This window comes from Thamnophis elegans, chromosome 2, assembly GCF_009769535.1.
Source record: "Thamnophis elegans isolate rThaEle1 chromosome 2, rThaEle1.pri, whole genome shotgun sequence".
NCBI classification, from domain to species: Eukaryota; Metazoa; Chordata; class Lepidosauria; order Squamata; family Colubridae; genus Thamnophis; species Thamnophis elegans.
This window is the reverse complement of record NC_045542.1, coordinates 70,729,353-70,801,441: the sequence shown is the minus strand read 5'-3', so window position 1 is coordinate 70,801,441 and position 72,089 is coordinate 70,729,353.

Genomic DNA, 72,089 nt, shown 5'->3' with positions numbered 1-72,089 from the left:
GTTACAACCCTCTTTATAATTCTTATTATTATTTATTTATATTCCAAGCTTAAATGGAGATCACAACAATCCAATCAATCAAATCAAGCATTATTTAAAAAAGGAGAATTTTAATCCAGAGGTATAAGCAAAAGTGAAAAAAGAAGAAGAAAGAATTAATCCATTCAGTTTAAAAATAGGAAACCCCTGCAAAAGTTCCATCCATGAAAAAAAAATAGAAACTGGATAACACACTAAGTTCAATGTTCTTCCTCTAATAATAAAATTTCCTCATCAATTTGACACACTTTCTCTTTCTGCTTTCTTCCCGTTCCAAAGCTGTTCCAACTTCAGCAGCTTCATTAGCTGTGTTTCTGTCGCCGGAATAAAAGGGCTATTCTTGGATTTTCAGGGACTTTGCGGTGTCCCTGAGATCAGCAGGAAGTGCCCTTCTCAATCACTGTCTCTGTGGGACAGTTTAGGTCCAAATGGACCGTCCAGGAGCAGAAATTCTGCAATCTCAGAGCACCAAGATCGCACGTTGTGCTGTCGCGACATCAGCTATCCTCTCTCCTTTAGTTTGTAGTTATGAAGAGTAGTTAATTAGTCAAATGCGACTACAATTTCTCACTAATTTCACATTGTTTGTGGCAATAGGAATAGTACTTTGTGTTTCACAGTAGTAGCATTAAAAATATAGCTATAATATCTTAGCAATTTATGTATTCTTAAAGCTTTACATAACTGATAAAAATAATATACCGGTATATAAATGCCATTCATGGAAAAAATTGGATTTTGTTTCTATGCCGGGCAGACCAAAGTTATTAGATAAAGCAATATTGGAAGTTTTAGAACTCCTTTTCTAACATACAATGTTTTAATAAGAATTTGTATTTGTTTTGAAATTGCTACATATATGTATATGTATATGTATATGTATATGTATATGTATATGTATATGTATATGTATATGTATATGTATATGTATATGTATATGTATATGTATATGTATATGTATATGTATATGCATATGCATATGCATATGCATATGCATATGTATATGTATATATGTGTGTGTCTGTGAATGTGTGTGTGCGCGTGCGCATGTGCATGCACTATATACATTTTAGATATTAATTTCTTGGGGGAAATTCTTTGTTCATTTATTTTTCTCTGTAATTTAAGATATACCTTTTTATAGCAAATGGTTCTTTTTACAGAACATTTGCTACAATCCCTCAAGCCATGATGGAATCACATGCAATCAGAAATGAGAGGTAAGAACAATGACTAAAATCTGTGTGATATTGCATACTCCTAAGTAAAGAGGGAAATGTTATGCTGTCCATTTTATCTGATTAAACAGATTTGATCTCAAAAATCCACTCACAAGGAAATCTGGCAGATTTCTTTTCATGTCATTGTGGCTTTGGTAAACAGGATCTTTTTCTTATAGGTTGGATACCTATCATCTGCCATATCTATAAATAAGCAGATATGAACAAACTTGGATTAAGAAATCTAAAGATGGGATATAGAATTCTAATCACATTAAACATTTTTTCCTTCATTTTGAAATAGTTAAACAATTCTTAAGACACCTGTTCCACCAGCTGGTATAATATAGTTGTATTTCTGTAGGTAACAAATTGTGCCATATTTGAAAGATTATTTTGTAAAAGAACACTGTACTGCTATTGATTTGTCATGCTAACTGCAAACTACAGTACAGTAACTAGAGATTGTATAACATTTGTGGCTGATGGCAATAGACTCTCACCTTATAAAGAAGAATAAATTATCTGGAGAAATACATTACCCCATTTGGAATAAGGAAAACAAAATAAGCTTCTTGCCTATCAGGGGACATTTTTTACCTTGTCCCACAATAACTATAAATGTTTCTGGCATTTCTTCAAAGTAACTGTTTCCAGCTTACAAGGTAATTGAATAGAATCATCTTTTTGCTGCAGAATTCCACAAAGACTTGGATTAGAGAAGCTGCTCTCTGTGAAACAGCAGCCCACTGAAAGGCAGAATAGTTTTTTTCATTGTGTTCTATTTATACATTACTTAATTAAATAACAACAACAACAACAACAGAAAGGATGCTGCAAAAATTCAAGAGGAACAAAGCCAACTGCTGATTGACAAACTAATCCTAAAGAATTCAAAGAAAAGACGAATCAAACTGTTCATGGCTTGGATAGACTATAAGAAAGCATTTGATTCAGTTCCCCATAGCTGGATCAAGAAATGCCTGAAAATCTTTGGCATCAGCAGCAATATACAAAAATTCATGGAAACTTCAACGAACCTCTGGAAAACGAAGCTTATAGCTAATGAAGAAGTACTGGGTGAAGTTGAAATTAAACGAGGCATTTTCCAGGGCGATTGCCTTTTACCCCTACTTTTTATACTCTCAGTGATACCACTGACAATCATTTTGAAGAAGATGAATTATGGATACGAACTTGCAAAGAAAGGAGTGAAAATTTCACACTTGATGTACATGGATGATTTGAAGCTGTTTGGTAAAACAAAAGCTGAACTGAATTTATTAATTGAAAGTACAAAAGAATTTAGCCAAGACATTGGTATGCAGTTTGGAATTGACAAATGTGCAACAATGGCAACGAAAGCAGGCAAGGTCATAGAAGATGAGGGAATAGAACTTGAGAATAAAGAAATGATAAAGGCAGTAACACCAGAAGAAGGCTACAAGTACTTGGGGATTTTAGAGGCCTCTGACTTAATGCATAATAAAGTCAAAGAATTAACTTCAGCCAAGTACATTTGATGAATTTGCAAGATATTAAAGTCCAAATTGAGTGGAGGAAACATCATAAAAGGCATAAATACCTGGGCTATACCTGTGATTTGATACTCTGCAGGAATAATTGACTGGACCCTGATGGTGTTGGACAATTTGGACAGAAAAACAAGGAAGCTTATGACAATGAATCATGCTTTGTACCCTAAAAGTGATGTTGACTGACTATATCTACCAAGAGCAGAGAGTGGTCAAGGGCTCCTATAAATAAAACAGACTGTGGAAGAAGAAAAACACAGCTTGATTGATTACATCCAGAAAAGTGAAGAACCAATGATTAAGGAAGTAAATAAAGGAGGCCTTTTAAAGTCAAAAGCTGAATATAAGAAAGAAGTAATTGAGAAGCGAGCTGAAAATTGGAAAAACAAAGCTATGCATAGCCAATAGTTGAAATGTATTGAAGGCAAAGCTGACCAAAAGCTAACTTGGAACTGGTTAAGTTGAGGAGCACTGAAAAAAGAAACAGAAGGCTTTATTTTGGCAGCTCAAGAAACTGCATGAAGGCAAAAATGCAACATGTTACCACCAACAACAAATGTCGCCTCCGTAATGAAAAAGACGAGACAGTCAACCACTTGATCAGTGGGTGCAGCAAAATTTCACAAACTGACAACATATAATGCCATGAGCGCTTTGCTAAAATCATTCACTGGAAATTGTGCCAAAAGTTTGGATTTGAGTACAGCAAAAACCACTGGGAACATCAGGTTCAGAAGGTTTTAGAGAATGAGAAAGTCAAGATCTTGTGGGACTTCAGAATCCAGACTGACAGGCACTTGGCCTACAACACACCTGACATAACAATAGTTGAAAAGAAAAAAAAGTATGGTTCATTGACATTGCAATACCTGGAGATGCACGAATTGAAGATAAATAGCAAGAAAAAATCACAAAATACCGGGACTTGCAAATTGAAGTTGAGTGACTGTGGAAAAATAAATTGTGCATTGTCCCGATTGTAATTGGAGCCCTTGGAGCAATACCTAAAGGGCTACCTTGCTATTTGGAAATTTTAAATTCATCAGACTGATGAATTTCTGATTCTACAAAAATCCACCCTACTTGGAACAGCTTAAATCCTCTGACGTTACCTTCACAGTTTCTAGGTCCTTGGTTAGGACTCGAGCTGTTGAGCTACCAACAACTGGCATTAGCAAAAATATTACAGCCTTTACTGAAAAGGCGATGAAAGAATGGAGAACTGAGGTGGCAGTAGGGAATGAGAACTATGGAATGGTTAAGATTGAGGGAGGAATTTTCCAGGGCGATTCACTTTCGCCTCTTCTCTTCATCATCGCGATGATCCCCCTATCAGTAATCTTAAAAAAAATGAAATTAGGATACCAAAAAGCCAAAGAAGCTGAAAAAATTTCGCATTTATTACATATGGATGATTTGAAACTCTATGGCAAGTCAGAAATAGAAATCCAATCATTGACAAACATAGTCCAAGTATTTAGCACCAATATTTCAATGCAGTTTGGCATGGAAAAATGTGCCACTGTATCCATAAAAAGGGGCAAAATCACTACATGTGAGGGAATTGAAATGCCCAATGGCCAACTAATTAAATGCAGCGAAAATGAAGCCTACAAATACTTAGGCATTCTGCAGTTGGATAACATCAAGCATGGAGAAGTAAAAACTATTGTCAGGGGAGTGTACACCAACAGAGTTAGGAAAATTTTGAAATCTAAATTGAATGGTGGAAATACAATCAAGGCCATAAATACCTGGACAATACCAGTTATAAGATACACAGGTGGTATAGTTAACTGGACACAAAGCTGATTTGGACATTTTGGACCGAAAAACCAGGAAACTAATGACAATGCACTACAGTTTACATCCACGTGGTGATACTGATAGACTTTACCTGCCCCGAAAATCAGGTGGCAGAGGATTATTACAAGTGAAGCAAACAGTTGAAGAAGAAAAACATGCACTGGCTGATTATTTAAAAGAAAGTCAAGAACATCTATTAATCGAAGTAAAGAACAAAAATCTACTGAAGGCCCAACAGATGAAACAAGAATACAGAAAAGATGTGATAAAATCAAGAATGGAGAGTTGGCAGAACAAAGCACTGCATGGCCAATTTCTGGAAAAAATAAAAGATAAACTGGACAGTGAACAAACTTGGTTATGGTTAACAACAGATACATTAAAGAAAGAAACAGAGTCACTAATCCTGGCTGCGCAAGAACAAGCTATCTGCACAAATGCCAATTTTTTTTTAGATATTTTATTAATATTTATAGGCCGCCCATTTCCCCGTGGGGACTCAGTGCGGCTTACATAAAATAGGGAAGGGGGGTATAAACAATAAACATAAAACAATACATAAGAGTAAAATAGTACACAACATTCATTCTTCATTCGGGTGGGGACAGATTGTGATCTTATCCCCAGGCCTGACGGGATAGCCAGGTCTTGAGGGCTGTGCGGAAGGTCTGGACGGTGGTGAGGGTACGAATCTCCACGGGGAGATCGTTCCAAAGGGTCGGAGCTGCTACTGAAAAGGCCCTCCTCCGTGTAGTTGCCAGTCGGCACTGACTGGCGGATGGTATTCGGAGGAGGCCCAATCTATGTGATCCTCTGATGATGCCAAATGCAGACTTTGCAAAGAAGCTGATGAAACTGTTGATCACATACTCAGCTGCTGTAAAAATCACGCAGACTGATTATAAATTGCTGCACAATTCAGTAACACAAATGATCCATTGGAATTTGTGCAAAAATTATAATATTAAAACAGCGACAAACTGGTGGGAACATCAGCCTGAAAAAGTTACCGAAAATCAGATGGTCAAGATCTTGTGGGATTTCCATATACAAACCGACAAAATACTGGCGCATAATACACCAGACATCACACTGGTTGAGAAAAATAAGGTCACAATCATAGACATCGCAATACCAGGTGATAGCAGGGTCGCCGAGAAGGAACATGAAAAAATCGCAAGATACCAGGACTTAAAAATCGAAATTCAACGATTATGGCACAAACCAGCAATGATAATTCCAGTGGTAATTGGCACACTGGGTGCAATACCAAAAGCACTGGAACTACATTTAAAACAGTTAAAAATTGACAAAATCACCATCAGTCAAATGCAAAAAGCCGCACTGCTTGGATCTGCACGCATATTACGAAAATACGTTACGATGTCCTAGGCCCCTGGGTGGGGCCCGACTAGTAACCAATGCCAAATCCGGCGAAACAACTGGCCGCTGTGATACAATTGTATAATAATAGTAATAGTAATAGTGGCAATAGTAATTATAGTAATAATAGTAATAGTAATACAAAGCTATATTGGGTGACCATTGGCTCCTGGGGCAATCTGCTGTCTTCTAAAATATGGCCTTGAAAAAATAAAGTTTAGCTATTTATTTATTTTCATACCTCACTGTTCTAAAAAGGTTTGGAAATTTTGATTTACTTTGTGTATTACGAGCCAGCTTTTCTTCTCTCATGAAATCTAAAGTAACAAGTATAAGGTTCAGTATATTTCTTATTCATGTCTGGTCACTATCTCCATTACTTAGCTCCAACAGGGTTGCTGAATCATGTGACCTTATCCTCTGAATGAGTTTTCTGCTAGCCTAGATGGTAGAATTGTCTATAGTACATTAAGATTTGTTCTTGGATCATGCTATTAATTCCAGTACTGTTCATGGGGAACAGCTGGTTTCAAAGCACATCCCCAGATGTGTTTATAATATTTAAGTAAGTAAACCTTTAAGAATTTTTGTTCTCTTCCCAGCCACTCCTGAACACAGAGAGAAAGGGATTTCCTACCGATTAGAGCAAGTCCCTCATCTTGACTTCTTGACCTATCCTAGGGCACTGCTGTGAGAAACATTTCCTAACATTTCCTGTTCTCTGATTCAGGTCTTGGGTGCATACACTAATCTCAATCTATCATTGTTGACAGAGATCTCATTATGTACTGACCTAGCACTTAACAGCAGCACTAGAGATCAGGGGTTAAGCTACTACGGCTACTATAACTCATCTGAATGAGGGATGAACCAGAAAAAGGAATAGACACAAGCTGATGCATCTCTCTTCTTCCTAACTGATGAGTTATATTATCCTGATGCTGTGCTTTCCTCTACCCATAATTACCATAATCACTACTGTCTGTGATATGATTGTAGAATCTCCCAAGTATACACAAATAATAGTACAATTTCACCCTTCTGAAGTGGCTTTCATTCCACCTCTAAAGTGACCCCCAAGGATATCTTCTACTTTGGATGCTTTGCTTGGACTAAAGCTACTGTTACTTCAGGGTCTCCCAGGTCTGCTGGAACAAATATTAAAAATGTAGGGCTCTTCTGGTAATATAGAACTAGACTTGAAGGAAATGTTGTCAATTATTGGTTCTGTTCAGTGGGGGAGAAGGGATTGAGCTGTACAAAGCTTCCAAAGAGTGCTGTGGTTGGATTAGGTTTTGCTCAAACCACCCAGTCGAAAGAGGCTTGGGCATTGAAACAGAAGCCCACATCCTACAACAAATCCTAGTAAATAGAAGTCATTCAAAGTGACTTACAGAGTCTATTTCTTTTATCCTGTTCTTACTTGTTACAGGCAATATTGTAGTCAAAGTTGCAGTTTTAGTTCTGTACATGAAGAATTAGGAAGAAAGGAGGGGGAGCTATCTAACCCTGAAACTAGTAGGTAAGCAGTCAATTAATGCCTTATTAAACTCTCAACCTACCAGAGCTTTCTTTGGTTGATAAAGCTAACATTACCTTAGGCTTCATTTGCTCTTTCCATTCTCAGTTTATTTAATATGAGTGATCACAATCACAAAAATTATACTACAAATTAGTGTCTATTCTACTGAGTCTTTGCTCTTTCAATTCTCAGTTTATTTAATATGAGTGATCACAATCACAAAAATTATACTACAAATTAGTGTCTAGTCTACTGAGTCTTGCCCATATTTTGCTAGTGTGTTATGACCTATAGGGCCTGACTTTATCTGGTGGTCAATACTTGGCAATTAGCTGTGCAACCTCCTTGCATTCCAGAAATTCCAGTAACCAAAGGAAACAAATGTATGTCAATTGTCAAGGGCAATTCAATGGACATACTGCATTCAAAAAACAAGTGGAAAGGGAAATCTTGTTCTGTCTATTACATCCATTGGAACACCCTCACAACAGTTTGAATTAAATTAGCTGCCCTCAAAACAGAACCTCTTCAAATCTTCAATCTCCAATTCATATCAAATCAGAGCTATTCAAACAGGCATAAGGGACACCGAACCTTACTAATGCAAGTGTTTTACATGCCATACAAAATAACCAATATTAGCAATAGATCACTTGAATTTTGGCTAGCGCTGGCAAGCACGAAGCTAATTAGAGGCAATAATTTACTTCAGAAAAGCATTTTCGTGATTTGCAGGGTCACAACCTATAATTAATGTATTTTGTGTGTTTCTCCTACCATAATAATTGATATAATACATAATGCAAAAGGGCTACTTCTCACTAAAATGCAATTAAAATTAAACTATTTTCTCAATATGACACAATGTAGTGGATATTTTAAAGCTACACATCTTTAAAAATCAGGGCTTCATGGTTTATTTAAGTAAATAATACTTTTTCCTCTGATGACTTTGATAACATACGGTATGTATATATCACATGAAAATAATCCCCATTGAACTCTGGGAAAATATTGGAATGAAGTTGTAAGTATGTCATCATATTCTATATTTATAAGACTTTTGTTTTAGTTAGGTTAACTAACAAAAGTAAATTTTCATTTTTTAAAAAATAGAACTATTCCAAATATCCAACATTTAATAATGAATATTTTCAGCCCCCTTCCACCCAAGTTTATGTGCTCATAAAAGGAAAAACTTGAAATAATTTATGTGTGTTATATATAAATTCACTTGCATTTATGTGTAATGGAGCTGATAAACCAAGGGGCATGAGCTTAGTTAAATAATGTAGAATCATTATGCTAATATGGAGAAGGAAGAATGTTGCAAATGTATATAATCATTTTTTTCTTTTAACATTAAAATTACAATATGATGAGAAAACATGGAAGTCTCTGAGGCTACATCTCTTTCAAGGACCATGTGGCCTGCTGATGCTTTCAGGTTATGGAGTTAAAAAAATAATACCATTAGCAATGACAATTCACCATTAGTCCATCACAGCTTTACTCGGAGGAGTTTACATCCTGTGATGGTATCTGTAACACCATTGAACACCAACATCTGCCTATACCAAGTCCTTGGGAAGGACTCAGTAGGTGGACAAAAATATGAAATCCAATCTGAATATCTGGCTGACTGTGCAACAAATCACAATAAAAAGCAATCTGAATGAAAACCTTAAAAAGATCATAAGTGGTAGTATGCCAAAGGTGTCACATTATTTTGCTTTCTAATTTGTATCATTTGATCTTGTAAATTGATAGATATGCCAAATGATCAAATAAATTTTCTATGTTTTTAATTGATTTATAGAGATTCAAACCTTTATAAACTCCTTTTAAGGATAGCCTATATTTTGTCTAGATACAGATGAATAGGCATTCATATATTATCCATATCTCAAACTTTCCAGAACATTCATTCATGCATGTTATGACATCATATGGTAGTTTTCAGTTCCAAGCTAAATTTCTTACCTAGAATTTCAGAAATTCTCAAAAGATCAGCCTCATGATGATTCTCCCAATGTAATTCAAGAGGCTTAAGAGAGTCACATTTCTTCTGAAGTCCCTTCCCTTTCTATTGCTTTTCATGAGAAGATCTGGGGGCTGGAGAATAAAAGCTTGGAAGCCTTTCAAAAATAAACCATTCTGAATCAACCAGGATAAGCATTACCTGGACTTTCCATGGTTCTGTAGAACTCCACAGCAATGTTAATTAATGGCAGCAAACAGTTCAAGTCGCAAGAATCCAAAATATTTAAAACTCCAATAAAGATGTAAACAGTGCATTTATTTTTTTTTAAAAAATAAGTAAATGAAATAAATAAACAAAGTGAACCTGAACAAATATGGCATCTATACCTACACTCCTGTATGGGTAGATGATCTTAGAATTAATGTCCTGAGCAAAATGAAATTATACATAATAATAAACTCATTGGAAACTATAGTTAATAAATTCAATTGTTTAAGTTTAACTATAGTTAGCCTGTCTTAGAAGTTTCATATCGAGATTTTTTGCCCTCCAGGTACTTAACAATGCAGGAACACTTTACAAATAATTACATACTTAAAGTATTTTTTACTGGATATACTAGCCACAATGTAATTATAATATAAAACTCCAATCTTTCCTCAGTAATCATGAACAATTCCACAAACTGCTTCTACCATTTTTAATACATATACAGTATATAATGTTGAATTAAACCTCTATGTATTATTCCTTAAATCCAAAAGAAAAGACTTTAAATTTTTTTTGGATTTTTCTTGATACAGTGTACCTTGGAGGATTAAAACACACATACATGTACATTCTCTTTTGCTTGCTTTCCGTAATGGTCTTGTAGAAAGTGTGTACCTTTAAATTCAGTCCACATTGACAAGGTTGTTTGAAATGTTTGTGATATAAGCCACCTGTTTGCAATGTGAGAACATGTTTGAAGAAAAGAATAGGTTGTAACTACAAATAAGATCCAGAGAGTATATATCTTCCAAGGGACTTAAATATTCTGAAACTTTGATGCTGTATTAATACAAGTATCAAGTTATGTTATTCACAGTACAGTGAGTAGTCTTGGAGAATTTGTCTCCTGAATAATCCAGGGATAAAGAATTGTGTGTGCATATGTGTATACACACACACACACACACACACATACACACACACACAGAGTATATATTTGGAAAAGAGCATTCATAGGTTCATGATAAAAGCATCATGATATTGCAATGCAAGATTTACCCCGTTTGTACTATACATGCATACATGCCAGTGGTGGGTTCCCGCCGATATGCCCTGGTACGGGCATACCGGTGTCTACTGGGAGCCGCAGGGACCATTCTGGTACAGTGCTGCGAAGGGCACACCCGCCTGGCTGCTCTCCTTATCTCTATTTGAGCCGACCAGGGCATTTGCGCATGTGCATGCAACATACGGTGCCAGCGCGATGCTCCGCTGAGCAGCTGCAGTGTCACAGGGAAATGGTGCACATGCGTGCACAGTATGCATGCACGTAGTGGACTCCTGGCCACGTCGCAACGTACCAGTTGCAACAGGATCTGGAACCAACCACTGATACATGCACACAAACAGACATAGACACAGACACACACCCCTAGAAAGATATTTTGTTAAGGTACACTTATTTTGTCATTTGTGCTCCTTGAAGCACATCTCCCTGTGGATGCTTCTGACTTGGAAATGTCGCTGGTTTAAGTGAAACTTTTAGATGAAGATATAATGGGCATTAAGAATATTTTCTTTTAAATATGCTTATATTGATATATGATAATGTTACAATTGCTGGCCCAAAACAAAGGAAACTGTGAGTTCTAGGCCTTCTTTAGACAGAAAAGCTGACTTTGAACCAGCTGACTTTGAACTTTCTCAGCCTAACATGCCTCAAAAGCTTGTTGTTGTGGGAAAAATAAGAAACAGGAATATTAGGCATGTTTGACATATTGAATTACATATTAAAAAGTGGGATAAAAGATTATTATACAATTGTATCACAGCGGCCAGTTGTTTCGCCGGATTTGGCATTGGTTACTAGTCAGCCCCACTCAGGGGCCTAGGACGTCGTAACATATTTTCGCAATATGCGTGCAGATCCAAGCAGTGCGGTTTTTTTGCATTTGACTGATAGTGATTTTGTCAATTTTTAACTGTTTTTAAATTAATTCCAGTGCTTTTGGAATAGCATCCAGTGTGCCAATGACCACTGGAATTACCACTGCTGGTTTGTGCCATAGTCATTGAATTTCAATTTTTAAGTCCTGGTATTTTGAGATTTTTTCATGTTCCTTCTCGGCAACCCTGCTATCACCTGGTATTGCGATGTCTATGATTGTGACCTTATTTTTCTCAACCAGTGTGATGTCTGGTGTATTATGCGTTAGTATTTTGTCCGTTTGTATACGGAAATCCCACAAAATCTTGACCATCTGATTTTCGGTAACTTTTTCAGGCTGATGTTCCACCAGTTTGTTGCTGTTTTAATATTATAATTTATTATTATTATTATTATTATTATTATTATTATTATTATTATTATTATTATTAACAACACTTTCTTATAGTCTATCCAAGCCATAAGCAGCTTGGTTCGTCTTTTCTTTGAATTCTTTAGGATTAGCTTGTCAATCAGCAGTTGGTCATTTGTCCCTCTTGAATTTTTGCAGTACCCTTTCTGTTGTACAGGAAGCAAATTATTATTATTATTATTATTATTATTATTATTATTATTATGTTAATCTTTGGTGAGATTCACAGCCTTTGGGGCTGGTTGGTAGCTCAACAGCTCGAGTCCTAACCAAGGACCTAGGAACTGTTAAGGTAACATCGGAGGAAATGATGGAATAATTTATGGAATAGCTTCAGGTATGTAAATTATGGCTCAGTAAAGCCTAATTCCCAAGAAAGGGCATTTCATAACTTGGATTAATTATATATAATAACAGAACTAATTTGGAAAAGATCCTTTCAAAAATATTTTTATTGTACATATTATCTTTTTTGTACTCACATTAACAGATGTATTTCTTAAGCAGACGAGTTCTTCACCCATGGAAAGAAGCATTCTTTCCTTCTGTACCTTAAACTGGAGAACATGGATAATTAACTGAGCCTTAAAATAACAGGTCTTCAACCTAAGAGAAAAGATTAGGAATTTGGAGGAAATGACCAAATTCCTAATCTTTTACAAACAGTTGTAATCTGTGGACCCCAAAAGAAAAGGGAAATCTTAAGATTCATTTTCTTTTCAGCTTAGTATCCCTTTGTTGGAATTTTCACTCCTTTGTAATACTGTTCAGGGGATCTATATTAGATGCCATCATGGCCCTTTGAAATTAGAGTAGCCTTTAAGGCTTTCTTTCTGCCTTCCTTCAGTCACAACATCATACCAGTAATAATGATGTGTTAACATCTATATTTGCAAGTCCTAATATGATTATCAATGCTGTATGTGCTTTGCAAAAATCCAGATGACACCAAGTGGCAGGAAAGACACAGAGACAAGTTTATGTGTACATTATAAACACATAAAACACATAAAACTACTGTACTATCACTGTGTGTGTGTGTGTGTGGGCGCGTGCGCGTGCATGCTTGTGTCTAATATACAATAGAAAAGATACTCCCATGCCATCTATTGATTCTATCTGCAGGGTGTATCTCTTTAGTGCCAACTAGTTATTGCCTAGATTAAAATCGGCCCAACCCCTCCCTCCATGAATTTATAGATTTTATTTATCAGAATAAAAATCTAAGATTAACAGGCAAAAATTCCAGGGAGAACTCTATTTTTAAACACCCCACTTGTCTATGTAAGAGCTGGAAACTAACCTATTTTGCAAAGCAGAGAATCTACATCTTTTCCTCTTTTGTTGTCAATTATCAGTGAGATAATTTGCAAAATTGCCTTCCTATCTTCCCACCAGCACCACCACATGCTAATTTTCTGTGCCTGCAGAGCTCTTAGGAAGCCAGGCTGGTGTGGTGGGTAAGGCAAACCAGGTGACTGTAAGTTTTAGTCCTGCCTGAGCCTGGGTTACTTTGACTCAGTCCTGAAAAGCAGACCTGGAAAGCAGATGGATCCAAAGTCAGCCTTTTAAAAGCAAACTGCTTCTGAAATCTTGCCAAGAAACTGCAAGTCATCAGGAAGAGAGAGGGGGTAGGGAGGGAGACACACACACACACACACACACACACACACACAGAAACACAGACAGAGACAAATCAGAGAAAGAGAGACGGACAGACAGACAGACAGACAGACACACACACACACACACACAGACACACAGACACAGACACACACACACACACACCGGCACCAAAAAGAGCTCACAAAGGAATGAGGATCATGTTAAGGAAGATTGGAAGGTTGTGCCCAGCTGCCATATTGAACAGTTATTTGGTCATTTATTTTATTAATCTTCTCAAGCTGTTCCATATTTAGACAAGTGGACAAAAGTGATGCAAATTGAAATGGCCTATATATTGGCATACTTATATTACTGTCAACTCTAAGACTCTTTTATCCTTGTCATTTGAAAGACTATGTCAATAGTGGCTGATACATCTTCACAGTCATCAGGGAATACTATATACCTGTGATGACGAACATATGGTACGTGTGCCAAAGGTGGCATGCTGAGCCCTCTCTGTAGGCACAGGAGCCATCATCTCAGCTCAGCTCCACCACACATGTGTGTGCCCATCCCACTGGCCAGCTAGTTTTCAGTTCTCTGCCATGCATGTGTGGAGAGCGGGGCACATGCAGGAGATGTGCGTGCATGTACCGGCGGAGGGTTCAGGGGGCCACATGTGTGGGGGATGGAGTGCACATAGGGTTTTCCGTGTGTATGCAAGGGGGTCACACATTGCATTATGGGTGCATGTGTACACTTTGGGCATGTGAAAAAAAAGGGTTAGCCATCACTGCTATATACTGTATACCCATAGAAGAGAATATCTGTTGCTCAGTGTTGAACTGTGGAGTACTTGATTCTTTCTGACCTTGGTTATTTTCTTGCAGATGTTTTATTACCAAACTAGATAACATCATCAACATACCGATGATGTTACCTAGTTTGATAATGAAATGTCTGCAAGAAAACAATGAAGCTTAGAGACCATCAAGGACTCCACAATGCTACATGTGGAATAGATAATCTAATCTAAACTACCTCTATGTTACCTTGAAAAGCTAGTATGAATGGTGGATATCAATATCTAGGAATCCAAACAGGGGATAATCATGACACTTGGAAATTTGTGTGCTGATGAAAATGAAGTGAGGAAATTCTAGAAAGAAAATTCTAAAGATTTATGTGGGAATGACAGTGATATGTAGAAGTGTGGAATTGAAATGAATGCTATAAAAGTTAGTGTCCCAGAAAAAAAATTGATGTAAAGAAATTATTAAGAGCTGTGAGAAGGTTTGAAAATGAAAATGGGGAAGGTGTACATCTAAATTAGTGTTTTTCAAACTTGGCAATTTTTAGATTTGTGAATTTTTAATGGCTAGAAATCCACATTGTTTGGAAGTTTTTACAGTGGAGATACAAACTTATTTTGAGGTAAAGACCACCTCCATGCCTGATTTGTACCAATATTGTATTTTTCAATACAAAGAAAAAGATAGCAAGAACGAATGTAAAAAGTAAAAAGAAATTAGTGTTTTTCATAAGCCAGCAAAAGTATTAAGCAGAATTTTGATTGAAAATATAGAAGACGTAATGAAAAAAAATGGAATGATTATCAATTTGTTTAACACTGAAAAGTGAGTAAGTCCAGAATGAGAAATATCCATTCAGTTTAATGTATTTATAAATCATATATAAAGAAAACTTGTAGTAAAGTTAAAGTCATGAATGTTCATTTAGTTTTGTATATAGCTGCTATCATGGCAATGGCTGAAAACTCAACTGCTTAGCCTTCCACATGGCCATCAAACCTGGCTCATTGCCTTGGGATTAGAATAGAGATGGGAATCTTAGCAGATGACTAAGGTGCCATTTATTATTATGGTTTGTTGCATGATCAGCTTGAAGTTTAGGAATAGATAGAGCTTTTTGTTTAATAATGTTAAATATATCAGGATGTAAACTTTTCTAAATAAAACTGCCTTTTGCAATTGACTGATGGTGATCTTCTCAATGCTGGTGGTGTTCAAGTGGGGTCCAGATGTTTTGGGATTGTATCCAAGATGCCTACCTCTACTGCTACTATCTTTGCTTTCTTTTGTGGCACTTTTTCTATTTTTTTTATTTGCAGGTCTTTGATTTTCTCCAGGGGTTTATTTTTCTGTTTTTTTCTTCAAATATAGCAATGTCCATTATCCAGACTTTGTCTTTCTTATTGACAATTGTTAAGTCTGAGGTATTGTGAGGCAGACTCTGGTTTGTTTGAATTCTAAAGTCTCTGAGCATTTTAACTTCTACATTTTCTATTACTTGGTGTATTTGTGGTCCACTAGTTGCAGGCAAATGTTTTTTTTTCCTCTTCTAACGCACCAATGTTGCTACTTTGTCAGACCATTGTTTGTAGTCTATTTGTGCGATCTTCTTGCAGCAACTAACTAGGTGATCCACTGTTTCTTCAGCTTCTTTATAGAGATATGCTGTCTTCTCAGTTCTGACTTTGTATGCATTTGTGTTTAAAGCTTGGACTTGTGCAGCCTGTTTCTTTCTTCAACTTTCTTAGTTCTTAGCCATTGCCTGGTCTTCTTTTCTGTTTTGACTATTTTTTTAAGGTACTGGCCACTTAACACTTTCCCTTGCTATGTCTGTTTTTTATTCTTATTTTTTCTTTTTTATACATCACTTTGGTCTATTACTATTATTGGTTTTAGGTTTTGTTTTTATGTCTTTATGTTTTTGTGATTTGGAGCCAAGGTGGCGCAGTGGGTAGAGTGCAGTACTGCAGGCCACTTCAGCTGACTGCTATCTGCAGTTCAACGGTTCAAATCTCACTGGCTCAGGGTTGACTCAGCCTTCCATCTTTCCGAGGTGGGTAAAATGAGTACCCAGATTGTGGGGGCAATATGCTGACTTTGTAAACCGCTTAGAGAGGGCTGAAAGCCCTATGAAGCGGTATATAAGTCTAACTGCTATTGCTATTATTGCTGTTACTTGCCCATAGTTGTATTTGAAGATGGCAGCCATAGACATCTTGTCAATTAGTAAAGGTCTGATGACATTGCTCACCAAAATAGTTGACTTTTAAAAAAATATTTATGGACACTATTGTTTCTAATATGCAGCTATTCCCTCCCCCTTGTAGATTTTGAATTACGAAATGCATATTGTCCTTTTTATCATAATTATTTCAATAGAAAAATAGATAAAAGATTTAAAGTTGGGGATGATTTACAATGCATGATGTAATTTCCAAAGCTTGCTAAGACATGTGCAGGAACTTATAATAGCAACCATGCTAAGATACAATTTTAAACTGCCTCTGCTGGCTAAATTTCCTCACAGGTATACATGTGGAAAGGGAAAATGGGTGTATAATACTATTTTCTCACTAATCTTCTGCTTTGCCATACAGTGAAATAAGAGACAAAAAATGAGGATTGAATTCTGGAAAAATATATGAAGGAACAGTGAACAAGTTGAGAAGAAGGGAGAGAGCAACAAATAGATGGAGAGATTGGACGAAGATAATAAGAACCCGGGAGACAGAGAGTGTTGAGTGGTTTGAAAGAAAGAGCAATGTATGGAGAGTTTTATGTATCTAGTGGAAGTAAGAATGGCTTGCATCTGTAGAAAGTTATGGTGAGGTATAATGTAGAGTGTCATAAATTAGTTTTAGATATTATTTTTCTTATATGAAATCTTTTATTTATTTGGTTAAGTCTTTATTATTTCTTATTCATTTTCTGCACTCTGCATATTGTTGCTACATTGAAAAGAAATAATTTGACCATATTAGTATTGTAAAATTAATTACTATTATTTTAAAATTAAGTATTTGAGAACTTCTGTCAGCCCTTCTTCATTTAAAAATCAGGAAAGAAAACCACAGGACTCCATTGGTAAAAATCAAGTGTACTTTTACTAATTATAAATGAATAGAAGCGAAGCTAAGCTAAGTCTGAATATTTAGGCATGAAAGCGAAGAATATATTGTATAATTCATTCCCCTCCCATTGGCATCCCGTGCACAATCCAATCATAATTCTCCCAAATGTCAGGTGTGAGATAACTTCAAAAAGCATCACCAGGATGGAATGTTGGTCCGTTGGCCTTGGTGGGAAACACTCCTCCTCCACATGTGCAGTAAGGTGGACAGTCCAAAATCTACAATCTTCCTCCAGCACAACAATGAGTCCCTTCCCAAATACCATGCCACCCCTCCCTGTTTCAATGGCAGCCGAAGCAGCAGCAAAGCGGAGGCCGACATCTTCATTGTTCAAAATGAAAGGGGAGGCTAAGAATTGAATTAATCACTTTGAACCTGTGGGGGACTATGGCCCTTTTATGATTTGTGGACTTTAACTCCCAGAATTCCTAAGCCAGCCATGCTGACTAGAATAGAAGGTCATTGTAAGTATAAATTTACAATGTGGATAATTATTTTGTTTCCGAAGGAAGGAAGGAAGGAAGGAAGGAAGGAATGAAGGAAGGAAGGAAGGAATCAATGAATCATATGAAAGAGTTCAAAATTTTAAACTGATGGTGCATTGCAGTATATGTGAAAGTGATATCTGAATAGGGATATAATAAACTGAGGAAGTTGTAGCTTGGTTGTGCTATTACACATTGTTTAGCTAAATGTTTAGTTAATCACATTAACTAGGATAGAATTATCACAATTTGATTAGATTAGCTAATACATTTGGAGGGAATATATGACCCATTAAAAGCATAATTGTTCAAAAGTTCAGATAGGGATTTTGAAGAAGCTAATATTATTTTAACTGTTGATTACAGCTATAGTGACTGAAACCTCAGGCCTCTGAAAATTATTTTGAAAAATATTTGGAGTTCAGTTGCAGCTAAGATAACAGGAACCAAGACTGTGATGTAGGTGATGACATTTCTAGAAAATAGCAGGATTCAGTAACTGCAAGTTACTGGAGGATGACAGACTGTGTAAATCAAAATGATCTGAAACCAACTTCCAAACAAAGGTTTGAAAGCAGCAAGACATGGCTATATCATGCCTGTTCTTGTTTGTGGAATTTGGCTGGAATAGAATATAAGGAAATATGAATTAAGAAAAAGTCTTATTATTGCTCTACAGTATGGTTTATTCTTTTCAGTATTTGTCATGTTCACACTGTACAGAGATCAAATCAGCCATATTCTGACTTACCAAAAAGTATCACTGCAGGTAACTTATTTGAAAGGAAGGCTCTTAAATAATGCAAGAATAACAAATGTCATGCCCCCAGATATAATGTGGGTATATATTGTTGTGCTATGGCCTCATCTAGTGGCCGGGCCAAATACCAATATTTATATTGTTTGGAAGCTGACCTGTCCATTTAAGGATCACCTAGATCTTATGGAGAGTATTCTTTAAGGCAGGAGCTGCAATGGAGAAGACATCCTTCCAAGGACCCACAAGATATCAATTTGTAAAAGAAAGGACATGGATCAGGCCTATTCTATTTGGTCTTGTGGGATGGGCAAATAACCCTCAAAGAGAGAAGTTCTTGCAGAAAACCTGTACACTTCTATTTAGGACTGTAAAGGTGATAGCCAGTACTTTGAATTGCATGCAGGAAAAAAAAAAACTGAGAACTAATACTGCTTGGGCAATAGGGATGTAATCCAGACAAAACTAGCATGTGACCTTGCTTTCTGGACCACTTGTAACTTCAGGGTGGTTTTCAAGAACAGCCCCATGTAAAGTTCAATGCAGTAATATAACAGAAAGTGACCAAGATGCAAATGACCATGAGCAAGGTCTCCTGCTCCAGGACTGGGACAGAAAAGCTACTTAGGAGACAACCTCTTTATAAGAATTAGATATTTTGTTTGATTGTATATAAACCATTCATCTTCTGTTCTTTTGAAAAGGTTTCTTGACATGCTATTAACAAGGGAACTGATAAACTAAAAAGGCTTTTGGTAAAGATTGTCTGTTTCAATGCAATAAGAGTTCCAGTAATGTTCCCTATCTTCTTCAAAAGATCACCTTGGAAAGAAATGGTTGAAGGAATTCATTTGCAGTGACTAAACAAAGCCACCCCCCTTAATTCCACTTCCCACTTTAATAACACTTTAGATTAGCAATTTAATTGAAATGATCTAGCTGTATATTCAATCTCAATTTTCATGGAGTACTTTAATATTGTTTGAAAATAGCAGTTTCCGTACAGGAGTTTACTTATTAAGGATTTTCATTATTTGAGGTTTTATTTAGAGTCATGCATTGAAGACTTCGTTAAAAGTTAGGGGTTTTTTTCTCCCTAAATGACATGTACAAATAAAATCATCTCCTGTGTGTAAACTTTAAGTCTACAGTCAGGTGTAATAAAAAGCAGCTGGAAAGAATGCCTTTGTTTTGACAGAAGGGTTCCTCAGCCTTCCTCTGTTCCCCAACTTTATTTCTTTTTTTCCCTTTAAAGAGGCATAAGACTCTCTTGTCAGCTTGGAAGCTCTTACTGTCAAAGCAGGCAGAAAGGAACCACCTTACAGAGTAGGACAACTGTCACATGGCAATAGATTTGGCTGTCAAACACTAAAAAGGCTGCCACTCAGTGTCAAAGCAACAATAACAAAACAATTATTACTTCTTTTAAAAAAATGAAATCCAAGTTATGCATACAGGAGGGAACATTCAGAGGAGGATTCAATCTATCAGACATGCTTTAAGCACCCGCATGCTATTGGGATCCCAAGGTCATTCCTATTTAAACCTATGCTGGGGCTTGCTATGAACATTACTTGAGAACCAACTCAGTATAAACTGAAAATGTCTGTTGAAAACACGTTGCTGTAAATTCTGCCCTTTGAAATGTTTGAACAGGGCAGCAAACATATCCACACATACACATGCACCATAATCCTGATTTTTTTTCCCCATAGGTGGATATTGTGTTTAATCACTTAAAAAAAATGCTTTGGACCTTTTTCACCCAGAGGGATTTCCACTGAATTCTCAGAACTGGGATCCATTATTCTTGTACCCAGAGATATGACATAGGCAAAGGGATGGGAACATCTTATTCTTTGTTGTGCAATCATTTTTCCAACAGTTTTTTGACTTCTTAGTTTTTCATAATTCAATCAAATCCCAAGAACAGGAGCTCCTACAGAAACACAGGCTATTGGAGAGGCCTCAAAATTTAATAGGCAAATTGTAACATTAGCGGCACATTGTTTAGCATCACCATGTCCAATGAAATAAGATTAGAAATACCTCTCACTCCACTAAGAAAAAAATTGGATGATATTCTCAAAGATAAATGGATCCCCTTTAAAAAAAGTAGGGGAGGGATCAAAAGGCAAATTTTAGCACATTCATTTCTAAGCCTAATTTAAATTGAAAATAGATGCATTGGAAATTCAACCTGTTTGAATCTTGGTTAATTCAGGAGAATTCTTTCTTAAATATAGTTATGCATTAAAATCATTTCACTGAAAATGAGGTACATCTGTCTGTCTGTCTCTCTCTGTTTATCTCTATCTTGGTTTGCATGTTGCTCCAATCACTACTGACTCAGAATGACTTTGATATCTCTCTACAGTAATACAATTAAAATAAAATATATTATAACAGTAAAAAAGGACCAGGAATAATACTTGTCAGTACCAGTAGTGGATTGTAGGCGGTACACCCCGGGCATACTGGTGCCTGCCGGGAGCACTGGGTACCATTCCAGTACAGTGCTCCGGACATCCCACCCACCCGCCAGCTCTCCTTACCTGTATTTGAGCTCTTTGGTGCTTCCGCGCACACACACGGAGTGTATGGTGCCTACGTAACACTCTGCTGAGCATGGAGCATCGCAGAGGCGTCATGGAGCATCGCGGAGGTAAGGACACATGTGCACACTACATGCATGTGCGCGCGTACTGTGCACGTTCATGTGGTGGATGCCAGGCCCCGTTGAACCGTACCGATTGCACCGGAATCCGGAAACCACCACTGGTCAGTACATATTGTGCTGCTAGTCATTTTATTCATCAAATCTCAGAGTTTTGTTGAAATAGCCCAAGTCTCAAGTTTATGAAAACAAGGAAATAAAAGCATTGAACCAATCTGCTATTTACAGGGCTGCTTCTCCAAATAATGGAAGCTCCTACAAATAGAACTCTGTGAAAGGTATCCTAAAAAAAAAAACTCATCTAAATCTTACTGTACTGGCAGAGGCTATTGGGAAAATGGAAATCTGAAGACTTCCAGGTTCAACACCATGAAGGGCAAACCCTTCATTATAGTTGTGAATAATGGAATAATTATCTTCAGAGCATGCTGCTTAACTTGTATATTAATGTCTTTTACTTTGCACCCAAAATAAAAGTATCATTTTTACTTTCCTGTGCATTAAAATTCAGATGCATTATTAACAAATCTGTGATATTTAAATTTTTAGTGATTGTAAACAATGTTCTTCTTCGCTACAACCTATTGATATTATGAATTATTGTAATCTACTGTAGACATTTTTTAGTTTCATGGACACACAGAAATGTTTTAAGTCAAATCTATATATTTTTTAATTTCAGCTGGCATGAGAAACCCTACTTAGCTCATCAGTATACAGAACCTGCCTGAACTAAATGGTGCCTAAGACAGAAAATTGCAGCAGTGATGAATAAAAGACAATATTGTTTCAGTTTCATGATGGGAATTAAATGTAGAGTAGCAAAAATGGGTAAAGTTAAGGTAACTTGTATCTGATTTAAAACCAAATATAATTATAACTTAATAACTGAAACATTATGAAAATTTTGATTTTGAGGAAAACAACCTAGTATACAGATAGTCCTCGACTCATGACCACAATTAAGCCCAAAATTTATACTGCTAAGTGAAACATTTAGTAAGTGAATTTGTCCCATTTTACAGCCTTTCTTGCCAAAGCTGTTAAGTGAATCATTGCAGTTGTTAACTTAGTAACACAGTTCTTAAGTGAATCTGGCTTTCCCATGGACTTTGTTTATTACAAGGTAGTAAAAGGTGATCACATGACCCCTGAGATAATATAACCATCATAAATATGAGTCAGTTGCCAAGCATCTGAATTTTGATCATGTGATCAAGAAGATAATGCAATGGTCATAGGTGTGAAAAACTTTCCTAAGTCACTTTTTTCATTGTAATTGTACCTTTGGTTACTAAATGAACTGTTGTCAAAGATAATTTGTACTTTTATCTAGATATCAGGCAGGGGTGGTTTCTGGCTGGCTTTACTGCTGGTTCGCTTGTACGCATGCACTAGATGTGTGCTGCGTGCATGCACAGTTCAATTAAAATTGTTCTGTGCATGCGCAGAACTTAAAAACAAGATGGCAGCACCAATGGCACCCACCTAGGAACTGGTTCAGGGGCATGGCAGGCCTGGGTCACTTCCGGTTCTAGCAACCCAAGCCACCATAGAAACCCCTCTCTGATATCAGGTCATGACATGGGTCATGAGTCAAGAACAGAGGTGGTATTCAGCAGGTTCTTACCAGTTTGGGAGAACTGGTAGCATAAATTTTGAGTAGTTCAGAGAACCAGTAAATACTACCTCTGACTGGCCCTGCCCCGTTGCCTTCTATTCTCTGCCTCCTGAGTCCCAGGTGATCAGGAGGGAATGGGAATTTTGCAGTAACGTTCCCCTGGAGTGGGGAGGGAATGCAGTTTTTACAATATCCTTCTCCTGCCACACCCATCAAGCCATACCCACAGAACCGGTAGTAAAAAAAAATTGAATCCCACCACTAGTCAAAAGGCCATAGGTGTTTGTGTTATTAACTCTGTTGGGTAGCATTGCTTGGGGTTCAACACATGGATTGCATGACTTACATCTGATTGCTTGGTTCAAATTGATGTCTTTCTCAAGTCCTGGGCTTCATTCTTTACATAGGATTATGTGGTTTATGAACAATCCAGTATGAGAAGATGTTTCACCTCACAGATGTGCATAGTTTTATTTTAACATAAGTTCAAGATAGGTCCAGCCTGCCTTGCTGGCACTGGCTTTTGCATGTATTATACACTGAAGCCTCTGCTACACGATGAAGTGGCAAGCCTGCTTGGAAAGGATGCTGTATCACTTCATGGAATTGAAGTTTACCTCACTTAGTTTTTTGATGGAGCCCCCCTTGAAAGTTTGAAATTGATTGCTCTACAATATGTTTAGAATATTTTTCCATCAATTTTGAGGGATATAAATTAGGCAAATTAATGATCTATTCTGACATAGCTTTCTTATGTCTGTACCTAGGCAAAAGAATGCTGTTACATTACAAAGGGTATGATATACAGAGATGCATATTTATATATAAGATAGTGTGATTCAGATAACCTTGGCCTGCTGAGGAGATGCCTTTCCCATCAATGTAGGACTCAATATTTTTGCTGTACTTCTTAGACAGTATTACTGTAATCCAAAACAAATAATGAAAGAAAAAGATAAAATAGTCCAAATACTGAGATAAAACACATCCAATGATTATTGTGTAAATTTGAGTATGTTGTGAAGAGAACATTCACTAAAAGCCCAATAAAAGCATTTGAGGATAGAAGCAACAAAGTATATTTTATTGGGAAAAACCTACAGTGAATCACTAGGCTTCCTGCCAGCAAACTGCAGGATTGAGCCTCAAGCAAGCCCACTCCCCAAATTATTTACATTGGGTTCAACTTTGAAATAGTAATTGAAAGACAATATACCCTTTCTAGTACCATTTCTACTGGAATGCTTTGATGAGATATTTGATTGACCTTACCGTTTCTTTTCACACCTGTGGTATCCTTCTTGTAACAGCAGGTGATATAAACACTGGTGTTTATTTGCACTCTGCTGACTTTCTGCTGATCATCTCCAGGTCCAGGTTTTAGGTTATGCAGCTACTCTGCTCTTATCAAAAGCCTAAATATATTTCAATATATACTTCTATGTACTTTCTATAATGTAGGATGTTCTATACTCTCATAGGTAGTAGATGTTCCTACAGGAAAAAAATATGAGCACAAGTTAGGAAATAGCAAACATTTGCTGTTGGAATAAACAAATTATTAAGTAAGAAAGAGGTAATGTAAAGTATTAAACTTCACCTAATTTCCTCCCCCTCCCTATCACAAGGATTAACTTAGTATCTACAAAAAGGAGAAATTTTTGCATGCCCTCAAAGAGTATCCAGAAGAATGCAGTATTTACAATTGTGAGTGCATTTGAGTGCATGTAGAACTATGCATTTTATTCTTGTCCTCCACAATCTGCATTAGTTGCCAGTTTGCTTCTGGGTCAAATTCAAGGTGCTGGTTTTTATCTTTGAAGTCCTTCATGGCATGACACCACACTGCCTCCCAATTTAGATCAATTGACCATACATCTCACAGAGAAATGCGGGTTTCATCAGCTCGGAATCTATATTTGGTAGAGACTTGCCTTCTTTGCCTATCTTATGGAACATCCCACTCCACAAAATTAGACTGATCCTGTCTCTTTTCATATTCTAAAAGGCCATTAAACTTAATTATATGACCAGGCTAGGGGTTCCCATAGAACCAGAAACTTGTTTAGATGACTCCATTGTTAAGTGAGCCATTTTTTAAATTCTCCCTTCATCTATGGTTTGTATTTTTCGTTTTATTATTTTAATATTTTCTGTTTCATTTATTGTTGAAAGAAGTCCCACAATTGCCTTCGGTGAGATAGGTGGCTATAACATTTGATTAAGAAATAAAATAAATAGATAAAAATTCAACCATGGAATGTGTGTATGTGTGTGCATGTGTACACACACACACACACACACACACAAACACATTATTTTTCTTCTTTGAGTTTAAATATGGTGAGTTTCAGATCAAATGGTTTGCATTCAATGGGTATAATATGATTATTGTAGTCTGTCTGGAAAACGTAGGAAGTAAATGGCTCTGACATTACGCTAAAGCAAAACAGCTGAATGTTTAGACATCCCTGGAATAATAATACTAGACATCAGTTTTGTAGGTTCTACATTAAATATAATCTCTTAATCTCTTTAATAGAAAAGTAGACTACTTCATAGTAGGAAGTAGATGAATAAATCTCTGAAATATTTTCTTGTTACTCCAATCCTAAATTTATTATTTGAAACTGTCATTGATTTCCATTCAAAGTTTCTCACAGGCATAAGTGCTTGGATGTCAAGCTTTGCTATTTATATTACATCTCTGACTTTATTAATATACTGATTCTCTTTTAAAACCCAGAAATAAAATTTGACATTTGTTTGCTGGTATATGTAGCTATGGCAGTATGCATGAAAGCTTGCATCAATATAACAATAGTGAGAGCTATTGCCAGTATATCTGTACTAGCTATTCCTTCCTCCAATAGCTGCAAGCTAATGGAATGAGACACTTGTTCTATGTTGCCTACCACTTGCAATCTCATTATTTACTACCACATATGAAGAGTGTTGCTTGAACTGAAAACTTCATAGTGGCTAGGAAGCCTTAAAATTCTATTTAATGAGTCTGTCCTTCTGCTGTTTCTCACAGGCCAAATTGCCTCCTGTTTTTTGTGCCATATTAACAACTACACTGTATGCTACTTCTGGCAATGTCCCATTGCTATACAGTAGCCTCAGCTTACCTCATGACACATAGTTTCAACATGCTCAGTTCATCATACAATAACTCTATGCATTTTACAATGTCACAGCAGCCTTATGGTAGTTAACCTCTCTATCATACCAGCATAGAATGAGATGTCTGTGGTAATGGGGGTGAGGAGATAGAGTTGGAGCAAAGATTAAATACATGTTTCATCATGCCTTTTCTATGCATATTGCACATATATAGGACACCTGCATTGCACCATTTCAACACTTATTTAGGCATTTTCATTTTATTTATTTGTATCCTGCTTTCATTATTTTTACAAGTAACTCAAGGCAATGAACTTATGCAACACACCTTCCTTCTATTTTTTCCAAAGAAAACCCCAATTCTGTGGGGCAGATCAGGTTGAGAGAGAGATAGAGTGACTAGCACAAAGTCACACTTCTGCCTTTCATGGCTAAGACAGAACTTAAACTCACAATTTCCCACTTTCTAGCCTTGTGCCATACGGGCATTTTGATGAAAGTTTCTGATTTTGCCAATGCCTCCAGTCGCAAACTTTCTTTAAAAAAGGGTGGGGGGACATTTGTGGCACCTAGATTCCCATGACTACAAAAAACATCTTTGAACAACCAAAATACTCGCAGAAGTGTTTGCAGTGCAAAATGGGGGTGGGGATACTACATGAATAAATTACGGTACTGTGTTTACTTTTAAAAAATGGTGGAGAAAGAGAATAGAAGAGCAACACATTTTGTGTAAATCAAAACCCTATTTAAGAAGCTAACTACTCAAATGCATCTATGTGGTTGATGGAGTTTTCAATGCAGGGATCTCAGTAGTGATACTGCAAAATGCTTTTGAAATTTCTTTAATTCTGTCATGAGTTCACTTTCTGATAAGGAGACAGGCATTTTTAAAAGCCTGCGATAGCTTTTATAAAGTCATAACCTCAAAATTAAATGAAACTTGCCCTTCCTGTGTACATTTCTAAAAGCACTTAGGATGGGAAAACTTAGTCTGCAAGGTGATATATACATTTAAAAGATAAAAATAAAAGAAAGCTTTGTTCTATGTTTAAAAATGGAAGAAAAAAGTATGGTGAAAATATTAATTTATAAGCACTCAATCTTCTTGTTCCTTCTGTTCCTTCTGTTTTAAATTAATCGGATATTTCAAATTAGAGGAGATAAGAGTTGAAAACTCTGCAAGTGCTGATCAGAAAACAGCTATTTTCCAGCAAAGGGATGAAGGAGTTGAATTAAAAATGATCAGAATATGTCTTACTTTATTGAAATAAAGTAGAAAATTCTATGATTAATTCCAGTGATACCTATTGGAAATGGTAAATTAGTTTCAATAAACATTTCATTTCATTACCATTTGGTGCCTTTTTAAATTTTATACATAGATTACAAAACATGTCCTTTAGTTCTATACATACAATATCAAGCACTAAGCTATGAAGCAGGTACTTATCTATAAAATCTGCCTGGCACAAAAAATGCCACAGTTCATATAATTTCAACTTTCGTGTATATATTTTAAAAAGCTTCTTGCTAGGTCTCTGAAAAATATTTGCATTTTTTTTCTTGTAGTAAAGAAATAGTAACCAACCACACAGGAAAATTAGTTCACACTAAAAAAAGTACAGTGAAAAGACAGAGCACTAGCAACATCTCCTAGATGTCTTTTTCCCCCTTATTCATTTTGTAGATTTTAAAGCCTTACGATGATCTCTGTGAAATGTTGTTGAAGTAATCTATCACATACATCAAGAACAAGAAAATGAACAACTTCCACCCCCACCCCTGACAAGATTTTCCATTTACAGTTTCCTGTCTACTGTCTGCCACATTTTGCTATAGTTTCCCCTGGAGGTTTTTAATAAAATTTATGACCTTACAGTGAAGGTAAATTCTCTCTCAACAAACACTAAAAAGGAATGTGGATGCTATAAACTATGTGACCGGTGACCATAATGGTGTTGACATATTCCTTACAGCATGTATTTCCAAAGGTGCTCTGCTTTTATTTATTTATTTATTTGTAGGAAGTCGGGCAATTACAATGAATAAGCCACCATAAACCTTACATGCTTTCTTGTTGCAATGTCACATTTCTGTTAAAGATTTAGACAGAATTTAGACAAATCCTTTTGGACAGAATTGGTTTGAAAGTTTATTCTTGCCTTTTTCCTCTTTTTAGGTGCAATAGACTATACATTCAGTGGAGAAGGGATGATTCCTTCCAATGAGCTACTTTATTCTTGCTCTTTACAAATGGAAAACAAACATAAGGAATGTTATGATCCCATTGCTTTTGCCTCCCCTACCCATTTTATCATCTTTGATTCACAACCAAGATGGAATTTGTCAATTCATGTAGTTATGGCAGATATTGCTCACTATACTCTTTGTGGATTAACATTAGTCTTGAAGAGTCTTCATTCAGCAATTGCATATACCTGTATCTCTATCTGTAAAGACTCTTCTGCATCATAATTGGTGTCTTCCCAAATATTACCTTGACAGGTATTTGTTTATGTTGTAATTGGAAAAATATATCAGATACCATTCTTTCATAAAACAGCTACTGTAAGTATAAACAGGATTTGTTAACAGTAGAGGATTCTTTCACTATATTACCAGTGAAATAGTCTCACATAACCCTTGCCAAATAAACAATTGTAACAATTCTAACTGAGCTTACAAATTGGGAAGCTAGCTTCAGGATAAAGACGTCAGAAAGCAACTTCCAGTGTTCTCAGTTTGGTCTGAGTTCATTAAAAGCCACCGAGGACTATTTGAGAAATATTACAAGTAATAAGGCTTATTCCAGTACTAAATTTGTGGAATTCTTAGCAAACTCATACAAATAAAAGAAATAATGAATAGAAAACTCAAAATGTCATGTGTTGTGAAATCTTACCCAGTTTTTTACGTGCTGGAACTCTGCTCCCCCGACCCTTTGCCTATAAATGTTAGCATCTTTTCAATTTATGAATAAGTAATGTTCAGCCCCGGCTACATTATCTCAACCTGATGTAGCTATTAATATGTCTCACAAGAATGCAAGAAAGCTAAAAGGAGAAAGTAGCATGGAAAAGCCTGTCATTTCAGGAAAGAGAAGGTCAAATCTCAAGGACTTAGCTCAACTTATTTTCAATGGCAAATAATAATAATTCTGACTTGTTTGTTTTGTTTTGTTTTCAGTTCTGTCTGTGTGTCTTTATGTCTGTGGGTATTCTGTAAAATTGACAAGTTGCTTATCAACCAGCTTGGATAGCATCCCAACAGGTGGTACCAAACATATTATATCAAAGTTCTTGTTGACAAATGGTTCTGTAAATGCTAATCAACTTCTCTGTTATTTCTTATTTTGCTTCAGTATGCAAGAAGACAATGAGAACATGCTAAGGATTCTAATGAGATAAAACACTAGAAAGAAAGCATAATGATTGTGTAGAGTCTATGATTACGTTCCCTGTGCTATCCATTTCTTATTTACCAGATGTTTGACAATATAAAACGTGCAAGAAAAATATGATTATTTATATTTAATGTCCATTGTGCCAAAGAACAGGCTGCACTCATACAAAGTGGTAAGTGCATGACTCCAATATATCAGTTGGATGTGATGTTTGTTATGATTTTTTTTGGGGGGGGGCACTAGAAACCTTTTGTATATTGTTAACCAAAATGTTTCTTTCAAGATAGCTTTTCATACTATTGCAAAAGGAAGGGAGAAAAAAAAACATTTGCTGTTTCAGTATTCAATTATATCTTTTTAAAAAAACATCACTCAGAGTGTGTGCATAATTTTGAATAAAAACAATTGCTTTTGCCTCAGGTTAAATTATGTCACCTGCTGAGATGCAATTAGAATCAATTTTGCTATTGAACACAGCTAGAATCTCCATGAAAAACCACTGGAGGAAAAAAATGCTTGCTCGCCAAAGAGGTGAAGGTTTCTATCTACAAACATTCGCAACCCTGCACACACATGGAGAGAATTGGCCAGCCATTGCATAGGCCTTTTAAACAAGAAGAAGCTAAAGGATTCCAGATTTTTTGGGAATCATTAACTATCAGGAGAAATGCTGTAATTATACTGCAGGAATAACATGTTGGATCTTATTAATCCAAATCCTAGAGGATTTTCTATGTGGTCAACATTTCAAAAGCCAGTCACCTAGGATTGCCTCTCTGTCTTAAAATATAACAGTCTCCCTGTGTATTTTGTTTTTAATCTATGCATTAAAAATAAGAGTGTTATATTTAATTGTGACTTGTTAAAATTACAATAGCAATTGTATTTGGCAGGAAGCTTTGAAGAAATCTCTAAGCAATTGACATTCAAAAGAAAACTGTCCTTACATTATTGCCATTCTAGTTCCAATTGTTAGGTCATTGCTAACAAAATAAAACATTATCAGACTATTGATGTGGCCATACACATTGTTCCCCTTTGCTATTGTGTGTGTGTGAGAGAGAAAAGGGGGGGGGACTTGAACAAGTCACCATTGAAAAACCCATTAAAAATAAATCACCTTATGGTGGTAGTTTTATTTGTGATCTGTGGCCTTATTGCACAGATATTGTAAAAACATTTCATAACAAGCTGGAATTTGTTACACTTAAATAGTAGGGCTGGGCACAATTCAAAAATGGTTCAGAAGAAATGCTTTGAACCTTCAGGACTGCAGCATATCACTCCAATTAATTACACTGCCTGATTCTCCCCTTAATGCCGCCCTCCAGGTTTCCATGAGTCTAAGTGGGAAAACTGATGCTGTTTTAAGGAATCTATTCATTAAAGTAATAAAGAAAAGATTCTTAAAGGAGAAGCACTATTTCCCAGGTTTGTGTAGATACCTTGAAAAAAAAATCAGTCTGCTTCAATTAATAACAGAAACTGAATCATTTTTAAAGCATGCACAGCCTATTATACAGTTTTTATAATAAATAAATAGATATTTATTTAAAGTATGACTTTTGTTGATAACATATCAAGGTCAATATTTTCTATAAATTAGGGTAATATGCCCTTCATGAGTGATAATTAAAACCTTAAACAACAACCAACAAGATGTCTTGGCTATAGGAAGAGTCAAGCATTCAGGACAACCACAAAATTATGAAGCAGTTCTGTTCAATGGATAATGACCCAGAATCAAAGAAATGTTATGGTGCTGGTTGGTTTCTGACCACATATTCACTTTACCTTGCCAACAATAAAGATTGTTGTCCAAAACTTGCATGTAAACCAAGAACCACAATACAAGACCATTTGATTTAATTAGCTAGTTATATAAAATTGTGGTTTAGGAAAAGTTGCAAAGTTTTCTAAGCTGATGAAAGGATCTTGCGAGGAGTAAAATGAGCTATTATTTGGGGGGGGGGAGAGAATTGACTATTTCACACAAAAATAGTCCAATAACCTTCTACACAGGGAAGATCAGTAATAAAATCCACTGAAAGAGAATCCTGTGGTCCCAATTGTATTATAGATAGGCTGAAGTAAACCAGATAGCTTTCCAAGAAAATTGTTTCAGAATCATGGTAGGGAGGGATGAGCATGTTCAGACTTAGATTATAGTGCATCTGTAGTTGTCTCTACACCACCACCCCTTTCCAGGCTATGAATATACATAATATAACAACTGAAAAAGAAAAGAAAAAATGCAGCCCTCCGACCAGGGGTGGGTTTCAGGCGGTTCGCGGCGGTCCCCGCGAACCAGTTGGTCGGCGAACCCGGAAGTAAGTAACTTCCGGGAACGCCGAAGGATCCACCTGCCCACCCACGTTTCTTACCCAGTTTTGATGAGTTCTGCGCTTTCACGCATGCGCAGGACGCATACAGTGCCTGCGCAATCCTCCAGGAGAAACTGGAGCATCGCACAGGCGCTAGTATACGCATGCGTGCACTGCGTGCGTGCATGAGGACGCCGCCGGCCCCATTCCAACCGAACCGGTTGGAACGGGGCGAGAAACCCACCCCTGCCTCCGACCTGATGAGACCTGATGGATTGTGCCTTATATTGAATTGAATTGAATTGAATTTTATTATTTGTATGCCGCCCTTCTCCGGGAAGGACTCAGGGCGGCGAACAACTCAAAAAGGGGAAAAGGGGAACATAGAACAAAATACAGATAATTAAAATAAGCAAGAATCACACAACCACACAAGTCGAGTGGGGAGGGGAACTCATCAACCCCAGGCCTGCCAGCAAAGCCAGGTTTTGACGGCTTTTCGGAAGGCCTGGAGAGAGGTGAGGGTCCGAATCCCTGCGGGGAGTTCGTTCCAGAGGTACGTTCTATGGGTATTCCATGTTCTTGTAATCTTTCATACTTGCATTAGGTGGTTTGTTTCCTTTCAGAAATGTATCCAATGCTGGTTACTGCATTTTGCAAAGTGTCCAAAGGTGAAACTTCTTAACCGTGACAACAATAACTGAATGGAACAGCTTGTCTTTCAGAGTTGTGGATGTTCCATTACTTGAAGGATTTCAAGAAAAGACTGAACAACCATTTGTGCAGGATGAAATATGGATGCCTTAACCAGGGGATTAGACTAGAAACCTCCAAAGTTTTTTTCCAGTACTATGATTTTATGATAAAGAACCGGCTTTGCCCTATCACATCAGCCTGTTCCATGTGTTCAGGCAAGAAAAGTACACTACAGACTTCAGCAGTCAAAGATTTCCACTTGCAGGGCCAAGGAAAAGGTCTTTTTCTGTCAGTGTCACTACTTTGTGGAATATCTTGCCCTCATCTTTTGATCTTCCACAAAGGAGCCAAAACTTAGCTAAGTAGCCTTGTGTGAGGGACACAGGGGCTAGTTAGCCCCATGCAAATGCCATCCACACCTTTATTAAGAACTCCTAGTCACTCCACTTTGGGATTCTGCATCTTTTGCAATTCGATAATGTTTGTTTTACAATTTTTTAAAATTTTAAGCTATTTTGTTTTTTAATGTTTTATTATATTGATAGTAGGTAGTGTACAATAGGAGGGAAATAGGCAATGAAGAAGTTTGACATATAAATAAATAAATAAATCATACTGTGTGTCTATACCTTACTACCTTTTCAGGCCTACTTCTCAAATTCGGCTCTCTAAAACTTTGGGGACCACATTGATTGTTCAATCACTATAGAAATAAGTGGTATTTTAAAGATCAAAAGGCTAATTAATTTATGTCCCAACTGGGTTACAAAAACTAGGTAATATTGTTACATACTGACAGGTATTCCCTTGCAAAGGCTGTAGCCTCCAATGTGCAAGGTAACCCCCATCAATTATAGAAGCACATTTAAATAAAAAAGGGGGATTCAGGAATTGTACCAATGAAAGATTTTGGAATAAATAAGTACATTGAAAGGTGCTTAATGTTTCTTTGAAATCAGTTATAACTCATCTCTTCCGAAAGAGTGAGATTCTTAAAGGTATGGAAGGTTATCTTATTGTTTATTCTCTAAAACACAAATGTCAAACTCATGGCAATGTGACATTTCACAATGTTTGTCCCTTTATGGAGCTGGGGTGGGCATGGCCTGTTCATGATGCATCCGGCCCATGAGCCCACCAGTTTGACATCCCTGCTCTAACAAAAAGCAAGAAAAACAAATTTAAGCATCAAACTTCGGTTCTAGGAAGTCTATTAGATTATGCAGAAGAACCAACAAAATAAGGGAATTCCATTCTGACCCGATAGAATTTTCATTGAGCAGATTAAAATTAAAGTATCATAAGTATTAAAATCAGCAGATTTTGATTTCTGAAATCAAGTTACTAAGGATGACTAGACTGTTTTTGATTCTGCTGCTATTAATGATGAGTTTTTCTAGTTATTTACAAGTCAATTTATAATTTGGATGACAAAAAAGCCATCGTGAGATAAATCACTGGCTATTCAATTGTTATCATTAGATAATATTGATAATCTGGAGCTCCTCTTTGTGCAGGAACTATTAGATTCTTTTCAATTATGGCAAATCGAAAAGCACCTAGGCCCAGGTGGCTTTTCAGGGGCATGGTATAAAGCATGTATAGATCATTGACTGCCATATTTTTGGAGGTGTATAAAGACCTTTTAAAGATGGTAAATTGTCATCATCATTCTATGAGGCATGAGGGGTTGTTGGTGTTCTCTGAGCTTGCTTGTTTTCTTGCAGAAATTTCATTACCCAAACTAGGTAATATCATCAGTGCTAGTAATGAAACATCTGCAAGAAAACAAGCAAACTCAGAGACTACTAAGGATCCCTGTCCACCCTGACCTACAAATATTCTTTTCTATGAGACACACATGAGAATGATTTTAAAACAAGGCAAGGATTATTAATTGTGTGCCAGTTATAGACCCATTACCTTAACCAATCTGGATACCAAGATCCTAACTGCCATAGTGTCAGGAAACTTGCAGAACGTTTGAGCAGATATCATTAATTTATCCCAATTTTGTTTATCAAAACATATTCAGATTTCATATAATTTAGTTATCCGTTGATATAGTGGCATAGCCAAGAATAGAATGAACTCAGCGCTTCTAGTATCTTTAGAATTGTATCAGCAAAAGAACCCTTTGGTTTTGATTGGATAAAATTCTTAAAGCAAGTGATGATTAGATATGGGTTTCCATGAAATTTTCTCCAGATTATTTTCTATTACATAATGAATACATAGGTATTGAATTCTTTAGGATTAGCTGTCAATCAGCAGTTGGTCCTTTGTTCCTCTTAAATTTTTGCAGCATCCTTTCGGTTCTACAGGAGGCAAGTTATTTCTTTCGAAGTATTCATAAATTTGGTTTGCAATGATACCAGTAAGGAGCTGGTTGTTGGCAAACAGGTGATTGGGCTATATTTTCCAGGGTCCTTTCCTTTTTCTTTATCCTTTTGGATCAAAAATTCAAGAGGAACAAAGGACAAACTGATGACTGACAAACTAATCCTAAAGAATTCAAAGAAAAGATGAACCAACCTGTTCATGGCTTAGATAGACTATAACAAAGCATTTGATTCAGTTCCCCACAGCTGGATCAAGAAATGCCTAAAATCTTTGGCATCAGTAGCAACATACAAAAATTCATGGAAACTTCAATGAACCTCTGGAAAATGAAGCTTACAGCTAATGAAAAGTACTGGGTGAAGTTGAAATTAATGAGGCATTTTCCAGAGCTATTTCCTTTCACCCCTACTTTTTATACTCTCAATGTTACCAGTGACAATCATTTTGAAGAAGATGAACTATAGATACGAACTTGCAAAGAAAAAACTGAAAATTTCGCACTTGGTGTACATGGATGATTTGAAGCTGTTTGGTAAAACAAAAGCTGAACTGAATTTATTAATTGAAAGCACAAAAGAATTTAGCCAAGACATTGGTATGCAGTTTGGAATTGACAAATGTGCAACAATGGCAACCAAAGCAGGCAAGGTCATAGAAGATGATGGAATAGAACTTGAGAATAAAGAAATGATAAAGGCAGTAACACCAGAAGAAGGCTACAAGTACTTGGGGATTTTAGAGGCCTCTGACTTAATGCATAATAAAGTCAAGGAATTAACTTCAGCCAAGTACATTTGATGAATTCGCAAGATATTAAAGTCCAAATTGAGTGGAGGAAACATCATAAAAGGCATAAATACCTGGGCTATACCTGTGATTTGATACTCTGCAGGAATAATTGACTGGACCCAGATGGTGTTGGACAATTTGGACAGAAAAACAAGGAAGCTTATGACAATGAATCATGCTCTGTACCCTAAAAGTGATGTTGACCAATTATATCTACCAAGAGCAGAGAGTGGTCAAGGGCTGCTACAAGTAAAATAGACTGTGGAAGAAGAAAAACACAGCTTGAATGATTACATCCAGAAAAGTGAAGAACCAATGATTAAGGAAGTAAATAAAGGAGGCCTTTTAAAGTCAAAAGCTGAATATGAGAAAGAAGTAATTGAGAAGCGAGCTGAAAATTGGAAAAACAAAGCTATGCATAGCCAATAGTTGAAAAGCATTGAAGGCAAAGCTGACCAAAAGCTAACTTGGAACTGGTTAAGATCAGGAGCACTGAAAAAAGAAACAGAAGGCTTTATTTTGGCAGCTCAAGAAACTGCATGAAGGCAAAAATTCAACATGTATTGGAGCAATACCTAAAGGGCTACCTCGCTATTTGGAAATTTTAAATTTATCAGACTTGAACATTCTGATTCTACAAAAAACCACCCTACTTGGAGCTTCTATCCTCCTACGTTACCTTAACAGTTCCTAGGTCCTTGGTTAGGACTCGAGCTGTTGAGCTATCAACCAGCCCCAAAGGCTGTGAATATCATCAAAGATTAACCACATAATAATAATATCATCTATAGAGCTAGGATTTGTTATTTTTTATTCATATTAAATATATGGGCTTTATATACTCAAATTATTCTAAATATGTATAGAAATATGTTTTCGTAGATTTTCACAGGTGTAGGTATGCTGGTCTTGTTGTAGTCGGGTCTTTTCCCATGTAAAATTGAGATTGTCTTGGCAATGTTTCAGCAAGGTCTCACTTGCCATCTTCAGCCTGAGAGAGTGAAACTCTGAGGACTTGGTGTAAGTGCCCCTCATTTAACACATTTTTGTAACTAGTCTTTGGTCACTGAGTGAATGGACAACATTGGGGCGCAATGCTTAATATAAACATGTTCCAAATCTTTGTTAAATAACTGAAGATTACATTAACACCTTTAATATTAACCTTAAAGAGTTCCCATAAATCTTCAAAGAATCAGCTAAGGTGACACAGTGGTTAAACTGCAGTATGGTAGGCTATATCTGTTGCCAACAGTTTGGTAGTTTGAGTCTCACCAGCTCAAGGTTGACTCATCCTTCCATCCTTCCGAGGTCGGTAAAATATGGACCCAGATTTTGGAGGGGCAATGTTCTTACTCTGTAAACTGCTTAGAGAGGGTTGTAAAGCACTGTGAAGTGCTGTATAATTCTAAGTGCTATTGCTATCCCCAAATCATGACCATTTGTTCAGTGACCAAGCATTAGTATAAACATCCGAATGAGGGGGACTTATGTCAAGTGTTATGCTATGTTACATTATGTGATTTTATATTGGGGTGCATAGTTTCATATTTGTTCATTGAGAATGTTATTGTAATGTGTTTTTTAATATTTTTGCCATACACAAAATAAATAAATAAATTTACACTACAAAAATAATTACATTAAAAAATTGGGGAAATCATATTATTCCGGATGTCAAGGAATGGTTGCTGGAAATGTATGACCTGTTTTAAGAAAAGCACTATTTTCTATTAAATCAAATTATGTATCAATGGGTTTTACTGTAGCAGAGATTCTATGATGTCTTTTAACAATATCATTTATTTTTCATAACGTAGCAGTGAATTAAGTGATAAGCAGGTAACTATTTACTATAAGTTTATATGTATGCATGTACATTAATATATATTAATTTTACTTTATTTTAAGATTAAAGATCATTTTGTTACAAAAAAAGACTAATAACGTTTTAAAAAATAGCTATATGCCATTCTTCCTCTGAAGAAATAGTCAAGAAATTGGAGACGTGCACATTTCATACTTTATAATATAACCAGAGTCCAGTCTAATCATACCATAGAAGAACAAATCTTTGGAGGATTTCAGGCAGATATAATAAATAACTCTAAAAGTAAAGGCAGTTATGATCTGTGCTGCTACATAAATACAGATTTTACAGAAAATTACACATCACTATTACATTGGATCATCTATCATTGTTTTGCCAGTATGCCTTTACCTTGCAATCCTGCAGCTCACTCTGACTTACATTTTGCTTAGACCATGCAAAAATGAGCAAAGCAATTTATGCTTAAGTTATTTTTAATTTTTAATATAGGATATCATCCAGCAATCAATTTTGGACAGGCAGATTTGGCTGAATCTTTCTTTTGTTCTTTTTCCTGATATCTCCTCCTAAACATCTATTATACATACATATTTTTTAGAAGTTCAATCATTTTTATTGATACACAATTTCTGGAGCATCCCACAAGCATTACTCTAAGCCTAGCTCAGCAAGAAATTTTAGACTGTTCTCCTAGCTTTTATTTTCACTCCAAACTTGAGAACCTGGCAAGTGAGCTTTTGCAGAACATTATGCTGAATTGCTTTTGCATTTTTTTTATAATCATTTAATTCAATGGAAAAGAAATTGCTTTAAGGTTCTTTGTTTAAAAGAGAAAAAATGTTTCTGTAATCTAATCATTGGTAGGATGCAAAGGTTTTTAGATATTATTTATTTTACATTATAAACTAAAGTAAATCTTAAAACAATCTGTATATGTCTTAGGGAGATGTGTAAATCACACTGAGATTGGAGCATAGTTAGTCCTGTGTTCTTTGATTCAATTCTAAAGGAAGATATTCTCAAGGAATATCTGAGAATAGAGTTACTGTTGCAAGGCAGCAAATATCCAAAAATTGGATAACAGATTTCACTATAAGTAGCAGAAGTAACTTTCTTGTTTCTGCAAGTGCCATTAATTCTATCCTGCCACAATAACTGCATTGTTTCTTTTTCTCCAACTTCATCCTTAATTCATTTGGTGAGGTAAGAGAAAAAATGCAAGTGCAGATTTATTGAGGTTATACCTGAGTAATTAAAAGGTTAACCAATATAGATATATAGATATTAGCATGATAAACAATAGCTACCACTTGCTGTCTACCTCCTCCTCCTTCTGCCCCTCCTTTCCCCTTCTTCCTTTCTCCTTTCTTCTCGCTCCTCTTTCCTTTCTCTTCTCCTCCTTCAAAAAACATGTTAGAATCTAAGAATATACTCTCAGTATTCAGAAGAGGTAATATCCTATGTCTGGGTTAGTAAAACCTATTGTTTTCTTCCTAACTATTGTTTTCCTCTTGTTTACTTTTATCTAATCTGACTTGAACACTAATTCAGAATACCCACTGCCTTATTAAATACATGAGAGAGAGAGAAACATCAGATTAACTCTCATGAACACACTGATGACAGAGAAAGAATATCCAGCATTTCTCCAGCAATTTTATGTAGATGTCAAAAAGTCTGATTCTCGAACCTGATTCCAAAATAGAGAAGAGTAAAGCTGTCTAAGGACCAGTTTTGAATGCTGTACTTTGATTACAAGACATTCATATTATATTTCAGGATCTTCATTGGCATTGACTTTTGAGGGCATTTATTTTAACAGGCATTCGGCTAGAGTATTTAATTTATCACATTTTTTTGTTTTGTAATAACTTTTGAATTCACCCTTTTGTAGTTTTCAATGATTTTAAGTTGGTTGTTTATGTGAATAATTTGTTTGCTATCTTAGACATCTCTGGACCAAAAATAGATTATGCATATAAAATATTTAAAGTATCTAAGCATGATTTTTACCACAAATTACTACTGAGACAGAAATAGTCTCAGAAAGATACAGAAAGATGTATCATTGACTTCTAGTCTACAACACAGTCTTAAGCAGGCTGACTTGGATATAACTCAACTTATTTTAATTGGGTTTGTTCCCAGATGCATTGAACTTCAAACCCATTATTATTGTAAGCAGTAAAAAATAATCAGCATACACTGATCTTTGAAATCTTTAAAAGCTCTTAGAATATCTATTAATTAATTTTAGTCCCCTTCCGATTTTTTGTTATAATTCAGGCATAGTCCAGTGTCTCTTCAAATAGTGTTATTCCCTAAGGTTTCTGTACCATGAGTTTTCATATGTGAAGATTTTTTATTTCTTCATAAGATTCTACCCATGGAGATTGTATAACTCTTTGTGCATTTAGATTCATTTCTTTTTAAAAATGTGTAACATGGAAAAATGTAGTCAAGTTGATTACAGTTGTTGCATTACTCCATAATTCATGTTTGCCCTTGAATAGATAACTGAGTTCCTTTTCATTCAGTTGGTCTTAGTTTTGAAACTATGGTTTTTACAATTATCTTTATCGGAAGAAGAAAATACAGTGAGGTTTTTGTGTGGGTGTATACGTGGGTGCCAATTCTTTTAATGCTTTTATTGTGATGTTTAGGTCAAAGATCTACCAAACTTTGACAGAAAATCCTTGCCAGCACTGTTGTTTTTCTTTGTCCTTGTTCTAATCATTCCTTTTCACCATTCTTTTGTCTGCTATTCTATCAATTTCTCTGTTAGATTGTGTGTGTTGATTATCTATATCTTGTGCCTCAGAGTTGTACTGGCCAAGGTCATCCTGACAAGAGAAAGCTAAGGCTATGTAAAACATACTTCAAAAATTGCTCTTAAAAATCAGGCTGGTTACGTGTGATAGCAATTTTGCATATATTCACTTCAGAAGTGCAGCATTAAAATCCTTAAATAGCTGCTGGATATTGTGGGAATAAACATGGGGACAATTAATGAATTGGAGGTAATGCAGAATAGTATTCCAGAAGCAAAAAAGAAAACTCAAATCAAACAGCTTTTATCTATATTAGCTAAAGAAAATTGATAAGGGAACTATTCACTTACAGTATCTGCTTTTTTTCTCTTCACCTTTCATAATATGTTGTAAAACTATAAATTATAGGAGCAAAAAAGCAACTTTTAGATAATTTGGATTATATTTCTATGCCATTGACCATACCAGCTTGGAACTGAAGTCTGATTTATTTATCTGTCTGTCTGTCTGTCTGTCTGTTTGTTTGTTTATTTAATTTATGTACTTCCTACTTTCAAATTACTTAGTGCTGTCCTATCTTATTGCTAGTCGTCTTTTATAATATTACCCGATATTAAGCTTCAGTCAGTTTGCTTTGATTTTCTTGACAGTAATATTTACATTTTTGTATGGTAATCAATGTTTTGAATGATATCTGGAAGAGTAAAAAATTAATAATCAAACATTAATAAATAAAAGTTCAGTCCCATCAAAAAACAAAGACTTACAAAAAAAAGTAATATCCTTGATTTTAATCAACGTGTCCTATTAGATCTGGTGGAAAGGGGAACAGTTGCCATGGACTTATGTTTGTTACTTCTCTGCCACTGCACCCACCCATCACAAAATGTTGCAACCCCACCTGACTCCAGAAGTCACATGATCATAATCATCAATTGCCAAGTGACCCATGATCACGTGACTACCATTTGCAATCTACTTTGCCAGCCAATTCAGAAAATCAATGGGAAAGCCAGCAGGGAAGTTTGCAAGCTGTGGCCATCTGCTGAAGGTACTCTCTTGTCTCTGGGGACTGGGTGAAAGAGCTCCCTGTCAATTTGTCCTGCTTAGATCTCTCTAGCCAAAATCCATGCAAGCATATAGCTTAAAATCCTTTTCCTTACATCTTTATAAAGACTTCCATAGAGGTGCACAAAGAAGGATTTGGGGGGAGGGGTCTGTGCATGTTTGGAAATCCGAGCAGTCACAGAACTTGCATTCCTTCTCTCTCTGCTTTGCTGCACAACTATGGGGAATAGAGTTTTTGAGGTCCGTACATGCTTGGCTTTTAGCTGCTAAAGAACCACTTGGGGTGCTTCTTTGCTCACCTCTGAGGAACTCACAGCAGAGGTGAGAAGAAAAAAACTGCAATCTTTATACTGGCTTGAACTTTAGCAGTGAAATCCAAACATACATGGAGCCCAAAGTTCCTCTCTCCATGCATCCACAAAGAGTCCATAAGAGGCAGAGAGCTCAGGATTTTAAGCTCCATACCAGGGATGGGTTTCTGTGGTACAGTACGCGCATATCGGATAGTCAAATTTACCGTGCCTTTCAGTACCGGTTGGTCCGGTGGCACCATACTGGAATGTTCCCTACCCTGGTCTGCTCCCCCCGCTCACTCCTCCCACCCACACAGTCACTGCTCAATCTCTCTCTCTCTTTCCCTGCTTCACCATGCTTGCAAATCATGACATGAGGGGCAGAAGCCCCCAAACCCAGCGGAGAGCCTAAGCAAAGGAGGAGGCGGAGAGCTGGGTGGAGGAAGGGGGAAACCCTAGCAAGGGCTACCTGCTGCCAACTCAACTCCATGCAGAGCGGGCTGCAAATGGTGCCATGAGGCAGGTTAATCAGGCAGCGTGCTTTTGCAAGAAGCCACACATGCTGCTACTGCTGCAGCTGCATTGCCCCGCTAGGTTCGGGACTTGCATGTCCTGCAAGAAGAGTCCCAGGGGCAAGGGTGGCAGCACCGCACCCTCCTCCACCCAGCCCACCGCCCAGCAACATGCCACTGCCACCACCTCATCAGGTGGGCTGGGCAGGAGGATGAGCGCAGGTCCAGGAGGGGGCGGCCAATGCTGTCCTCCCTCAGCAGCAGTGGCGAGTTCTATGGCGTCACCTTCAAGGTAAGCAGTGGGCCCGGGCATCACTTGGCCGGGGCAATGGGGCTCGCCCAGTGTCTACCCAGCCACCACTTGGCAGGCGAATAGGCGGAGGGTTGCCCTGGCCCAACCAGCAGCTGGCATGACCAAGGCAGCATGTCTTAGGGAGGGTTGGTGGGTGCGAATGGCGCCTGTCTTCCCTGGCCAGGCTGGAGCACATGGGCTTTTCAAATAGCCAAACTCCCCTAATGTTTCTTCTTCTGTGGGCCACGCTTGTCTTTGGCAGCTGCCTCATTTTCAATAGTGGGGGGGGAGGAGAAATCCATCTTTTCCCTCCCTCTCCATGGATCCCCGCCCCAATTGGAAAGGAAGCAGCTATGAAAGAAAAGATAGCGCACTCCCTTGTCTTTCACAGCCACCTCATTTCCAATTGGGGGGCGAAATAAATCCTCTGCATGGATCCCCACCAATTGGAAATGAGATGGCTGAAAAAGACAAGGCAGCACACTCTCTTGTCTTTCCCAGTCGCCTCGTTTCCAATGGGGGTGGAGAAATTCTCTGCATGGATTCCCCCCAATTGGAAATGAGGCAGCTGTGAAGGACAAGGCAGCGCACCCCGCCTTGTTCAAACAGCAGAAGAAGACACAGGAGAGGAGTTCCACGCGAGGCTTTCAAACAGCCAAACTCCCTTCCTGTTCCTCAGGCGGACTGGATCAGGAGTGCACACCAGGCTGCTTCCCTTCCTGCCACCGCCGCCACTGCCGTTGTCAATGTGACTCTCATGAGGGGAAGAGAAAAAATAATAAAAGGCTCCGTGGCGGCGGGATCGGCCAGCTATGGAGTGACCCACCCCGTTCCCCTTCCCGGTAGAGCTTTTTATCCTCCTCAGCTAATCTCTTCATCATTCCTTCCTTCCCTCAACACCCATCAAAGTGCTCCCCTTGCTCGGCTGCCCTTGCTGCTGCCGTGCACCCTCTGCATGCCCAGCCACTGGCCTGAAGGGGAGTGAGCCCAAGGTGGGGAAGAAGATCAAGAGACGTGGTGCCACAGACTCTCACCAGGACGCGTGCAGAGTGATTGGAGTTTGTGACCAACCTTAAAGTGAATGGGGCTATTTGTGACTAAATGGGATGGAGAACATAGAGGAGTGCAAGAGAACATGGAGGTAATCTAGTCCAACCCCTTCCCAAGGCAAGAGTCCTTCCTTCTCTTTGAGAGCTGTTAGTGACAGACATGAGGGAAATGGTATGTGTGTGTATGAGAGAGAGAGAGAGAGAGAGAGAGAGAGAGGGAGAGGGAGAGGGAGAGCCGAGGTGGTGCAGTGGTTAGGGTGCAGTACTGCAGGCCACTTCAGCTGACTGTTATCTGCAGTTCAGTGGTTCTAATCTCACCGGCTCAAGGTTGACTCAGCCTTCCATCCTTCCGAGGTGGTTAAAATGAGGACCCAGATTGTTGTTGGGGGCAATATGTTGACTCTGTAAACCACTTAGAGAGGGCTAAAAGCCCTATGAAGCAGTATATAAGTCTAATTGCTATAGCTATTGCTAGAGAGGGGGGGAGGGAGGGAGGGAGGGAGAGAGAATGAGAATGAGAAAGAAAGTTGGAGAGAGACAGACAAGAAAGAAGGAAGGAAGGGAAAGACAGGAAATAAGTGGGGGAGAGAGACACAAGAAGGAAAGAAGGAAAGAAGGAAAGAAGGAAAGAAGGAAAGAAAGAAAGAAAGAAAGAAAGAAGGAGGGAAGGAAGGAAGAAAGAAAGAAAGAAAGAAAGAAAGAAAGAAAGAAAGAAAGAAAGAAAGAAAGAAAGAAAACTTATGATCACAATTGAGCCCAAAATTTTGGTTGCTAAGCAAGAACATTGTTAAGTGAGTTTCACTACATTTTTCAACTTGGCCATGCCCACCCAGTCACATAACCACCAAGCCACTCCCACCCGGTCATATGACTGCCGAGCCATTCCCACAAAACAGGCCACATCTACAGAATAGTTTCTAAAAAAAATTGAAACCCACCACTGCTCCAGACCTATTATATGCACAAAGCTCAAAATCTCTCCCTCTCTGCAGAGAGAGGGATACTTTTCTCATAATAATCAGTAAGATCGCTTAACTAATGCAATGGGATCTTGTTTTGCTTTGTGATCGCTTTCCATAACAACTGAGACTGCACTCCCAATTGTAGTTGTTAAGCAAGGACTACTATATGGATGTGATGTTGGCTTTGAGAACTGCTGAGAAAATGTGTGGAGTTTAGTTAGCATACTTTCAATAGTGGCAGGAAAATGTAATAGTATCTCAGCTGGACTGAAACTTTGTCATTGGACTGATGTGTCTGTTGAAGCATCTACAGTATGTAATCTTCCTGTTCACTGGACTACCATCTGAGACTCTTCTTCCAATATAACTATTTTCTACAACAAAATGGCTGACAATAGATATGAGTCTCTTTAAATAGTAGTCATCCATGCCCAAATGAACACAAATTAAAATTATTTTGGTATCAAAATAACTTTTTTCTTATTTGTTTTAACTATCACATCTTCAGTTTATGGTTGCACTGAGTAAATATTATTATAGTTTTGTCATTTTTTGCACTGAAAATGATTTGTCTAAAACCATTCAGAGCACTTGAAATCACTCAGATAGTCAAATACTATACACATACTAGTTTCAGTCATAATTTCTGACAGGTTTTGTTTGCTATGATATTGCTGATGACTTTGATATGATAGTAAAGAGGTTTTATGAAAAAAAAAGAAATATCAACAAAATATGGAAGTGACTGTGCCATTTGTAAAGAACTAAGGGTTAAACAACTCTTTTCATTGACAAAATTTATGTGTTAATGAATGTGAGAAATTGTTTTATTTTTATAACAAAACATGTGACTGTGTAACACCATCCAAAGATTAAGACTGCAGGGGGAAATTACATTTAAAAACTCAGGGAAAAACTGTATCCGTTATTCAGCCTGACACTGATTTAGATAAAATGAAATTAAAGAAAACAAATAACTATCAGGGCAGCTTTGCTTATACTTACCAACTGTGTTTTAACGAAATGATACAAATGTAATCAGCCTAATGGGCTTTATGGAATTCCACTTTTAAAAACAATATACATACACACACACACACACACACACACACACACACACACACACACATCTTTAAAATAAAAATTCAGGAACTGAGCTCTATCAAGAAATATAAAGCTCTTAGAAAGATTCCCTTTAGCATGCTCACAGCACAAGAAACACTAATAAATAATGGATCTAAAGATTATGTGGAAGTGCAGCAATTTGGGGGGTTTGGTAACATTTTCACACTGCATAATGCAAATGAATAATGAGATCTCTAACAAGCAAGAAATGCCATTATGCCAGATGTGAAAATCACTCTATAGTAATACCTTTAAAGGTGCTTTTTTTTTTTTACCTTCAACAAAATCTTTCTTTACTAAACTGTGTTAAGAAATCAAATAATTCTGGGGTCTCTGCTCACACATTGAATTGGCCATTGTGCAGCACATTACACATTTTTTCCAGCTGCATGCTATTCAAAAAGGTTTCTAATACTAAGGACTCACTTAGTTCTTTGGAAAACCACTATTAAAATCAATGTGTTCCCTGAAGAACTGTTTGAAACCTCTGCCCTTTATCAAAACATGCTTCAGAACAGATTGCTAGGATCATCAGAGTTTTACTCATTTCAGTCTATATTATCCCACAAAGCCTTAAAATAATCAGAAAGCCAAATTAAGTAGAGTTGCTTGACCTGAATATGTAATTAAATGGTAAAGTAGCAATGGTTTTATATTCCATCTGAAATACTAAGTCATCACTTTTAATTGCTAGTGTCCCATTCAAATTAGAGCAATGCTTATGTCCTTTACCTTCAAGTGTCCTATAGGTATGATGGACCAATGAGTTGGGATCAACAACCAAGAATGGGATAATAATTTTTTTAACTGAGGATATAATTTTGCATGGTGGTTGAAACAAGCAGTTAAATAGTGCCAGAGTCAAAGCTGATGGGAATTGCATGCAAGCCTGAGGCCGTTCCCACTTTCTGCCCATTTTTTAAATTCTACATAAAATCTTGAAATAACATTGATTCCATTCATCCTTTGCTAGCTGTATTTATTTTGAGGAGGTGGCGGTAGGAAGAAACTATGATTGTTTTTAACCAGAGAAAAGTGGAAGAATTACAACACTGAATCAGCTTTTAATCAGCTAGAGCCATGATGGCGAACCTATGGCACGCTTGCCATACGTGGGCATGCCAGCCATCATCCCAGCCCAGCTCCACCGCACATGTATGTTAAGTTCCCTAGAAGAACCAGGCGGGAGGCTTCTGTGGTAAGTTAACTCAACCAACTTTTATTTACAGGCATTCGCAAACAAGAACAGTAGACCGGCACCCCCTCCCTGTCTGACAGCTATTTATACGGAGCTGTCAGACAGGAAAACCAATAGCTGCATGTTTGACAGCCCGGCAACTGCAAGTCGCACCTGATTGGCTCCGGTGCGCCTGGCTGTTGCTGAGTTGTCATTCGTAAGTCCAAGGACTTAACAATGTACATGTGCCTCCCACTGGCCAGCGTGGGGGCAGAACTTTTCCCAATCTCTGCAGGTTTCTCCCCACCGTGCCCTACCTTTCTCCTCCATCTTTATCTTCCCTGATCTCCACAGGATCCACCCCTCCCTAGCGCCTTATCTTTCTATTCTATTTCTGCCACCTGCAATAGCAGTAGACTTAGCAATAGCAGTAGACTTATATACCGCTTCATAGGCCTTTCAGGCCTCTCTAAGCGGTTTACAGAGAGTCAGCATATTGCCCCCAACAATCTGGGTCCTCATTTTACCCACCTCGGAAGGATGGAAGGCTGAGTCAACCCTGAGCCGGTGAGATTTGAACCGCTGACCTGCTGATCTAGCAGTAGCCTGCAGTGCTGCATTTAACCACTGCGCCACCTTGGCTCTGCACCAACCTGGAGGCCCTCGCACACCCGGATTTGGGCCTGGAAAGCCTCATGTACCAACCTGGAAGCCAAAACAGGGGGCGGAAGTGTGGGGCACATGCGTGGTGGGCACTTGCACTGCATTTTGGGGATGGGGCATGCACGCATGCATTTGCGTGCTTTGGGCACTTGGCACCAAAATGGTTAACAATCACTGAGCTAGAACTATTTGCAATAACTTATACATCTACCTCACTTTTTAAAATTTTCTCACAATCAGAGATCAGAACCTTCTTTTCTTTCTTTTTCTTCTTTGCTAACCATTATGCTAATGTTTATAATACCTTGCTTGCTGGTCACATATATTCAGAAATGTATACACATTGAACCAATGAACAAACATTTTGTTATTATTATTTTTCTCCTAGCTCATAGCATACAACTTTGTGGTTCCAGGAAGACATAAAGAATACTAATGTCATTCTACCCAGAATTATCTACTGGATAATTCTACCCAGTTTAGCAACTACTTGCAAATCAACACCATTAAAAAATCACTTTGTGACCAATATGCACACTTATGACCAAATTTTGTGCTGCTGACAAAAATAGCAGGCCACACTGAGAGTAACATTGGCATTGCTGCATGAGACAACTTTATCTAAATGATATGGCAGCAACCAATAATCTTTGAAGCATCTCTCCCTCCCTCCTTCCCCCATTTTGTTTTTCATAATCACATTTCCATTTAGTGACTGTTTCATTAGTGACCATTTTGCTTCTCAGTCATTAAATGAGGAGTGATTATACTCTCGGATAAACCATGATAATAATCTATTATAATATACCAACCTAATGCCAATAATTTGATCTGGAGTGATGTGTAACTTCTAATCTCAGATTATTTCTATCCCAGCTCACCAAAAACTAACTAAACTTTGTTTCATGGCATTTGGTTTTATTTTATTCTTTTCTCTATAGTTACTGAATTTGACTTTCCTATCCATGATAATAATAATAAAGCAAATATCAGGAAGGTGGAATATCTTTGGTAATCATGCACTATGGCTCACTTTGGGAACCTGAAAAAATCTTACTGATACACAGAAATTAAAATCACAAGATAAAATTGCTAATTAAAATTTAAGATTACACCAACAACTCCCCATTAACTGAGAATGGCAAGAAGAGGAGGATTCTACATTTTTGAACATTTTTTTAAATTGCCCATCAAACTTTTCTTCTCTTAAAAAAATCAGTTGTACAAATCGCTCATACATTTGTGTGTGTGCGGGGGTGGGGTGTATCTTCAATATTACAATAAAACAAAATGATTTTTCAAAGATTATTAAGCCTTAATGAACATTTGTGGACTCTACAAGCAGAGTTATAGAGAGGTGCTGCCACAGAAGACATTTCCATCTTTTACTTTCTCTACAACAAGAAATGTAAAGATTTCTACTAGGTCAACACTCCTTTATCAAAAAGAGCAGACACAATCAATTCGGAGGACTACTGATTGTAAAGACCAACTCTTCCAAAACAATACTATCTGCTATAATCTACCAGCCTCACAACTCTGAACAATTTATGGACTGCTTCTGAAAAACAATCCATAGAAAAAAAAAGATAAGTAGCATAACAACATGGAAGTTATATACCTTCTCTACCAGGACTGAATCACTTTCTTATCCAGCCACCAGTGTGTAGGTTATAATAGGATAACACTTCCTAAACTATATGATAAAGAAGATTATTTTTAAATCTCACGGTTTGTTTAAATGAAGACCAAATTATTATTTAAACATGGTTTTAAACATTGCTTGGCCACTAGTTAGAAATGTACAAAAATTATAGAAACAATTTAAATTCATGTTGTTATATTGCACCATCTCAAACAGCAGTGTGATATGAAACTGCTCAACAAGTTACTGCAATATTGATAATTTTAAGCAATAATTTGCTGACAGATAGCCCTGGATGTGATCATCAGAAAGCTAAAGTTGTTTAATACATGTATGTATGTAATGTATGTATGTATGTATGTATGTACGGTATGTATGTATGTATGTGTCCATGCATGCTTTGGAGAAAGAATGTTCTTTCAGGTATCATTTATCTGAAAATCAAATAATTGTGTAGTGAGTTTAAGTTAGAAGAAAAATTTAGCAAGTTGTATGTTCAAACATTTCAAGGTTATAATCTTACCCTATGCTTTATAAACCACTATCATTAGAAGTGGATTGCATACAACTATCTGCATATCTGTGTGTATATTGTGTGTGTTTGTGTAGAACAAAGTAGCCAAATCTAATAAATGATGCTGCATTGTATTTGGTCTATGAATAATGTTATGTAAAAATTTGCTGTTAACATTTTCACACAAAAATATTATTCCAGGAGGGTATAAGCCTGAAATTATTTGTCCACAAAACAAAATATTTTCAAATAGTATTTATGCTTGTATGGTATAAATAGCATGACAATGACAACAAATATGCTTTTGTCATTGATTTACTTATCTCTAGAATTCCATTAAGTAAAAAAGTATAAAAAATGGCAATTTAGAAGTTTTTTTAATACTTATAGATTTTTAGACAAACACTTCATTTTGAAAAAAATATATTAAAATATGCAAGCCATGTGGAAGAATAAAATAAATAAAAACACTTACATGCATTGGAGGACAACTAAAAGTGTGTGTTTGTGTGTGTGTGTATGTGTAAGAGAGAGGGTGGGAGAGGGAACAGTGAACAACTGCTTTTTAAAATATTCAATATATTTAATGATAGATAGATAGATAGATAGATAGATAGATAGATAGATAGATAGATAGATAATAGATAGATAGATAGATAGATAGATAGATAGATAGATAGATAGATAGATAGATAGATAGATAGATAGATAAAATCTTTCCTGTACCTTAAACAATGACATTTATTGCAATTTTCCACTTTCTGTTCAATGTCCGCTTTCACTGCTATACAAATAAGTCAGGACTTGACCTGAGCCTGACCCTCAAGCAAAGCAGGAACAAAAAGGAGAATCAAAGTATAGCAATTATTGAACTTTAAAAAAAGAAAGATAGTTGAAGTATACAATCCTTGACCAAACATATGCCAAGTGGAGGCTTCTAAGTGACTTCTTTATAAAAGCTCTTCTGGCATTATGATCCTACTTGGTATTATATATACGAATATGTGCTTTAAAGAATTGGGCCCAAACTCAATATGTGGAAGTTGAACATTAACCTTTTTTTTCCTAAAAAGAAATTGGATGGAATGAAGAAAAAATAATAGAACCCTTGCCTGATATTGTAAAGACTCATATGCTTTGTTGACTAAGAAATTATTCAGTTATTCCTATTATAGATTAGGTATCAGCCACAAAGGTTGTCTCAGATCTCAGTTATGTGAATAGAGTCTGAAAATTCCATTTACAGGGCTCCAAGTGGCAATGGCATTCACACAATGAGGCAGCTACCAAGTAAAATCACTTGTATTCTGTCATTGGTTACCCCCCTCTCATTCTTTCTTTCTTTTCTTTTTTTCTCATTCACTCATACACACAGAGACAGCCTTAAAAGAACCCAGAAATTCTTCAATTAAAGACACATTGTTATTTTTACTGTTCCTCCCTTTCAAGTTATTGCTCATCTATGCCACTCTTTGCTATCTCAAGAAATGTTAAACCAAACTTCAAATTAGGTTCAAAAGCAAAATGTGCATACGTATATGCCTACTTGTCTATCATCTATCTATTTTTTTTCAAACAAAGTTCTTCAAACTTGTTTGTTAAAAAAAAACAAGAAAGAAATTGCTAAGAATCCATTGTGAAGGAAGATCTTTTCATGAATCTGATCAGGAAACTGAAGGCAGATTTTGACACAGCATTAGTTTTCAGGCAATAAAAGGGGAAAGGGGATTAAGATAATTGAATGTGTTCGATGTGACGTTATATGTTAAGTGTGTGGTAAATGTAAAGAATGCTATTTAATTAGCTCTAATATATTAGGCATAAATAATTACACAGATTATCTGGATTATTAAAAAAAATCAATAGTAATTGCAAGGATTTAATGGTATGTTTTAACATGTTAAAATATTGATATTTATTATGGCTATCATAATAAACTAATTGCTAGTCCAGGAGTATTTAGCAGTAGGCAAATTATTTTAACATTGGATTGTCACCCAGTAGGGCTTTGTGTTTGTTCAATTCATTTCAGAAACATTACTCTTTTCATATCTAACATTTCATTTCCTTCAATCTCAGATGAAATCTATTTGTTAGTTCCTCATCTTCCAGAGAAAGCTACCAATGAGTATCAGGCAAAATGCAGCTGTCCTATATCAAGTAATTCATTTCTGTCAAGATTAAACACTGTTTTTCCTTGGACATAAGATGACTGATACTGTTCTGTAAAATCCAAAAGAAAATATTACTGTAGAAGTGCTTGGATATTACTTTCTCTTTAAAGTTATATACAAATAGTAAATGTACTGTCAATCACTTTCAAAGAAATATACCTCATCATTGTTTCATCTACTGTCAAATCAGGTATTTTTTCTCACACAAAAATAAAATTCTTTTAAACTTCTTTTTATGATTCTTTTGTACAAAATGCTAACTTCCATGAGAAGGTGGGAATTTCGACTACTGTTAGTTTGGCTCACAGTGTTCAGTTTAAGCATAAACACATGTTTAATTTTTTTATACAGATAATCCTCAATTTACAACTACAATTGTGCCCAAAATTTTCATTGCTAAGCAAGACAGCTGTTGTGTGTTATGCCCCATTTTGCAACCTTTTTTGCCACAGTTGTTAAGTGAATCATTGCACTTATTAAGTTAATCATATGATTGCTAAGTGAATCTGGCTTCCCCCCATTGACTTTGCTTGTTGAAATCTGGCTGGGAAGGTCAGAAATAATTATTACATGATCCCTGGGCAGTCATAAGTACATGCCAGTTGCCAAGCACATTATTTTTTATCACATGACCATGGTGATGCTACAACAGTTGTAAGTGTAAGTCACTTTTTCCATGCTGTTGTGACCTTGAATGGTCACTAAATAAATGCTTGTAAGTCAAGGCCCACCTGTAATCAGTTAATTATATACTTTTACCAGTTTTACTATAAATAAGCAGCTAAACTAGCATGTTGCATACACAGATTAATTTTCCTACATAATAAAAACTACAACTTACTTCCTTCCGCTGATAACTTGGTTTTAAGTCCAATTAAAACTTAACATCATACTCATATGTGACATTAACAGACTTTTATATATATATATATATATATATATATATATATATATATATATATATATATATATATATATATATAATCAATTACAGATGTAATAGCTCCAATTATTTTTGCAGTTCTTTGCTGCTATTCAAGTCTTACTTCATGTTATCATTATTTGATTTTTGAGGTCATTTCAAAACAATTTGACAAACTTAAACTGGCATCTTGATTGAAAAGTAACGAGTTAGGAAGATTTCAGGGGAAAAATAATATTCTATTTGAATTAAATGTTTTGCAGTTTTTCCACAATAATCTAATTACCCAATTTATCAAGTATTGGAGAAAGTGTTTCACTTTGTTTTCAATTTTTTGAGATGATTGATTAATTGATGAGCTATCAAGTCATTTTTTTTGTCTTAGCAACTACATAGCTAGATTTCTCTGCAATGATTTATATCTAACATGGTTTTTCAAGTCTTCTAGTGGTGTACTCATCACCACTGTAATTGAGTCCATTCATCTCACTACTGATCATCCTCTTCTCTTTCCTTCTACCTTTCCCAGCATAAGGGCTTTTTTCCAGAGAGCTAGGTCTTCTCATAATATGTTCAAGCTAGGATAATTTGACTTCACTCATTTGTGCTAAGTAAGAACTCTGGGTTGATTTGTTCAATAATTCATATATTATTCTTTTGGACTGCCCATGATATTCTTAGGAAACTTCTACAACACTAAAGTGTCAATATTTTTCCTATCCTGTTTCTTTGATGTCCAACATTCATTTGCATGGAATGTCACAAAAAATGCCATGGCTTCCATGATTTTGATCTTTATAAGTATACAGTAGATACACTTCATGATTATTCATAAGAGCAGAGGTGGGCTCCTACCGGTCTGGACCGATTTGGCCAAACCAGTAGTAACTTGGCACTGGCAGCGACTCAGGCCTGCCATGCCCCTAAATTGGTTCTTTCAGCAGCGCCATAGGCACCACCATCTTTTTTTGACTTCTGTGCATGCACAGAACAATTTTTGTTGCACTGCGCAAGTGCACATAGTGCACATCAAGCACACACATGTGGCGTGTCCCTGAGCAAACCAGCAGTAGCGGCAGACGGATCCCACCCCTGCATAAGAGCCATGGTGGCGCAGTGGTTACAGTGCATTACTGCAGGATACTCCTACTGAATGCCAGCTGACTGCAATTTGGCAGATCGAATCTCACCAGGCTCCAGGTTGACTCAGTCTTCCATTATTCTGAGGTGGGTAAAATGAGGACCAAGATTTTTGGGGGCAATATGCTTACTTTGTAAACCACTTAGAGAGGGCTATAAAAGCACTGTGAAGTGGTATATAAGTCTAAGTGCTATTGCTATTCTGCAATTGCTAGTTTATGGCATATTTCTTGACTGCTTGTTGTTTTACTTTTGATGATTGATCCTAAAAAGTAAAGCTAAATCAATCACTTAATGGTAGAACAATCAGTTCTAAGTTTGATTCTTCTACTTGTTGTCATTAGTTTGATCTTTATATTTAATTTCAGTCCCATTTCTTCCCCACGATGCTGACTTTTAGTACTAGAGCTTTCAGATCCGTTTCATGTTGGCTATCGTAGTATCAAAATAGTGCAGGTTATTGATATTCTTCCAATTTTAAAATCATGCTCATCTTTCAAATCCAGCTTTTCTTAATATATATTTTGCATTTATGTTGAATAAATAAGGGGAGAATATACAACCTTGTTACATCCTATTACAAACCTGGGGTAAGTCTGTTTCATCATGTTCTGTATGTACAGTGGATTCCCAACGTATATAGGTTTCTCATGAAGACAAGAAGATGTTCAGGGATTTCCATTTTCTTGAGCATATTCCATCGCTTGGCATTATCAACACATTTTTTTCCTATAATCAATTAAGTATATAGCGATTTATCATATTCCTTGGTTTTTATCAAATGCCATCTTGAAGATTTGGCATCTTTTTCTCATGTGGGTTTCTATGAGTAATATTCTGTTATTCTCTCTCTCTTTTTAACACAAGATTTTTCCATCCCATTATCATTTTATGTTTTTGCTGCTACAATAAAGTTTTGAGTCCATCCAGACAGAGAAGAGGAAGTTTCTAAACATTTCCTTCATTGTCCCCCAAAATTTGGAACAATGAAGGAGGATTTTGGAAGTTTATATATTTGTGGATGGAAGACGCAGGAGCCATGGTTGCAAGAACAGATGTTTATTTAATACAAGATGACAGCGATTCAAACCGCCCGGTAACGCGCCAGGGTATTTATACTCATAACAGTAACTGACAGAACAGTCAAAACCAATCAGGTTGGAGCTAACATAACCAATCAGGGGCTGGTAACTGGCTAGCAACAGGCTATGCTGCGTCCCAACCAATCAGGGTGCAGAATAGGCTGTTGCTGGCCTTTACAGAATATCCTGGATATTCAACACCACTTCCCCCCAGTTCTGCGCATGCTTCCCTAGTGGAGCATGTGTAGTAGTCCTCAGACCAGGCCTCATCGATGTTGCCGAAGATGGAGTTCTGGTGAGTCCGTTTGGTGGGGAAAGGCCCGTAGAAGTCCAGGCGGCCCGTAAACTGGGAACCAGGTCAGAAATCAGGTGCCTGCGGGGTCGTTGCGGCGCGGGAGGCTCTCGTTGGGTCATGAGGCAAACGGCGGCCGTGTAGAGGCTCGGAAGGCTCTCGCTGGGTCGTGAGGCAAGCGGCAGCCGCATAGGGGCGGTGCGAGCGGAGCCGGGCGCGCAGGCGGCGAGGGCTTCGGAGGAAATGGCAGTGACGGCCGTGGTGAGGCAATGCGGATAGAGGTGCCATAGGGGACAGCTGGCTGGATCCCCGACCCAATCGGAAAGGCCCAGGCAGGCAGGCGGCAGCTCCAGCCGAGGTTGAGCCTTCGCGGTCTGTGGCTCATCCTTGAGCAGTGGCGGCGGCTCCAACCGAGGGTGAGCACGGGAAGCCCCCTCGGACGGAACGGAGGCCACACCTGAGTGATGCTCAAGTTGGCGTAGACCTGAGGCTCCACGGTGGTGGCTACTGCTGCTGCTGAGCACAAGCTGGCCTTGGGCGGCAGCTCTGACAGGTCCTCAACTGCTTTTTCCATCGCTCGCATAGCTTGTGAGGCGACAGCTTTCACGTTGCTAGTGTGGCTAATGTTATTCCCTCGCTCCTGTCTTAGGCTCTGCGGGAATCGCGATCCCACCTTCGTCGCCAGTTTTAATGGGCAGATGCCTGCGGACCACCCTGGATAGATTGCATCCCATCTATTCAGGAATTCAGTCTGGCAACCTGGGGCCTCCAACTCCCTCCCGCACTTTCAAACCTGGGGACCTGGTTTGGGCTAGGAATTATGGAGGGGAAACGAGATGGGTTCCTGCAGTTATAACTGAAGTAACAGGACCCGTTTCCTACAGGGCACGGATACCCGATGGATCCATCTGGAGGAGACACCTGGATCAGCTAAGGAAACGACAGTCATCCGGAACTATTCCTCAAGCCGACACGCAAGGGCCTGGCATAGGCGCAGCTCAGCCAGCCCTGAACCCGCAACCGCACTCCAATAGTCAGCATCCTCCAGCCCTTCCGAATTCAGGCCAGCTTAACCCATCATCAAGGATAGTACACCCTGATGTGTCAGTCATTCTTCCTCAATCCGAGTTCGCAAATTCCTCCCCAGTTAATTCAGGTCAATTTAGACCTAGCCCTCCAAATACACAGGCCGCCTACTGGCCTAATAACAATCCGGCAACAGTTTCGGCCGTGCCCCCTTCGCCCAGCTTACCATTCAGCTGCAGTCTTCCACTCAGGGATGCAGGGCCGTCAGACGTCACCTGGAGCTCCACTCCCCGAGGGGAGGAGCTCAGACAGGGACATCAGTATGAAGATCCGCCTGCAATGCAATTGCGGCGGTCGGGGCGTGTCCACCGTTCTCCTGCGTACTTACATGATTACGCGTGCGCAAATCTCACGCATGCGCACAGCTGGGGGGGAAGAAGTGTTGTATAGTAAAAGGAAGTCCTCGCTGTTACGAATGACAGCTCGGCAGCAGCCAGGCGCGTCTTAGCCAATCAGACGCGCCTGTCAGTTGCCGAGCTGTCAAGCGCGAGTCTGCTGGAATATAAAAGGGCAGACTCTCTCCAACTGCCACCCCGATCTACCAGAGCAGACGAACAACCCGGTTTACTCGGAACTGCTTCGCTGCCTCTTCTCCACAGACTACCCGGTCTACTTCTTGTTACATTCATTTAGCCGCGCACACAGCCCGGTCTACTAGAGTTACTTTGTTGCAAGTTACTGTTACTTTCACTCAAGTTACTGCTACATTAAAATTGGTTACAGTGTTACTGAATAAAGAGCCTCTGTCTTCATTCTCAAGTTATAATAGTCGCCAGTTTTATATATTGGTGGATGGAAAACGCAGGAGCCATGGTTGCAAGAACAGATGTTTATTTAATACAAGATGACAGCGATTCAAACCGCCCGGTAACGCGCCAGGGTATTTATACTCATAACAGTAACTGACAGAACAGTCAAAACCAATCAGGTTGGAGCTAACATAACCAATCAGGGGCTGGTAACTGGCTAGCAACAGGTTATGCTGCGTCCCAGCCAATCAGGGTGCAGCATAGGCTGTTGCCGGCCTTTACAGAATATCCTGGATATTCAACAATTTCCTTCATTGTCCCCAAAAATTTGGAACAATGAAGGAGGATTTTGGAAGGGGGGAATCATCTGATCAGAAATAGAAAGGAATCATGGTGGTTATAAGACAAGCAATAAGCAAAATAGATGATCACAAGGATAATAATTTTAGGACAGTGAGAATGAAACAAAAGAATAGGAATGTGCTTTTGAAACAAAAAAGTAAGCCAGTTACAACCAACATGATATCAATGATCACAATAGTTAAATTCTGCTATTCCAAAAAGCTATATTATTTTTTCCTTTTTTTCTCCCTCTCCTTCATTTTTTACACATACCTAGGAACAAATAATGAGGAAAAGTTTTCGGCTACTAGCATTTTTTCTTTTGTGTTACACAGCTTGATATCTCTCAAGATTCTGTTAGATAAGGGAACTAAACATTTTTTTCCTTGTGTAGTACTTCTAAGATTCAGGCCCAAAATAAAAGCCATCCAAGATCAAATTATATTTTGAAGTTATGTTTAGTTGAATACTTTGACAAGGGAGGCAGGTTTTGTTTTTCTCTCTCGTTTTTTTCCAAAAATTGCTTGTTGTTAAAAAAAAAATCTAAAAGAAGATCTCTTCATGAACAGAACAGTAATGTGAGCCAACCTGCCAATCAAGCTATTAATCCTTTAAACATCTCTACTGTCAGGAGACAGATACCTGGAAGCTGGTATGCAAGAGATAAAAAGTTGGACAAAAACCAGAAAATGTTCCAAAGAAAAACAGGATGTGTATATCAAGATATTTCCTACTCCAGATGTTAGAAAATAAATGTCAGAAAAGAAAGGATTTAACAGTTCCAACCTTTGCAGATTAAAAACAAAGCAAAACAAAAACAATTTGGTACAATTAGTCTCTTGATTTGAGATCATATTGCAGCTTTTTTTGCAAAAATAATTGTGAAATGAAAGTGTGATGCGTGAGAGCTAAATATGTACTTGGTTATCTAAAATTCATATTTTCCAAATATAGATGACATATTCTGACAGCGATCAATAAAAATTATAATGCAACATGTTTATAATCAGAATAATTTGAAAAAAAAATGAAGAGGTACCAGAAAGACCCTCACTGGAAAAGACCCTGATGTTGGGAAAGATTGAAGAGAAAAGGAGAAGACAGCAGAAGATGAGATAGTGTCATCAATGCAATGAACACAAATTGGGCAAATTCCAGGAGACAGTGGAAGACCGGGGGGGGGGGGGGGCTGGTGTGCATGGTGTATCAAAGAGTAAGATATGACTTAGTAACTGAACAACAACAACTAGAAAGACCATTAAATATTACCACTATGATTTCTCGTGAGAGTTTGAAAACTATTACATGATTCCTTTTATTCCATTTCACAGCTTTCCTTTTTTATCTCCACCCCCATATTTCTTGGCACATTTCCAAATTTGGGTTTGGATTAATTTTGTTTCCTTTTTAAGAAGATTTTTTTTAAAAAAAATGATAGGTTGGAATTCTCTCTGACTATTCTCATAAATGGCAGTCTAAAACTCAGTTATCCATTGATCAGTTAATTTATGAGAAATGACAATAAAACTGTTTTGCTTTAAGTGTTGAGGTCTGCAGAACTTCACAGCAGTATTTTTCATCTTATCCTACTTCAAATAACTCACTGGCGGAAACTTTTCTAACTTCCATTAGTGGTGGCATTTAAATTCTATTTCAAGGTCAATGGCTGAGAAATAATGGCAGGTCAACTTCAACTTCTTTTGAAGGACTAAGTGGGAATAGTGAGTGTGGAAGCACACTGAGTACTTATATGAAACTCTTTCAATCTCAAGAAGTATTGTGATAAGGAAATGCACAATTATACTGTGTAAAACATTACCAGATCCAGATTTACAAATGGCCCATGCAGTTTATAGTTACATATTAGTATGATTCATGTTTTTTGTTCACTTACTTTTTCCTATTAAGTGCTGATACAAATGAACTTGTTAGAACTCATGCTAGGCCAGGAAGAAATATGTAGCACAATTCATGATCTAAAGAGAAAATGTTCAACACTTCTCTATTAAGATCTGCAGGAGTCCCTCTGAAAATACATCTACTGCCAGAACTTTGTATCTCTAGCAAGCAGAAAAGGACATTTTTTGCATTGTTACCAAGTTGTAGAGTAAACTTGATCAGGACTTGCCTTTGTTTGCTACTCATACTTCCTTTTAAAGAAAAGATAAAATGAGAATAGAATAGAATAGAATAGAATAGAATAGAATAGAATAACTTTATTGTCCAAGTGTGATTGGACACACAAGGAATTTGCCTTTGGTGCATTTGCTCTCAATGTACATACAAGAAAAAAATACATTCATTAAGAATCATAAGATACAACACTTAGTGATAATAGGAAGGATGAGAAGAAGAAGAATAGCAATACAGTCTTAGTAAATAGTTTGACAGTGTTGTGGGAATTAGTTGTTTAGCAGAGTGATGGCATTCAGGAAAAATCTTTCAAGTGAGTGATTAATTAAATTAATTATCTTTCAAGTGATTAATTAAATATGGCATGAGGTTTACTTATGTTAATGGTGTTATTGCCATAAGAAGTGATGAATTTTTCACGAGAGGTCTTGAAATAGAGGCTGGATTATCTTCATAGTGCTTTATAGTCCTCTATAAACTGTTTAAGAGACAGCATATTGCCCCACAACAATATGGTCCTCATTTTACTGACCTCTGAAGGTTGGAAGGCTGAGTCAACCTCAAGCTGGTCAGGATCCTAGCTGTGGGGAAAGTTAGTCTGAAATACTTCATTCTAATCACAATGCCACCAGGACTTCTGTAATCCATGATGGCTGGACAGATTTACTATTAGCCGCTAGAATGAGTAAAAGGTTGGAAAGTGAGACTTCTGTGATACCTTTCACTTCTACACTTCTGTGATTTCTTGAATTGTGTCTTCAAGTGTCATTATAAAAAGATATTTTGCAGTTCTTGGGAAACCTGAATACTTTGTACAAGGGCTCAATTGTGATGATGCAATGAGTTTTTCTTTTGGAGAGAAAACAAATTCTTCAGCTTATCCAAAAATGTTTTCCTCATGGCACCAACAGAGCAAGCAAACAAACAGTTCTTTTTTTCCCCTTACAGAAGAAAACCTTGAGGTATAAGTAGATTTTTATTGCATAGAGTTCAAATTGCATTTCAATAGAATTGCATTTGAAATAATCTCTTGTTTAGTACTTTGAGTTGCTAAACTTGCCTTATTCAAATGTTGCTTTCCTTTTTCTAGTCTGAAATTGATTTATTTTTCTCACTAGGAAGCAATGCTGAATATAGCACCTCACAGTACACATACTAACATGCATTCTTCAGAACAAAAGCTTAATTAAAGATGCTAGTTCTTCTCCGTACTATATGAGAATTACTAACAAATTAGACCTCACAGGTAATAAATCCAGTTTCCTTTTTACTACATAGAGTCAAAATTACAAACACATGTGATGTATTTTGAGTAAGGAAATTGTAGTAAGGAAATATTAATTTGATGTACTGCACACAAATAGAGAAATAGTTACATAAAATGAATAACTATTACCATACTTAATATTTTTATTAAAATATGAAAACTCAAGTTACCAGTAAGAAGCCAGTATATCAAAGTGTGCAACTCTGCACAGCAATTTTGTGAGAAAATTGAATAGATGGAAATATATGCAAAATTTGTAGTTCTAATTAGATCTTACTTATTAAAAAAGTCAAATTATATGAGTAGGGTTTCAGTCTCCAGAGACAAATGTAGCATTTATGTTTTCCATCTTTTATTTATATTTTCCCCAGTTACATGGGTTCAAAACTCTTTGTTAAATTACTTCAGAAATTTGAGTGTTAATAATCAAGAGTACAACAGTCTGAGATTAAGAACATTTCTTTCTCTTTTGTCTCACAAAGTTATGCAGGAAAATTCATTCCATTGATGATTTCAATCAGTGGACATCTGCAAGCATTCATAAATATACTACATCAGCATATATTAGCAATACAGATGTTGCTTGTATCAGTTGGCCATCATATGGTTCTCCATCTCCATCTCCATCTCCATCTCTGTATTACATGTTCAGTGGATATATGTGTCAAAACAAATATTGCACCTTTGTGTGGATTTTTATTCTAAGTCACTTTGGAAATTATTTTCAACTGAAAAAGAAGGGCATCATGCCCCCCCTTCATATTAAATACTTTAATTTTTAATAGATTTTCAGGAAAATTCAACAGTCATTAGGTCAGATCAATAGTATATCTTCTTAAAAATGAACTAAGCAATAAAATTGCAAACCAGACAATTTATATTAATAAAGTAATGGGAATAACAAACCAAAAATAAACATCATTTCTCTCTTTTTAAAAATCCCATTCAATTGTATCCAATTCTTGGAGACCCGCTAGACAATTCCAGGGCTTGGGAAAGTGACTGGACCAAGATCACCCATCTGGCTTTGTTAGTTACAAAGGTGGTATTCAGTAGGTTCTGACCAGTTCTGGAGAACCAGTAGTGGAAATTTTGAGTAGTTAAGAGAACTGGTAAATACCAGCTCTGGCTGGCCCTGTCCCCATCTATTCTCTGCTTCCTGGGTCCCAGCTGAAATGGGGATTTTGCAGTAACTTTCCCCTGGAGTATGGAGGAATAGAGATTTTACAGCATCCTTGTCCTGCCACACCCATCAAGCCATGCCCATAGAACCAGTAGTAAAAAAAAATGAATCCCACCACTGCTTAGTTAGTAATAGAATTCATGGTGGCTACTTTAACAACCAGATCAAACTGTCTCTCTTTATGATGTTAACAATCAATACAAGGGATGGGGCTGAATATTTTCAACCCACGTTTTCCTTGATTTTGTGCAAGGCTTTGTGCTACCAGTCCTACTTTATAATTGCCCCAAATCAAATGGAAAATCACACCACCAAAATTTAGTTATTGTTGACAAATTTTAACAATATCATTTCAAGTTCTTTGGGAAATATAATTAATTGCTGTGTCTTCACCCTTTCTCTGAAAGAAAGCGGAATTAGAGAAATGCTTTTCTAGCTAAGAGCAGTAATTACTTGCATTTGGTTTCTAGGGATAGTCAACCAGAAACATATTTATGAAGTTTATATTGGCTACAGGCTATATACTCGACTTGTTTTTGTTTTCCACTAACTGATAAACATAAAATGATGGAATTATTTAAAGATAGATAGATAGATAGATAGATAGATAGATAGATAGATAGATAGATAGATAGACAGACAGACAGACAGACAGACAGACAGACAGACAGACAAATAAATAAATAAATAAATAAATGTCAATTAAACAATGTCAACTACTTTGGAATCTAAATGGATAACGACAATTGTTTTAAAAATGTATATCACAACGGTTAACCATCATGCTTCTATAGATATGCCTTCATTAGTAACGTTGAAAAACACCACATTTCAGTCAAATTAAATTGGAAGAATGTGCACTAGCCACTTCTTACAAACTTTTTTTAATCAGATTTTTCCTTTGATTACCAGTAAATTACACCAATAATCAGTAAATTTTTTCTGGTGTGTGTGTGTTTCATGAGACAATGTATCTTTATAGCAGTATTTAACATCATTCTGGTTAATTTAAATGAGATTTAAATGCCTGTGAATAATTGATTCCTTCAGTTATTTTTCCTATCTCATTGATATCATTCCTTTATTTTTTCCTTCAGTTCCATCTGTAAGTTTAAGGATGTGGAGCTTGTTTTCTTGTATACTCTGCCCCCACGGTTGCACAGTTGGATGAATTTTAATTGCTCATAGACACTTGGAAAAAAAATATTTGTAAAAAAAAAAAGAGAGAGAAAACCCTGTATCAGAATAGAAATGCCAATGTGTGTGTTCCCATCTGCACAGCCAGTTTATTGTTTTGGGGTGTTTTTTTACTTCAGAATGTCCTTGTTTTTTCTTTCCCCGTCTTTCCTAAGGGATGAATTCTACACTTCAGATTATGTCATACTAGAACAGATGGGAAATACTGTGCCCTGAAGAAAAAGGGAGCAAGCTGAAACTTGTTTATGCATTTGTGGTAGTCCGAGTGTAAAGTTAACACATAACGGTGCTTCCAAAAGCCTATAAATCGCAAGTATCTCTCTGAAATTATCTGTAGCGCTTTAAAAGAATAATTCTGATAATGCTTTCAGCTTTATAAACATCCACATCAAGTATAGTTTTTAGGTTCATATGTCAACAGCATGTGTGTGTGTTTGTGTGTGTGTGTGTGTGTTTGCAGACAAAGTTGAATCTGTTTGGGGTTTTCTAAAATATGCATTAATGATTATTAATAGTAATTGTATATTTCCCACACCTCCTTGAATTTAAAATGCCAGATAGAACTTGACTGCAGTTAATGCTGTTCCACAGAAAAGATCAAGCAAACTATGGGTACTCAAGACACACTTTAATTATTTTTAATTCACAGCAAGTGACAAATGGTGCTAGTGAGGCTGACACTATGGATGGGATTCCCCTTAGGAAATCAGATTTCTTCTCTGTGTGTGGCATTCCCCATTCTCTCCTTTTCCTATGCCTGCCTGAGTCATTAATTTAACACCATTCCTTAAAGTACTTTAAAAGAATATTATCACTCACTCACTAAGTCCTAGTATTGGAAAAAAAACCTTTCTAAACAAGACTCCTGGGTATCTACACATACCTATAGCTTTCTTTTCTTCTTCTTCCAGTCCCTGGAAGTTGCTTCGCTAATGGTAAAGATTTGCTTTTTTAGTATACTACAAACATCAGGCAGTTCAGAGCAGCTGGAAGTAAATTGGTCCCTCTTAAATGTAAGATACTCAAGAGGCTCTACTAGCACAGAGGGGTATCCTCTGGACTTACAGCATGAACATTCTTTTGCTTGCTTAAAGGGGGTGGACTTGTTTGATTTGGATTTGTTCCTACGGCATTGGTTTTATATGCATTTGTTTTATACGCAAAGCTGAACATAAAAACCTTAAAAACCTGGTTCTTCCCCCAGGCACTGGATGAGCCTGTTTAATTATGATTGAAAAGATGGCAGTGGTTGGCTGCAGCTGTATTGTATTCTTTTCTGGTTTTTCTTTCTGGTTTATTTCCCCCCTGTTTTAAAAAATCTAGGTATGCAGTTTGCAAGGTGGGTAGCCAGAGAAGCTTATTAAATAAGCAAATATTAAAAAATAAAAATCCACAGAAGACTGGGGAGGCTAGGCTAGGCTAGGCTAGGCTAGGCGAGGCGAGGCGAGGCTAGGCTAGGCTAGGCTAGGCTAGGCTAGGCTAGGCTAGGCGAGGCGAGGCTAGGCTAGGCTAGGCTAGGCTAGGCTAGGCTAGGCTAGGCTAGGCTAGGCTAGAATAGAATAGAATAGAATAGAATAGAATAGAATAGAATAGAATAGAATAGAATAGAATAGAATAAAATAAAATAAAATAGAATAGAATAGAATAGAATAGAAATGAATAGAAATGAATAGAATAGAATAGAGTGGAGTGGAGTGGAGTGGAGTGGAGTGGAGTGGAGTAGAATAGAATAGAATAGAATAGAATAGAATAGAATAGAAAGGGACCTTGGACTTACAGCATCTAGTCCAGTCCCCTGCTCAAGTGGGAGAGCCTATACCATCTCAGACAAGTGACTGTCCAGCCTCTTCTTAAAAACCTCCAATGATAAGAGTGCCATGATTTCTGGAGGCTTGGATTTAGATTTAGAGGCTTGGATATTTATGGTATGGTAAAGTTATAATTAATGTGGACTTTATCATCAATTTATTAGATATGCCATATTGAGAATAAGGAATGTATATAAACCTGTTATAGTAAAAAGCACAAAACCTTCTTAGGCTCTCATCTCAAGAAGCATATTATAGAAGAAAAATGACTGTTAAAGATAAATGTTTGACATACTGGATCTTGTTGGAAAATTATCAAGGAATTGAAAATCAAATAAAGATAACAATTATAGCAATTATGTCAATAGTTCAAGATGAGTCTGAGTTGTTTAATATAATGCATCCTTCAAGAGATTAAAATATATTTGTACTTATGATTACTACAAAGAATATTGTAAACTGCTTCATATTCTTTTGCTTTCTTTGCTATTTTCTTCAACTTTATTTCTCTTCTTGTACTTTTTGTTTTTTCTTGATTTCTTTCCTTTTCTTCCACAAAATGATTGAAAAATTGTTTACTATCCTGAGACAGAAATAATTGTGTTGCTTTCTACTAATGCATTTATGTTAGGCATAGAGACTTTTTTAAATTAAGAAAAATAATAGGAGGAAACAACAAGCATGGAAAAATATTGGCTGTTATAGACTATATTCTATCTGCAATCTTTCAGTGCCTGTCTACCTCCCAATCTCTTTCTTTGGCACTCAAACTCTATAAAAAGAGCTAAGTAATGCCTTATGGCTTTCATGAACCCTACTCTTCATGGATCGGCAAATTCTATCGTTTAAAGCACACTTAGCACAAGTTAAAACTCCTAGACAACAAATCTGCTCCTGGCTCCAATATCTGCTTTTTTGAGAAAGCAGAGAAATATATAGAGTAGACTTATTAAACTATTTTTATATTATCTGCCAATGGCATCAAAAGGACTGACAATTCTAGATAGGACTCTTTAAAACTTAAAAGCAAAGACCTATTAGTCTGAGCATATAAATCAACACATATATAAAGCTTTACAGAAACAGCTGGGACTTGCCATATGATACACCTTCAATTCCCAGCTGACTGAGATGGCAAAATTCCCTTCCCGAATCTCTGAAGAGCCACTGGCAATCTGCAATGATTATGCTAAATTAGACCTATAGGCTAAAAGGCAGAAAACAGCTCCCTGGTTTTTTTTTTTTCCATATACTGTAGTAATGGGTCCCAAAGTGAAGCTAGATTTTATGATTTCCTTATTGTTCTGGTAGAGAGAGAGAATCAGAGAGAAACACTTCAATGTCTATGTCACACAGGATATTTTGAATGCAACCATTCCTGGGTCTCTATACAGTTTATACTTCAAAACACAACTTGTGGTAGTAACTGCTATTGGAGTCTTCGGGAAGTCAGAAACACACTTTCCAGTTATTACTTCCTCAATCAGAAATGGCTATAAAGGGAAATATGTTTCTATCAAGGTACTTTTCATCATAATATGCTTTAAAAAACTGAACACAGAGAAAACAAATATTATTCGCCCCTAGAACTACATATGCCATAATTCATAATTTAGCACTTTCTATTTATTGTTAATCTGTTAAGTAGCACATGCATATCAAAGAAGACATTCTTTTTCATGAAATTTTCTTTGAGAATCATTTGTTCTCAAATAAAAATAAATAAATGCTGTAATATGAAGCATGAATGTTTCTGTCCTATTGAACACTTCAGAATTGGTTAAGTTTCAACAATATAGCAAGCAGATCTGAAAGACATTTTGGGAGTAATATTTGGTCTATTTTGATACATTTCTTTGATGGCGGGCCTAAAATGGCCATTGAGAAAAACTTTCTTTTTTACTCTCAGGACCATTTGCAGTAAATTGGAATGTCTCTTATTACTTGCCATGTATCATCCTCATAGCAAGACCAGAAGACACATCTTGGTGTTCATCTGAATGAAAGAAACAAAACAAACAGAAGTGTCACAAAATACATTCAGTCATTTCTGTTGGTTCAAACTGAATATTGGGGATAGTTTTTATCCTGTTTAGTATAGATAGGCTTCTCACATCTGAATCACTCGAAAAGGCTGCTAGAAACTGTGCCTATTATAAAGCTAACATGTCCTTTGAGTTAGCTAACTCCTATTGGCTTTGTACACGTTTTGGTAATTATATGGAACTAATGTGTCACTGCTGCCTTCTGGTTTTTTTTTTAAGTTTCAAGTTTGGTTTACTGTTCTGGTATTTCCCAGAGGAACAAATCCTAACTAGGCAGGTTAGGACTTGGTTCTTTTCTTATCTTCCAGACCTACTAGTATAGCCTTTATTGTCATTGTACAAAATAAATACAATGAAATTGGTTTTAGCCTCACTGGTGCAATCTAAGACAACAAATACAAAAACATAAATAGTAAAAAGAATGCAAGTAATTAGGGAAAAGAAAAAAGAAAAAGAAAGAAAAATGGTTACTTGTGCCAAATTGATCACTCTCTGTAGTGCCTTCCTGTCCACAGCAGCTAAACCAGTGTACCATACTGTAATGACTGTAATACAGTCAGGCTTCAGGCCCGGTTACAGCACAGAAACCGCTTTGGTCGCATTGACCGATGATCTCTGGAGAGCCAGAGATGGAGGCCACGTGTCCATCCTGGTTCTCCTTGACCTCTCAGCGGCTTTCGATACCATCGACCATGGTATCCTTCTGCGACGACTGCGGGAGGTGGGGGTGGGCGGCACTGTTCTGCAGTGGTTCTCCTCCTACCTCTCGGACAGGTCGCAGTCGGTGTCGGTGGGGGGGCAGAGATCGTCCCTGAGGCCCCTAACTTATGGGGTGCCGCAGGGTTCAGTCTTATCCCCCCTGCTGTTTAACATATACATGAAACTGCTGGGCGAGATCATTCGGAGGCACGGGATAAAATACCATCAATACGCGGACGATACACAGTTGTATCTGTCCGCCCCGTGCCAACTCAATGAAGCGGTGGACGTGATGAACCGGGGTCTTGAGGCTGTTAAAGACTGGATGAGAGCTAACAAACTGGTACTCAACCCGGACAAGACCGAGTGGCTGTTGTGTTTTCCTCCCAACAATTTGGCTGACGTTCCATCGCTCAGGCTGGGGGGGTCAAAATTTATACCCCTCAGACAGGGTCCGCAACTTGGGAGTCCTCCTGGATCCACAGCTGAGTTTTGACCACCATTTATCAGCTGTGACCAGGGGGGCATTTGCCCAGGTTCGCCTGGTGCGCTAGTTGCGGCCCTTCCTGAACCGGGAGGCCCTCACAACAGTCACTCGAGCCCTTGTGATCTCTAGGCTGGAATACTGCAATGTGCTCTACATGGGGCTGCCCTTGAAGAGCATCCGGCGACTTCAGCTAGTCCAAAATGCAGCCGTGCGAGTGATTGTGGGCGCACCACGGTTCGCCCACATAACACCGATCCTCCGTGAGCTGCGCTGGCTACCTGTTGGTCTCCGGGTGCACTTCAAGGTCCTTCTTACCATCTATAAAGCGCTCCATGGTAGTGGATCTGGCTATTTGAGAGACCGCCTTCTGCCGATTACCTCCCTCCGTCCCATCAGATCGCATAGAGTAGGCCTCCTCCGAATTCCATCCGCCAGTCAGTGCCGACTGGCGACTACGCGGAGGAGAGCCTTCTCAGTTGCAGCTCCAACGCTATGGAACAATCTCCCCATGGAGATCCGCACCCTCACCACCGTCCAGGCCTTCCGCACAGCCCTCAAGATCTGGCTATCCCATCAGGCCTGGGGATAAGACTTTACTCTCACCCCTCCCGAATGCTGAATGAATGTTGGGTTTTTTTATTGCTAATTATTTCTATTCACATTTTCTTTTTGCGTTTTGTCCCGCACTCCCCTCCCCTATTATTGTAAGCCGCCCTGAGTCCCCTTAGGGAAAAGGGCGGCCTATAAATGCTTAATAAAATAGTAATAAAAAATAGTAAAATAGTAATGCAATATGTAAGGACACTTTCTATTGTGGCGTATGCCAGCCCCCTTCAGGCCTTCCCTCACGAAATCTAGGCCACCGCCTCTGCCCACCCGCTTTCAGCCACACAGAATACACCAGCTCGCAGCTTTTGCGAGCTGGCGTAAGCTAGCCTCCCTCCTGAGTCCCGCTGCCCCCCTCACTCTTAGTTGCTTACCTGAGGGAAGCAGCAAGCTTCTGGAAGGCGAAGCGAAGGGCGGACTGATCAGCTCGGGAATGAGAGAGAGGAATGTTGGCCGCTGGCACCTCGCTTTTAAACAGGTCACCTCCAGCCTGCTCACTGATTGGTTGGACTCCAGTCTCCAGCCAATCAGTGAGTGTCGGGGTGGGCTAGCCTAGTTTAGTGCGGACAGGCGGGGGAGCGAGCCAGCTGCGGTGGGGCAGCAAGGGAGATATCGAGCAACAGGGCCGGTGCCGGCGTTCCCAGAAGTTACTTACTTCTAGGTCCACCGGACCAACCGGTTCACACAAACTGGTGTGGACCGGTAGAAACCCACCACTGAGTGGGGGATGTTCCTCTCTGTGCTTCTGGAAATCTTGCACTATCTCCTTTGTCTTACTAGTATTTAGAAGTAAGTTGTTTTTTAAGTACCATGCAAATACCTTCTGGACTTCTTCCCTGTATGCTGATTCATTCTCTCCAGTTATGAAACCAAGCACTATTGTGTCATCTGCAAACATTATTATGTTTGATGGATCAGATGATATGCAGTTATGTGTATATAGTGAGTACAGGTAGGGGTTGAGCCCACAACCCTGTGGGGATCCTGTCCTAAGCTTCAGGATGGAAAATGTAAAGGACCCAACCCTTATTGTTGACATCAGGAAGTCTTTGATCCAGTCACAAGTGAGGGGAGCGAAATTCAGGTCAGTCAGCTTTTCAATGAGAATGCCTGATTAGATGGTGTTAAAGGCCGAGCTATAGTTTATAAAAGCATTCTGACATAATTCCCAGATTTCTCAAGGTGGCTCAGTGCAATATGTAGAGCAGTGGTGATGGCATCCCCTGTCGACCTGTTGCTTTATAAGCAAACTGGTGTTGATCAAAATTTGATGGAAGACAGGATCTGAGGTGTTGTAGGACCAGTCTCTCAAAGCACTTCATCACTATAGGCATGTAGGGACTGTAATCTGTTGCAGGGAGATGTTAAAAATTCTTGTCAGGACCCCTGTTAATTGGTCAGCACAGATTTTTACCACTTTCCCCAGCATCCCATCTGGACCTGCAGCTTTGTTGGGATTTACAGACTTCAGCATAGGTATCACTTGATGGTCATGCAGGGGGGGGGGTGGCTGGAGGTTAGAGGACCTTTGGGCTAGAGCCTCAGAGACTGATCTTTTGACCTCAAAGCAGGTGAAGAAGCTATTTAGCCCCTCCACCAGCAGGACATTAGCAATGACTATTTTTTTCATATTGCCCTTATAGTTGGTTAGGTCTTATAGACCTTGCCACACCTGTCTTGAATTATTATCTTCCAAATGCTTCTCTACCTTTTCTTTGCGTTTCTGTTCAGCCGTTTTAATGCCTCTTCTCAAGCTTCCCCTGGCCTCATTGTATTCATCTTTGTTTTTTGCCTTGAAGGTGGAGTTTCAGACTCTCAGAAGTGATTGTACCTCTGCTGATATCCAGGGTTTACAATTATTGTAAATTTTGATGTGCTTATTCACTATTACATTGTCTGTGCATGTTTTAATGCATGAGAGTACAGCATCAGTGAATTCGTGCAGCAAATGTTCAAATATACTTCACTCGATAGTCTCAAAGCAGTCCTGCAACTGGCAGAGTGCTTCCTCTGGCCAGATTTTGACAGTTTTTCTGACTAGCTGTACCCTTTTCCTAAGGGGGATATACCGTGGGCAGAGTAGCAGAGAAATGTGGTCAGACATACCCAGATGGGAGAAGGGGATTTCTCTATATGCCTGTCTTAAGTTTGAGTCTAGAGTGTTCTTACCTCTGGTGGTATACTGCACATACTGCACAAACTTAGGGAGAACAGACTTTAGACAGCTGCATTAAAATCTCCAGCCATGACAAAAGCACCCTCAGGGTAAGTTTGCTGCTGCCTCTCGATGACATCCTGTAACTTAGAGAGCACTGTGCTAACATTTCCATCAGGTGGTATATAGATAGTGGTAATAACCATGACAGAAATCTCTCTAGATAAATAAAATGGCCAACAGTTAAGAATTCCACATCTGGAGAACAGTGTGTACACATAACTCTATGTTAAGACAGCAGTCATGTGTGTAAATACAACCTCCTTCACCTTTACTTTTACTGGAGTTGCTGTGTCTGTCAAAGCAGTATGTGGTTTGGTTAGTTAGCTCCACTGATGTGTCTGGTACAAGTGGATGAATCCAGATCTCTGTGAAGATCATCACAAAGCAGTCGCGAATGAGCTTATTCGCTGCCATCCATAGCTCTAGTTCATCAGTGTTGTGGACAAAGGATCTAGAGTTGGCTACAAAAATGCTTGGTAATGCTGGTCTGTGGGGCTGCTTCTGTAACCCAAATAGCAAACCAGCTCTGCATCCCTGTCTCTGCTTCCACTCTCTTTGTCACCTCCTAGACTCAACAACGATCCACGGAGAGCCCGGCAATCTTACTATGTCACTCGGTATATTATGAGACTGCTGGAAGTTGCTGGTAATATCCAGTCGACTAGAAGATCCAATCTTTAGTAACTCCCCACAGGTACAGACTACTTTTTGCCTACATACTCCACTGTGACACCAGGAGCTCAAAGTTGCAGTGTTTACGCATGCCACCATCTTGGAATGAATGACCTCAACAAGATCTATCAGTGCTGCCATTAGTACAAGTTGTTATTCCCATTACTTTGATTAAAAAAAATAAATCTATTGCAGATCCAAATGTGAACAGATGGCCAAAGTGTAGAGATATATTTTTTGTTTGGTTGTTT